The sequence below is a fragment of the Zalophus californianus genome, chromosome 8 (genome assembly GCF_009762305.2).
Source record: "Zalophus californianus isolate mZalCal1 chromosome 8, mZalCal1.pri.v2, whole genome shotgun sequence".
NCBI classification, from domain to species: domain Eukaryota; kingdom Metazoa; phylum Chordata; class Mammalia; order Carnivora; family Otariidae; genus Zalophus; species Zalophus californianus.
Window position 1 is genome coordinate 136,028,947 of NC_045602.1, and position 69,562 is coordinate 136,098,508.

Here is a 69,562-nt window from a genome sequence, read left to right on the forward strand (position 1 = left end):
ATCCTCTTCATAGAGGGCTTGGGGAAGGCACTCATTCTTTTTGGAGGGAGTCGAACTGGGTTCAAGGCCAATGCTGGCACGGGGCAGCTCTGTGGCCTTGGACAAATGGCCTCACTTCTCTGGCCTACGTGGTCTCTGGGCGTCCATCCAATACATTCGTTATTTCTAAGCCAATTAGAAACGCTACAGCCAGGAGGCTTGGAACAGGAGCTGGAGGACGTGGGGCTGACCAGTGACCCCTCGGGACGATGGCTGCCATCTGTCCTGTTGTGAGGGACTCTCCTTCTGCTGGACCCCCCGCCATCCTGAAGGGGCCGCTCTGCCGCTCCCAAGTCAATTTCCCAACACCATGTCTTCCCTTTAGTTTTTTCCTCCGTTCCAGGCAGAACAGGGTAGGAAATTCTGTCGAATGAAGACAGAAATGCCTGATGTTGCTAATGACATCCTAGGGAAATGAAGCGTAAAACCACACGAGTAATTCAGCTTCCACATGATGCTTTTATCAGGGGCCCTGGAAAGAACTCCTTAGCGGGAGGAAGTCTGATTTCCTTGGAAAGACGGAATTCTGGTGAGACGGAATTCTGGTGAGACCCGCAGGGAGTCAGGTCCTCCTCGCACTGATCCAGGATGGAGAGGACTGTGGGTCAACCACAGGCAAACACCAAGACACGAAGTTCTCCCTCCCCCCGACACACACACACACACACACACACACACACACACACACACACACACACACACACACACACACCGAGACCCTGTTTCATCCCCACTTTTCAGAGGAAAATCTACGTGGGGGCTTTCATGCAGCCAACTTTGAAAGATGCCTTGACTCCAGGATGCTCTTAGAATAAAATCCAAACTCCAGAGTTTGGCTTCCAACGCCAACAAGACCTTTGGCTCTGTCTCCCTCCTTTGCTACGTCGTTTGTTCTGAGAGGCCTCCCTGTAATATCCCCTGTCTAGAGGGGCCCCTGCCCCCCCCTTTTCGTTTTCGCCTGGCACTTCTCAATCTCTGAGCTCGCATTATTTATTTTTGCTTATTTTCTGCTTCCTCCTCCTAGAAAGTGAATGGTGGGAAGGCAAAGCGTCACATTGGTGTGTTTATCATTATACCCCACGCTGGGGACAGCACCTTCCGAATCTTGCAAGAATCTCCTTGTAGCCCGTCCTCACTGTCAACACACAAAGGAAATTCTAGGAAGTGCAATTCAGCATGGCCACGCAGGTGGTCTGAACATCTGTGTGCCCCCCAAATTTGTTGGAACCCGAACCCTCCAAGGTGATGGTGTTCAGAGGTGGGGCCTTTGGAGGGAGATTATGCCATGAGGGTGGAGTCCTCACAAATGGGATCCATGCCCTTCCTTAGGAAAGAGACCCCACAGAGCTCCCTGGCTCCATCCCCCAGAACATGAGTGTGCTGGTAACTTGATCTTGGATTTCCAGTCTCCAGAGCTGTGAGAAAGAGATTTTTGTCGCTGATAAGCCCCCCAGTCTGTGTATTCTGTTCCAGCAGCACAGCCAGAATGAGACCGCAAGTCCACACATTCGAAAGCCATCCTACAAGGTCCACCTAACCCTGACCGACAGGGTGAGTGAGTGGTTTCTGACCCAAGTGTGAACTCAGCCCAGCACCTCATTCTCGCTGTGGTCCAGCCTTTGCTGACCAGCAGCCTGTTGCAAGAGAACCTTCCTCCCAACCCTCCCCAGGGGTCATCTGGGCTGTCCCCTCTGCCTGGAATGCTGCTCCTCGCCCATCCACCTGGGTGGCCTTCAGCACCGTTTAAGAGTCAAGCTTCTAGCACTGTCTCCTGATGGAGTCACGTCAAGCCTGAGTGACGCCTTCCCCTGTGTTCTCTTTCCCTTTCCCCTCCCTGAGAACAACCCACATTCCACATTTCTTGTGTCTCCTTCCGGAGATAATCTAGTCATTTGCCAACGAAATTTATATATATGTTTCTCATGTGAAAGATGGCAAACAATATATTATTTTCTGGATCTTGCAATCTTTTTCTCTTAGCACTCTATCTCAGAGACCTTTCCCAATCAGTATATACTGAACTGCTTTATTCTTTTTAACTGCTCCATGGGATTCCTGTGGATGGACCATAATTTATCTAACTGGTCACTTCTTGTTGGAAGTTCAGATTGTTTCCACTTTTTTGCTCAGATAAACAACATTGCAGCGAACATCTTTGTTCCTGCCCGGATCATGCCTCTGCCCCTTCAACAGCCTGCCAATTCCTAGTGCTCTCCGAGAGCCCCCTCCACAAAGCCTGCTTAAATCTTTGCTGAGTTAGGCTGGCTGCCCCTCTTTGCCTTCCAGGCTCCTGGTGCATTCCTCCATGGTAGCACCTGCTAGAAGATATTCCGGTCCTTTGAGGCGCGGGTCTGCCTACTTGCTCCGTGAAGGAGGCTTCCACTGAGATGATCAATCTCTCCCTTTTCTGAACCGCTACTGCCTTTATAGTCACTTTGGCATATTTTTTCAAGCTCCATTGCTCACTAATTGTTTCCCGTCTGTTGGCTTTGTGTCCCCAGCTAGGCTATGAGTTCTTTGAGAGCAGAGTGTCTTACACAGCTCTAACATCTCCCGCAATGCTGGGCTCATTGTGGCTGTTCAATTCTTCCATATTGGTAAAGCAATTGGTCCCTTCACTGATTGACTCAGGTCTTAATACCGATTGCTGGAAATGGTCCTCAGGGCAATGAGGAGGCGCTGAACATTATGATCACGGTAACCTTTGTAGCAGGAGATACCACCCACGCAGAGGAGTCCGTGGGTGCTTGTCTTCTCTCTAGACCCACCCTCCCCTCCCCCACCCCACTTGCATTTTTGCCTTCTGCACGAGTGACCCCCCGGTTACATCAAGGTGTACCACTCTACGGTCCCCATGGGCCCGAAAACATCTCTCCTTCGGGAGGTGCGCAGAACACACATCCTGCTTCCCAGGCTCCTCATGAGAAATGGAGCACCCAGAGAGAATCAAATGAGCTTCACCCAGACCCCACGTCCAGTCATATTTCCAGAGATAATTTGACACGAGTCCGACTCAATCAGCCTTTATTTCCATCAAAAAGACATGAAGCAGGCTGCGGATCCCATCAGGGGAGAATAGTGAAGTCACATCTAGTAAAGCCAAAGAAAACATTTAACTAGGTCTGCTACTGAACTTTGGAAGGTAAAAAAGAGAAAGAAGGTACCAGGGACATGTGTTTATCACCGACAATCCAACCTTGAGACTCAAATTGACTTAGACTGCCAGCTGAGGATGAGCTGGCCTTTCAAAAGGAGAAGGAGATGTGCCAATTGGAGACACAAAGTTTAGCCGGATTTTTTCCCTCTGTCCTCTTCATCACAACCTTCTCATTAGCGCAAATACTCCTGGAGGCCTTTGGGCTTATGGATGGCTCCCGATTACAGGTAGCAGGCCCTGACGACATCTACCAGTTTGGCCCAGCCTCACCAACCTCACTTCCTGACCCCAGGGCTGTAAAGCAGGATGTAAAGCAGGATCCATCCATCTTCCTACCAGGGTACCTGTGATACCTCCCAGCCCCCTCTGATCCTGGGGGGCCCACCTCATTCCCCATGCCCCATGAGGGATGCTCACATGTCCTTCATTAAGTCATGCAGGATGATCGAGAGCTTCCACGGGCAGGCACTGGAGACTCAGAGGCGGATAGGCCAGTGTCTGCCCTCCCTGAATTCCCCAGCTCATAGAGGTGACAGACGCAAAAACCCAAGACAAGGTGGTGGCATATCCTGCAGGCCATGAATGAACATTAGTGCTTTGTGCTCCAGAAGCAAAAGTGACTGATGTTCCCTGGGGGGATGGGAAAGCCTCAGCAATGATATCATCGTCATGATCTTGAAAGGTGAGTGAGAATTTTCCAGGAGCAGAGGGTGGGAGCGGAGGAACCTATTCAAGGCAGAGGGGAGCATGTGTCAGAGGGCACAAGAAGCACAAGGATGGAGTGGGCGGAGAATGTTCCAGAAGGCATAGGATTTGCAGCAGGTGTGGCTCGAGAGACCACAGGCACTCCAGGCTTTTAGAGGCAAAGTTAAGGAGCTCATTTTCTCCTGTAGGCAGCAGGATGACAAAGCAAGTGTCGGATCAGGAGAGGAACATGAACAGATTGATCCTTTCAAAAAGGTGATGGTTTATTCTGCAGCAGGGACCAGCACTGGAAGCATGGAGACCAGGTAGACAGGCTGTTGTTGTGATTTTCCAGGCGAAAGAGACAAGACCAGTGGGGCGACCCTGGGGATGGGAAGGAGCAAGGGCTGCGGACATCCCCCCACTGTGGTCAGGAACGATATATTGGCTCAGGCAAAGAGGAGCTGGAAAGGCAGATGATGCTAAAGGCTCTGTTTCTGGGGACCGAATGCCAGGTGGTGCCATTGATACAGTTCTGGAATACAGGAGGAGGAGGAGCGCCCCTAGACGGGAAGCTGAGGTTTGTTGTGGGGCATCCAGGCAGCTTGGTGCAGCTGGGGTGGAGAGCTCAGAGTGAGAGGTGAGAACAGAGGATGGCATTCGTGGAGCTAGGCCAAGGACAGGTAGGACCTGAAAGCACAGGCAGATGAAGGCTAGGACCAGACAAGCAAGGACAAAAGACCGGGGGCAGATCAGCACTTGGGGGCCGGGCGATGGAGAGATTGTGAAGGACAACCAGCCCCGACCGAAGCTCCAAAAGCCAGAGGAGAGAGTTTCAGGAAGGGCAGACGGCAGTGTATAAAGGGCCCAGAGAAAGGATTGAAAACTGGCCCGAGGCAGAAATCTGTTGCATCGGAGCACCCAACATCCCTCTTCTTGGGTCCAACCCACTGATTTCCAAAAAGGCAAACTTGTCGTGCTTTCTGTTTGGGTGGCTCTGAGCCTGCCACCCTCACCTTCCTGAGTCCAGAGGCCGTCACATGACCCAAGCCTGACCGATCAGATGATCGCTACTTTCTAGCCTCAGTTTAGGGTTTAGGGTCTAGAGATAAAGGATGTGACTCACGACAGGTCAACGAGAGTTAATTCTGGAACTTCTGTTGGACTCATTAGGGAAGAGAAGTGTCCTGCCTCTGGGGTTGCTCTGCTGTGAAATGCAACGGCAGAGCTTCCAGACAGCAATTTGCTACCTCCTAGGGAGAGCTAGCCTGAGCATGAACCAACACAGAGGAAGGAAAGGCTGAGAGAGGGAACAACTGTTGTTGATATCGTGTACCCTCCGGCTCTAGCTTTGCTGAGTTGTGGTTTTTTGTTTTTTAGGTTGTTTTTCTTTTCTTTTCTTTCTTCTTCTTCTTCTTCTTCTTCTTTTTTTTTTATGTTATCTGGGCCAACACATTTGCTTTTAAGCTTAAGCCAATCTGATTTGGGTTCTGTCACTTACAACCAAAGGACTCCTGACCCATACGAAGCTACATGGCTAATGAGAGAATGCTGGTTACAAGGGTGGCATTGGGTGAGGACTAGAGTCCAGCTCTGTATGCACACATCACACAGAAAACCACAGACAGGTCAGCGGCTACAGCCATGGGAAGAAACGAGATGGATGAGCTTGCTGTGTCTCCCTACCTGTTACCGTGAAAACACAATAATTTCCTTTATATCTTTTGAGGGTGGAATCATACAGGTCAGCCCTGGCTTGGCACATCTACTTATTGTTCCTGCCAAGGGAGATGCTTAAGATGGGAAGGTTGATTTATTTGACTACACATGTGTCAACATCATCCTGGAGGAAAAAAAAAAAAAATTGCAGAAGATATGCTTTGCTGGCCTGAGCTATTACCAAAGAGGTCTCTTTCTTGGCCTCAAAGACCAAAAGCCATGAGGTTAGATGTTGATTGAGTCTTGGAGTTGACTGAGCATGGGCCCATGGTGGGATGGGCCTCAGGCCCTGGGAGAAGACTGTCCTTTCCCAATGGCACGGGCAAGGTCGGGGGGCTACTTCATATGGGGTGGTCTGAAGCCTGAATCATGAGAAGGAGCCAGTCATATGAAAAGCCTAGTGAGCCGGGACAACAAGTGCTAAAGTTTGAGGAATAGTAAGAAGGTCAGTGGGGCTGAAGCACAGCAAGGGATGGGGGAGACAGGTCCACCCACTTAGGGTACTGACCCTCTGGTATTCTCGGGCATTCCATATATTTAATCTCATCTTTCTATAAATCCATGTATTCATCCATGTGCCACAAACATTTATTACACCAGATGACAGGTGGCACTAAGTCTCGAAGGAAGCGTTAACTAAGCGGATGTGGGCAAGACTTGAAATCTAGGCACTTAAGAGCTCACCACTTCGGTGGGCCAGTTGGGAAGGGCCTTGAATGCCGAGCCTCCGTCCCAGTGGACACTCCACTGTGTTGAGAAAGCAGAACAACTACAAGCAGAACACCAGGAAATGTTGATATGTGAGAAAAGGAAAAATTAATGAAATTCATGGTTCTGGACAAATCAGATATAGTCTCATAGTATAATCTAATATGGCCAAGTGGTAGCAGGGACCAAAGGCTTAAGAAAAGTAAGGGGAGAGACACTTAAAATGGAGACTATTCCATCAATTAACTTAATTATTTTTCTGCCAACCATGAAAAGACCATCATTAGTTACTATTAGTGAAGGCCCGGCTTAGAAAGCACCTGTTTTCTGCTGAGTGTCACTGGTTGGGCCAGAGGGAGCTGTTCCAGGGCCTCAATCAGGCGGTGACATGATGAAGTTTGCGCTTTGGAAAGGTCACTATGGCCGCAGCATGGAGGGTGGATGGAGGGGAAGAGAAGGTAAGAACCAGCGTGCGGGCAGAGCCGGTGGAGATTGCAAATGCCTTGGAGGCAAGGGTTTTGCTCTGTTTCATCCCTTTCAGCAGGGCCCAGCAAGAGCTAGATACAGCCACTGCTAGGCTGGTAGAAATGCCCATGGAACTGAAGTGTCTGCTATTACAGCCTGGTATAATGGAGTCTGCTCCCTCTGCCCGGAGTCATTCCGGAGTCATTCTGCTCGGGAGGGGCGTCGTGGCTGAAGACAGAGCTAGGGAGCTCTCTGAGGCTGGAGACACTCAAGGTCTATTTGGGGAGACAGAACATAAGGCGCCTGTTTCCTAAATCTGGCCAGAATCTGCCTATTGTGTCAGATCTGTACAAATGAGATATTTATCGGGTTTTTGCTGTTCATCTTGATAAAAGAATGACCATCTGTCTTTCAAGAGGCACTAAAAAGGTCAAAGTTAAAAGGTGTCCATTTGAGACTGTTTAAACCCCTCTTCCACGTGTGAGTACCATTGTAGACACATCTGGATTCCCAGACCACAGACCGGGAATCTTGAAAATGTGCTTGGAGAGTACCCAGTCCCCGCCATGATGCCCTACTCTTTGGAGCTGCTCCCTTCCAAGGGAGAGCAGAGCCTTTGTGTGTCAGCAAGACCCTGCTGTTAACAAACCACGTTGCCCCTTTGTGCAGCACTTACTATATGCTGGGCGCAATAAGGGCTTCACCGGCCATCTCATCTCAACTTCTTCAACAGAGGGTGTGAGTCTAGCAATGTGTTGCTAGACCCATATTGTCTAACCACTAACTTGTCAGCACTCGAAAATCTTCCCTTGTCCCTGCCGTCGTCTGGCTTCAGCCGGGAAATTCCATGTTTATGGTTCCCTTCCGCACTGATTAAGATGACAGGAAGACAATGAAACACTTGTCTCCAAAAGTGACTTCTTGGATCCACTGGCAAAATGTTAGAAAGTGGGTACGAACGAGGCCCAAGAAACAGGACACCCAGGCTCTTTGAGCGTGGGGAGTATTACAGAATCCTATCCCAGGCCAAGAATGAGTCACAATGAAAGCTTTTAAAATATAAAACCATCAACCTCGATTTCAATTCCAAGGAAACACATACTTGGCCATGAGGGAATGCTTAAAAAAAAAAAAAAATCAGGCTTAAGCCACTTGACAGGAAAATAAAACAGCCAAGGAACATTCAAATATAATGATTTACATCACCCCCCCCCCCCCCCGCCCCGCAGTATGGGCCAGGGCGTACATGGACACCATCTCTGACGGTGTGCCTATCCAATCCCAGGCTCTCTGCTTTTCACTTAACACTATTGCACACACACAATCCCATGCCTGGGTGCGGCTGGCTTAGAGCTGCAAGGCACTGCCTTCGAGTTGCTATGCCAATCCCATGGATTCTTCATGATTTCCCTGCTCTTGGGCCCTTGTGTTGCTTAGGGTGGCTGTTTTGGGAATACGAGGATTTTTGTTCCATTATTTATGTGTGCAAGCACTGTTCATTTCTCTCAAAGAAATGGAAGCCTGATTGATTTCCTAAATGTAAGAACGAGATTGTCCCCCCGCAATAAATATTTAAGACTGACCAGGAAGGGCCACCACCATCTGCTGAAAAACAAGCCCAGGAATTACTTTGTTAAAAGCTTTCCTAGCAAAGGAAATGAATGAATAAGCATCCTATATACTATTTGCTCAGCATCTGATGGTTTACAAAGGTTTTCACCTATCCCACTTGATCTTCACGATAGCCCCAGAGAGGTAGACAGGGCACGGATTACAAGGATTATTAAAACCCTATGCTTTTGTTTTTGTTTTCTCAACAGATGAGGGCTCTAAAGGCTTAAAGTCACTCGAGGAGGTCAGAGAGTTTGGGGACTAAACCGCGGGTCTCTCATTCATTCATAGGCATATTTAAAAAAACATGTATCCGGAGCCTCTTCCAAGCCAGGTGAGCAGGCAGTGGGTACAAAGATGAATAAAACACGGTCCCCGCTAGGAGGACGATCGCGTTCTAGCCTGGGGGAGAGACCCAGTTGAAGTAAACAAGTCCCTGCTTTGCAAGGTGATGAGTGCTCGAGAAAGGAACAGAGTGCGGACCACGTTTCTAATCTGATGTTCCTACCGAAAGACCAGACCGGCTCGGTTGTTATTCACAATACGTGTTCTCCGAGAAGGGCATGGGGACTTGGCCGTGTGCCTGGCCTGGGGTCACAACACCGGGGGGATGTGGGGAGAGCACTCTCCCGCGTTCGGCAAACGTGCGAATATTTCCCGGAGTGAGGCGCGAAGCCCGGGGGTGCATACCCCGGCTCCCCGAATTTCCCCGCACGAGACGAGTCGGGGTCGGTGCCTCCGGAGCGGCCGTCTTCCTCCGGCCTAGGCCGCGGGATCGGGAAGGGCTGGCTGCGAGGCTGGGTGTCGCCGGAGCGGGAGCCCCTCGTCCGCGCCCCCCGCCGCCCGGCTCTGCAAGCGGCAGCCCCTTCCTCGCCGCGAGCGCGCCAGCCCGGCTCTCCGGCGCTCTCGTTCCCTCTGCTTGTATGCATTTTTATATTCCCCAACGGTGTTTTTAACGTTCATCTTTAGCTTCATGAGCGCCGCATAGGCACATTCTCCTGTAGAAAAGGATGGAAACGTGTGGGTTGCCCCGGCCCGGGACCCCGCGGTCTCCCCGGCGGGCGGGCGGGCGGGCGGACGGGCGGTCTGGGCCGCGCTGGCTCGGCGCCGCCGCCCGGGGAGCCGGCCCTGGCCGCCGGTTCTCGCTGCCCGCGCCGCGCTCGGCACGCGGGAACGCTCGGAAGACCCACGCGTGTGCAAAGTTTGGCCAACGCAGGAGCACATGCAGGCGTGAGGGCTCGCTCCCAGTCTCGGGGCGACCTCCCGGCACGGGGACCCCACGGCCGAGCCCCGCGGGCACTCCCGGCTCGCTCGGCCCTGCCCGAGATCCCCGCCCCCCAACCCCGGGGCCCCGAGGAGGCGCGGCCACCCGGCTCCGCGACCCCGGCCAGCTTGGGCCCAGACCGCGCCCGGCTCCGGCCTCGGCCTCGGGGTGCCTGTGGGGCGGCCCCCGGGTCAGACGCTCGGCGGGGCTCGGGCCTCGGTCGCCCGGCTGAACCCTGCTCGCCGCGCTCCGGCTCCGGAGGCTCGAGCCCCGCACGGCCCCGCGGAGCCCCTGCCCGCAGCCTCCCGCCCCAGGGCCTCGGGCGGCGCGTCGGGGTCGCGGACCCCAGCGCCGCCCGGCTTGACCGCGGGAAAGCGGGGCGCGGGGCCCTCGTCTGGGGGTGTCCTTGGGGCGCAGGACCAGGCCCAGCACGCGGCGCCCGGGCCCACTTGGCAGGAAAAAGTTGTTCGGGGGCAGAGTGGGGGGCTGTGCAACTTTCGGGGAACTTTTCCACTTGAAATTCCACAACCCTGCAGTGCCCCCTACAGAAAGCGGCAGCCGGGGAGGGCAGGCGCCCCCCACGACCCCGGACTGCCAGCGGCGGCGCGGCCCAGGCGGCCCGGAGCTCTGGCTGTTGCCTTTTTTTTTTTTTTTTTTTTTCTTCCCCTCGTTGTTTTTCGGATACAATCTTTTTTCAGAATTGAAGGGGAAAAAAAAAAAAAAAAAGCGAGCGCGAGCCGCCGCCTGCAGTGAAGCGTGCTCGGCCTCCAGAGGCAGTCGTCTCCAACTTTTCCTCTCCCGCCCCAACTCCGCGCGCGCCTCAAACTTCGCCTCTGCTGGGGCCCAAATTTGCCTGCCGCTCAACTCCACTCTAATGTGCGCGCCAAGGCCCCTGGCGGCGGTTTGCAGCCGGGGGGCCACGCTTCTGAGGCTCAGGCCTACCCGCTCGTGCGCTTCCCCGAGCCTGGGCCCAGTTTGGGAAGGGGAAAGCGGGCGCCCCGGGAGCACCCCGGGAGAGGGCGGAGCGCTCCCGCGCCCTGGGGCAGGGGGGCAGGGAGCTCCCGCGCCCGGAACGTTGCGAGCAAGCCTTGCGAACGTCGCAGGGGGGCACTCGCGAGGGACGGACAGGAAGAGGGCCAGGGGGGACGCCAGAACCCGGGACCACAGCACGGAAACGGCCCGGGGCTGAGCTGCAGTCAGATCCGGGGATGGAGGGAGCCGGAGAAGAGGAGTGAGGAGGCCGGGGAGGCAGGCCCTGCTGCCCTCCTGGAGGCCGGCAGGCCGCTGTAGCAGTGGAGGACCAGGCCGCCCAGAAAGGGAAGGGGTCAGGAGGTCGGGCCCGGGCCTTTAGCAGGCTCCCCCAAGGCCCAGGAAGGGAGGGCCAGGCGCCCCTGGAGTTGAGGGCCCAGGCCTGTCCCGGGTTGTCCAGAGGAGGCCTGGGCCAGGCCCCTGGTGGGGAAACCGAGTCAGAGGCAGGCCACAGGGCACGGCCTAGACGCGTGTGAGCCAAGTTAGGGTAGGGGGCACAGACCCTTGGGGGTCTCAGAGACTAAAGGGGGGTAGGGGGGCTTCAGGGCCTCCCAGTCCAGAGCCGGATTGGCGAGTTAGACGCTTGTAGATCCAAGGTTGGATTGGGGTGGGGTCTCTAGGACGTTGGCTAGCGAGGCAAGGATTGGGGGGATTTAAGTGCTTAGAGATCGAAGGCAGGCCTTGAGTAGGGGGAGTCAGACAATTGGAAAGCCTAGGTGGTTATTTGGGGAGGGGTCTCCGCGCTTTGGCGAGGCGCAAAGCTGCGCCTGTTTGGCTTGAGGCCTTGTCCAGAGAGGTTTCTGTGCAGGGTGGGCCGCCTGGGCCAGGCCAAGAGAAAGAAAGTGAATAAACCAGGACTATAAGTGGGCGGGGGGCCCCGAGAGGGGGGTCACAAAGGGTGAGACATGGCCACCAGGCGTTTAACCGACGCTTTCTTGTTGTTGCGGAATAATTCCATCCAAAACCGGCAGCTGTTAGCCGAGCAAGTGAGTAGTCACACCACCTCCAGCCCTCTGCATTCACGTAGCATTGCTGCGGTGAGTCTCCCGGCGGCCTCTCCGACACACGCACCGTGTGCACTGCGGCTCTGCCTGTCTGTCTGTCTCTGTCTGTCTCTCTGTTTAAAAAAAGAAGATAAGAGTAATAAGACTAAGAGTGATCGGAAATGCAAGGTCCCCCGGCTAGGGTCCGGGGACGCCTATAACCCTGGACGGGGAGAAGACAGTTTTCGGCTCCTGCTCCACCTCTGCCTTGCCCTCTCCTCCTCACTTCCGCAACCCTCCCCCCACCCCACCCCCGCCGCGGTCGTCACTGCACGACTGGCCGCCTCCAATTTACATATGTTTTAACACGAAGATTTGGAAAAATTGGGGCCTTTCTGAAGCCTTTTTGTTTCGTTTTGTTTCAGCCCCCCTCCCCCCACCCCCCACCCCCATACGGGGCCTCACTTTGGTCCTAATGGCCGGGTTGCAGGCTCGCAGAACCCAAATCCTTGCAAATGAACGACACCCTCCCCCAAAATGAGGAAGCCGTGGGGTGTGTGTGTGTTGTGTTGTGTTGTGTTGTGTTGTGTTGTTGTGTTTTTGGTTTTGTTTTTTTTTTTTCCCCACCCGTTTTCTTTTAACGGCCTCACCGCCCTCGGTGTGGCCGCGTTCCCTGTGAATAATTGCCTCACTGTTTTTCCTGGGGGCTCGTGTTTGTGAGACTGTAAGGTGCTAGGTCCTTCGTTTTCCATTTCCCACACAGGAAATTAAGCTTTTCCCTCCATTCGAACTTTTCAAAAAAAAACATGGTGTGTATGTGAAAATTAACCTTCAAAATAGCACAGGTTTTTTGATTTAATTAACGTGAACCTTTCTTTAGCCCAGTGGTAGAATCTGTTCTAGGGAGTGCCTGGGAAGATGACTGAGGTGGTTTTGTTTGTTTTTGATGAGGTCTGCTTTCCCTTTCTGAGCTTCAGTTTCTTGCTCATTCTTGCTCTGATAGATAAGGGGGCGGGTATGGATGGTCTATGCAAGGCGATGATTAGCTTTGGAATACCTTAAATTGAAAAGTGAAGTTATGAAACTAGTTGGCAGTGGGGGGGCTCCTTGCTGTAGACAGGCAGGAGACAGGCTTGATGGAGGAGGGAAATAAAGTCACCCCAAAACCAGACTCTCGGGGATTATACGTGAAATACACAGCTTTGGGGATCTCACACTTATTTCACCCCTTAGGGACCATGTTGCCTTTTAATTTTTTTCCCTTATGACTTTACTGAATGCTTCAGAAAAATCATGCCATGTGTCTTAGTTATCGAAAGAGCATCCACAAAGACAGTTTTTCCTTTTTGTGAATCACAAGTAGAAAATGTCTTTGGCCGTATTGCTCCTATAGACAAGCTGTTTTAAGCCGTGTGAATAGTTTGAGAAATAAAATCGTGTAAAGTCAGGTTTAGAAGCATAGAAAACAGGGATGGAATGTGTTCAGATTTTTATTTACTTAAGAATTTGAAGGGTTTTTTTTTCTGCATTTGTTAACTAAAGAAATGGCATTATACTGAAGTAAGTGTAAATGGACAGGGGCTAATTCCAGTGCTGATTTTGGAAAGAAGGTGCTGAAATAAGCCAAGAATTAGAGAGTAGAAACCGAATGAATAAAACGCCTCAGTGGAACTTTAGTTTTTTCAAATAAGATGTCAAAATTGCATATTCCTTACATGGCTTGATTTTATGCCCCTGATGGGGGAAAAAAACCCCACAGAACTAAAACTCGCATTAATGTTTCTAAGTTACTGGTTTTAATTTATTGAAGAACGTTGTTTGCTTTTAAATTTTTAACCGTATAAGGTTCAAAACACTCTGAACCGTTGGGTAACATGAGACTTTTATTATTATTATTATTAATCATTAAGTCAGACAGTTTAAAAACCTGGTGTCTAAGCCGGGCAGCTTTTTAAAAGTGCATCTTTAAGTCAAACAGATTTTTTAAATGGTTTTCTAAGTTAGGCAACTAAAAAAATATACGTATGAGCTAAGGCAGATAATTAAATATGGATAGCTGGAGTATACAATTTGGAAAAATAGATATGTCAACAAAAGGTACAGATACGTATAGCAAACTCAGACAATTTCTTGAAAATAGATTTCTGGATCAGACTAAATGTACACGTCTAAGTCAGAACATTAAAAATGTTTTCTATATATTTTACCATTTAAAATATTACATGCTTAGTCTATTTGAAATCTTTCTCAGATTGTAAGCAGTCAGATCATGTAAAATATCCTTGTAGTCAATTCAGAGGATCTAAAAAATAGAATTTGCAATTAAACAAAAATGGTTTGCTTAAGTTAGAATTTAAAAAGAAAACACATTCGTATTTTTAATTGTGTACATTAAAAAAACACATGGCGTGTCAGATTTTTCTGAAGCGTTTGGGGCAAAGTATTACATCTTCAGTTTGCTTACAATTGATTCAACAGAAGCTATTCTGCCCACACACAAAATCAAACATGTCAGGATGTTAACATGACTAAGTAGAGGCTATAATTCTTTCGACTTTTCTGGAAGTTGGAAAAGTGCTATAAACATTTTGGGGGGAAAGCCATGTCTAACACAATTTTTTAAAACTTTATCAAATAACTTAAGCAGTGTTTTTCAGTGCATGTTTAGCTCATAGAAATGTTAACACCTCATTTCTGAATTGCGAATTTCAAAACCATGTAGCAAATCAAAGAAAATCAGAGCTGTTAAATTTGAACATGGATTGGGTTTTAGGTGATGTTAAGAAATTATTAATTATAGTAATTATAATTAACTTTGTTAATTTTATTAGAGATACCTACTGAAATGTTTAGTAGTAAAATGTTAAAATGCCACTTTTTTATGTACTTAACCCCTCATAAATGAAATAAATAAGGCAAAAGATTACTGATCGTTAAGCCTATTGAGGAATCTGTGGGGTGACATTATACCATTTTACATACTTTTCTGTATGTTTGACAAATTATAAATGAAAACTTAAAAGATACACAGGTCATTAAAAACGTGAGGAAAATAAAAGGAGACAATTTGTAAGTATGTAAAACCTAGGTAATTAAAAAGGAAGCAACTAAATGTTAGAGTTTAACTTAATTTAAAAAATCATAACCTGAAATTTCTAGTTCCTAGTCAGAAGAAAAAGCTGCAGATGTTGATTTCAGTGTGTGTTTGTTACCTCACACACAACCCAAAATAAATCAATAAATCACATTGAACTGATGGAGGGGGGGGTTGGGGTTTTTTTTTTTTTTCAAGTTTTAAATCTGAACATTCACATCCTTATTTAAGTAAAAAGCTGTGGAAATTGTCAAGTTGTATGCATGGTGTGTATCTCACACCTCTCAAAACAAAGTACACCTAAAGCAGTATCATTCAAGAAACTTAAACATGCATTTTTTTTTTTTTTTTTTTTGCATCCTAGTTTGAGGGGGAAAAAAACAAGTTGGGTGGTGGTGATGGTGGGCTTATTGTGTGTACCGACATACATGCATACTAAAACAGGTTTGTGCATCGTTCAGACAAATATGTCATAGCTAAGCAGGAATTTAAGGAGGATGTACAGCGACAAAACAAAGTCCCCAGGGCCAGCAGAGACCTAAAGGTCCTTGACCCAGCATCCCCTCTGTGATAACCCCAATGCCTCCCTTCCTTGGCCACATTCTGTGATGGCTGTAGGAAATTGCAGCAGCCGGTCATTCCACCTCTTGTGCTGCCAAAAAAATCTTTGCCCGTATGAACCCCAACTCTGTACCTTGTATCCTGTGGTCCTAGCTCTGGTTCTGGCCCTCGGGGTCTCTGACACGGGAAGCCTCTTCCTTCTTCTGCATGATAACCCTGCAGCCTTTGCGTTGCCGAGAGCTTTCTCTAGCTCAGCAGTCCCGGCTCAGACAGCCTGGTTAAGTTTCTTGCCTATGAATGAAACCTAGTGTTTTCTGCGTGCTTTTTCAAGTTTAGCACCCAGAGCTGAACAAAATTCTACTTAATTGTGTTTTTGCTTGTATTGGTACCAGTAAAACTAATTGTTAGAAACAGACTGGGGTTTGATTTTTAGACATGGAGCACAGTGCAGTGGTTGGCATTTCTCATTCATTGTGTTTGGGCCTCAGTGTTGCATCCCCATCACCATTGTGCCTCAGGGCAGGTGTGAAATAAAGGAGAGAGTGCTGGACTCTGGGAATTCAGGGGAATTTAGGGTTACCTCTTTGGGGTTATGTCGTGCTCTGCGGCTGACCCAGAACGTGTCTGTAGGCAAGCTTTTTTAAACCCTTCCGACATCTTTTGCCTTATTTATAAGTTGAGGGGTTTGAGTTAGGTGTTTTCTAGGGGCTGTATGGATTCAACAATGCTTTCTTGAGTTCTGTTTCAATACACGGTTTCTTCTGACCCAGGCACACAGTCCTAGCTTTCATTTGAAAAGGAGTAGTCAACAAAATCACTGTGCCCCGTTAGCCCAGTGTCACGCAGAAATCCTGGGAAGCAGCTTCAGTACTTTGCAGAAATAACTTTGACGTTGTTTTGGCCGAGTGCAGGTTTTAAGGCACCACTTCATTCAAGCAGTTACAGGCAGCTTGGCTTTAAGGAGCTGAAATGAATTTACAAAGTAAAATAATCATTCCAAAAAACATGTGAAGTCTTGAATGAATGAATGAAAAGTAGTTGTTGAGTTGCTGTTCTGATCTGATTAGGTGCTGTAGGACGTGTGTGATTGCCTTTGATCGGGAATGAATCTAATAGAGGAATTGGAGCCACTTGTTAGGGTGTACCGCCTGATCTATCCTCTGCTTGAAAATAATGCATAATCTATAAATGGAAGCTGGAGTTAATTGGTCTTAGATTAGTTTGAAACTAGCACATTATTTTTAATAAAACATTGTGTGCTTTAGGGGGGAAAAGATAACTCAGGATTAACTAAGGTTGTAAGAAGTCTAAAGTCCTTCTTCAGTCTTGACTATAATATTTACCAAGATTTACTGAGCCCTTCCTGTGTGCCTGGCACTGGGCTGTGGGCATGTGGGCGCTTTCCATGTGCAGCCTCATTTCATCCTCACAGAGCTGTCACGTCACGTAGGTGCTGTTGTTTTTCTCATGATACAGATGAGGGAACTAAGGTTTGAGGAGTCAGGGAGCTTGCCGGTGTCACCCACCTGGAGTCAGGGCTCCGGGATGGGGCCTCCGGTGACCCTGGCCCCAGAGCCCTGTGCTAATAACCCACTGGGCCACAGCAGTGCTGGCTGCCTTTCCAGGACTCGTGGTGCAGGTCCTGGAAACGGGAAGGACCCGTTGTTTAAATCTTTTTTTTTTTTTTCTTTTTCTTACACTAGGCTAGCATCTTCTGTATCTCAGTTTACAACCACACAGAGTCCATTTTTACCAGCATATTGAAGGTTCTAGTCCACACTGAGTCTGTTGGAAAATTAATTCTCTGTCTTTAGAATCCAAGTATGAAATCATTGTATATTTCTCTTTAGATCCATTTGCTTTCCTGCCTCTAAAGATTCCCTTTGAGCAATGAGGCTTACTTGAGAATAAGGGTACTTTGTTGGTTAAAAGTGAAGCAAACTTTTATTTGGGCAGTAACAGAAATAAAGTAAATAGCACTATAGCATAGACCTGTGCTTCCAACTCAGTTTGCTCAACTTTCCCAGACTTCCTGAGTAAACACAGATGGGTTTCCACTTACTTTTCAGTTTTATGTAGAAAGTTCTTTAGACTATAAATTACACATGCTGCTTGGAGTTTTCAATATTTGCTTGATTATATGCCATGGGCAGGTCAGAAACCTAGATTTAGACATTATAAAGATTTAGAAGGTGATGATGTGTAGCAGCGTATTTTCATTTGGCTGTATTTTGGTTTTTCCTGATGGTAATTCTAAATGTTTTAATTTGGGTCTTGACAGAATTTTCTGGTAATTTGGTGGATGGGGGAGTTTTGAAGGCCTTCTATTTTTAAGTAGCAAAATAGGACGGGGGTGACTCTTTGAAAAGATGACCTTCTGAATTTAATTCCCGATGTGGTATGGTGGTTGCTGCCTATGGCTAGTAACTCCCTGAATTGTTAATAAAATTAAAGATGCTGGTAGGTGGGGTGGTAGGAGGCCTGAACACCTGGCTCTGTCGTCATCGCAGCCATTAAGCCCTGGGACTTTGGGGAAATGGATTTATACATTTTTGAAGCTTAGTTTTCTTATTTGCAACAGAGTCTTATCTGGCCCGTGATTCTGATCTCACCTCTTATCAACTAATAATTGTAGAAACCAAAAGATCAGGGTGTGTGCTTGGTTAATAATCCAAGAGGACAGGCTCTCCTGTAGCAGAGATCTTAACCGTGGTTTGCAGTAATACTTTGTTCGAAGATTGGATGCCAAGGAGCCGCTGAACAGGCAGATGGACAGACTGAGATACCGAAGTTAGGTGTTGGCCCTGTGCCTTGTTTTATTAATAAAAATATTTCAGTGCTTTCTTGATGAAAACATTTAAAATGTTTTTAAAAAATACATTTTCTTTTTTTCTTTTTAAAGTAAAAGGTAATTAAATCAGATTTCCATTTGACACTATCTTCTCTATTAAAATCTTCTAGTTCTACTATTATGGCAGGGTGTGTATATAAATATAGTTCTCTTTGCTCTCATAGCAAATTGTAGAAGGAATGAAGAGGACTTTCAGCTTTCTATAATGTCAGCTAATTGAATTTTTACATGGAGGAATATTGCTTGATTACACTTTTTATGACTGTCATTGTTTAATAATATTTTGACCCTGATAGACCAGTTTCATTTGCACTATTAATTTTTAAACAAAGAAGTTATGTTTTTTAATTTTCTAGATTTACTGCTAAGCATAAAAAAACCCACACAGTTGATTATTGAAATTTACTACTAATTATTTCACTGATCAATACTGCAGAAAAGAAAAAAAGACCTAGTTGTTTAGATTATCCATCATTAGTAAGTATCTGTTCAGAAGATAGAGTACCATGTTGATCTGAAAAAGGACCTTTAGTTTTAAATTGAAAATCCTCTGGCTGCCGGTGCTTCTTCCTTCCTACCCCCCTTAAAAAATAAATCTTTCCTTATCTTTTTGTTTTGTTTTGTTTACTTGCTTTTCTAATAGCTTTATAAATAACTGTGTGCTTTCTAGACTAATAATAATATATGGCAAGCAAATGGGAAGAGTTTTTCTTTTCTTTTACCACCTGTGTCTCTCTCCGGGGAAGAATGGTTTCTCGGCTTGCTTATTACCACGGATAAAGCCCTGTCTGCGGGATTGAATTTGTAGAGACCTTACATATGTGGTCACTCAAATATTATCTGAATACAGCCATAGACGATTTTTGTGGGTTGTTCATTTTCCAATATTGCTGCATTTGTAGGGCTGATTTACATGCTAAAATATGCACTTACTTGACATGGTAAAACTGCATTTTAGCTTTGCTTTCTTATTTTATCTTCCTAAGGGAAATTTAGAATATTGTGTGTGATATTTTATATTTATAAAACAGATTGGCATTATATTTTAGTGAAATTAAAGCAAGTGTATTTTATTTGCTTTATTGTATTTTAATTTTTACAACTATTGTTTCCTATCTCATTCGCTGAAACAACAATCACAGTAAATAAAAAAAAATCTGTATATTGATGTAGCTTTTTTAAAAAAAAGGAACAATCTAAAGGGGGAGATTTTTTAAATGCCTGGGTTAGTGGCCCTTTATTTTTAGTCAACTTTGAGTTGCCTAAGATCAGAGTGTTTTCTCAACTGACCATACCTTATCTGTCTGTCCCCACCCTTCTCTCCCTGCTCTCCCTAACTCGATGGGACTGATGGGGACAACATCTCTCTTCAGGAGCTGGATGAGGTATTGTGTTTTGAATATTTTTGTATGTTAGTTAATAAAATTACATCTGTTTTTTCCTGAAGTCTTTGGTCATATGCAGAATGCTAATAGAGCTTATATATATTTTAGCATTTATTTTGATTATAATTGTTGTGCTTAACAATTTGATCCTCGGGATTTATTTAATATGCTTTCACACTAGGTAAATTGGTGGTTTAGAGAAGGGTTTAAGGAACTATTCTTTACTGCTCTTAGGAAGTGTCTCAACTTTGGCAACAGTAAAGGTTGAGCCTTTTCTTGAACTTCCAAAAAACCGGGTTGTTTTTAGGAATCTGTGTGTAACTCATGTGGAGTGCGGAAGGACATGACGTCTGGGGAGGGACTGGAGGAAGGAGGGCTCAGACCCCACGGACCTGCCATGGAGGCTTCACAGCCCCTGTGTTTGGGGTGAGACCAGTGACCCAACATGTGTGCTCCCTGAGCTTGGCATTGCAGGGTCTGCTTTCTGCCCGCTTCCCAGCAGCACACTTTTGGCCTTTTCCTCAATTACTAACAGTTCACCCAGAAGATGGAGAGGGTGCTTATTCATAGCACTTTATTCTAGAAGCTCTAATGAAAGGGTCGAGGAAAAAGGAGATTGAACTGTGGCTGTCCATTTTGTGTCTCCATGACTCGTTTCAGCAGCGAAGGGGTAAAAAGTATTTTTCCTGAGGGGTAGACCTTTTAAAAAGAGTAATGGAGGTGGCGATGGGGGGGTGGTTTTGTTTGTTTTAATTTTTAGAAGTCTGACCAGTGAGCTGGGATTAGGGTGACTTCAAAACCGGTGGGTCTCCTAACTAGAAGATTAAGATCTACCCATAGCTCTAAAATCTTTTTTAACTAGTTGATAATAGCAACAGACGGGAAACAACCTGAATATCCTTCATTGAGAACTGGTTAAATAAATGAGATAGATAGCATCTTGATTCTCCATCCCTCTTGAAGAGTGCAGCCCGTCCCTGAGGGCCGCAGCCGACTGAGCTCCCGGACCCATCGCTACGTGCGAAGGAGTCTGGTGCCAGATAGCGTGCACGAAGTGATTCCCACTCTCTCTGTTTTTGATTTTGAGAAGAAGAACTCACACTGGTGCTTGTGTATACTTAGAAGATTTCTGAAGAGGCACAATGAACAGCTCACAGTGGACACCTTCCAGGAAAGGTCTGGGATGGAGGAGAAACTTCCTTTCTATTGCTTGCCCTTTTCTTAGGTTGGATATCTATTTTTTTAAAACACGTGCATGTATTACTTTTGTCATTAAAAAACAATGAGGATTTTAAAAACAGCTACCCTTAAGCAGGTAGCTCATTGAGCCAGGTACCGTGGCCTCCCTGCCAGCATCCGGCCTGGGCCTGGGCCCCGGGCCCAGGAGAGAGAAGAAGTCACTGCAGCGCACATGCAGTGAAGTGAAGCATCTCTGGGGCGCGGCGGGCAGGATGCCCGTGGGTTTGCCGCCCAGACTCGAACGGCATTAAAGTCTGGGGCCTTCAAGAGGAGGCCTTGTAGAATAGATGTTCCCCCTTCCTGAACAGTTTGGAGATGTGGAGCTTGTGGCCCCCAAAAGGAAGTGTTCCACAGGGGACGAGTAACAACAGGACAACTTAGGGTTGAAGAAACATTGATCAGTTTACACACGAGGGGGGAGGGGCACATCCAAAATCACGTTACTCAGGGGTCTGCCCTCTGAGCCGGTTTCGTCTTTCCTACTTCCGCTGTAGGAACTAACAGTTTTCTTTTTAGCTTCTGGGTGTTTAAAGGGGCTCTCCACATTCTGTCACCAGAGACCCTGCCTGGAGAGCCCCTTCGCCACACACAGCTCACATGCTGTTGGAATTCTCCGGACTCAAAGTCCAGTCTCCGTTCTGGGTACACATGGCCACCTCGTCCTCCTGAGCACTTGGTCCTTCATGTCCTTTGTCCAGAACCATTATATCTTTTATGAAGTGTAGCTTCCAGAATTGTATTTTATTTACTTTATTCCATTTATTTGTTGTTGACTCAGCTAATTATAATTGTATATTTATTACTATTAAGCCCCCAGGTGCTGAGTTAGGAGCTGGGGATGTTTGGGAATGGTGTCCAGAGCCTTGCTTCACCAGAGCTGCAGTGGGGCTTAGAATCAGTGCCTTCTGGGGATAGTGAGAGTGATCTCCCAGTTCTGGGCATAAGGTAGATGGAAGCCCACCCCTTTGTAGTTGAGGCCTGAGCAGACTTTCCTGCCTGCATCCCTTGGGTCTCCCAGAGTAAAGCCATCTCATCTGGTGGCATCCTGCAGTGGATCCACTTTAGATCGTCATTCTCCTGCTTAAATCAGTTTGAAAATCTGCACCCTGGGGACACTGCTCTTCTTCCTTCTCCAGAAGTACCAAGTAAGGTGTCCCTAAGGAGGAAGCCCACCCACCATTTACTCTCTTACCCAGAGAATTATCTGGCCCTCTCCTTTGCTCCCTGCTCCAATCTACTTCCCCTCCAATAACAAAGTCATCTCCCAAGCTGTTGGGTTTTAAAATTCGTAATAGGACATAATAAAAAATTACAAGAAGTAAATGTCAAGTTCTCAAACCACATAGCCTGGGCAAGGCAGAGTGATACAGTGGGGACACGGGGGCCACAGGCAGGGCCCACTGGTCACCTGCTGAGAAAGTCTCTTATCATGGGGGAGCCAGCGGTAGGGGGAGGAGGGAGAGGCTCAGCGTCCATATTTGTACAAGGGGGGGCAGTCCCCTCCAAAGACTTGCTGGGGTACAGAGATCAATTCAGTGGAAGGGCAGTACCGACAACGCAAGCCATCATTGCTCCCTACTGATTTTTTTTTAAGGAGAAGAAAGGAAAATCAGTGAAACTAGCAGCATTTATATCTGGATGGTATGATTCTCTGAGTTTTTATTTCTATATTTTTTGTACATTTAAAAAAGTGTCTGTTTTGAACATTTATTGTTTCATAACCAGAAAAAGTAATCACTATTTTAAAACTACCACAGATTTTTAAAAGCACACGCTAGTGCTGACATCCCTTGATTCTCTTTTATCCATGTGCTCATTCACTCCCTGAAAAGTTTGAGATTTCTTAAGCCTAATTGTCTATCAGCAAAGTCCTCGAGCTGTCTGAGCCCCCCGAGTTACGCCTGTGGCCTGACTTCATCATACGCCCTCCTGGATCGTCTCACCTGGAAGCGAGAGTGGCCAGGCTGTAATTTGCAGCGTCCCTTCTAGACTTCCTAAATGTTCATTGCCACAAACAACCCAGAATTGTCAGTATTGTTTCTTGTTACCAATGCATTATGACTGAACTTAGTTTGTTTTTGTAGATGTGGGGTCCGGGGGGTGGGAGGGCAGTGTGTCTGACTATGCTAATCTCAACAGAGGCTTTGCCGTGTCCTTAATCTCACGGTACACTAAATCAGCCTTTTTGTAAAGGCAGGGTTTTCTAAGAGTAGAGAGGCTCTGTATTTGGAGCAGCCAGATTTATAAGAGTATGTGCGTATGCGTGTTCCTTCCATAGATCAAGAACTTGTCCATGCTGTCTGGTACTCTTTAAAGGGACGAACGGTCAATATCCAAAGTGGATTAAGGGCAAAAGGTAACTTTAGTGAGACTAGTAAGAAGCCTTTTGGGTGTGCTATTTTGAACTTCTGTTGGAATTTTCCTGTGTTGGCAACCCTAGGTTAGGGTCGCACACCCCCACAGTTCTAGGAGGACAGAGCCACAAATCAGAGACAAGAATTCTGAAATTCTTAATTCTCATAAGTACAATTTTTACTAAAATTTTTTTTAATTTAAAAAATAGAGGAAGATATTTTACTTCAGAAACACAAGTTCATTTAAGAAAAGCTTTAAAGACCAGTGTCCTATATTCAAAGAGGGGACTGAGTTGAAATTCAGCAAGGATGAGGAAAGAGAATTAAAAATCTGGCAATTTTTTAAAGCCTGTATTAGCTAGAATGGCAGCTTGAAAACTGATACGTCCTAGGTCTTAAAAAAATAAAACATATTTTCAAATGTGAAGTGAGGTTTCTGAAACTGAAGGGTGATTGTTTTGCATTTAAAATCTATTTTTAATGTTCATATTTGTTCCTGTTTCAAATAATTGACACGTCTCTTCAGTTATGTTTACTCTTCTCAAAACAACATGGTTTTTTAAATTTTAAAATCATACTGATAAAATAAATGACCCATTTCATCTGAGCACTGCTGGATTTCTTTTTCATGATGAGCTATGGCTATATTCTATGTTATAAAGGGGACAAATTTTCCCACATTTCAAGTTGGCAAAACCCTGATGCAGGGTAGGGGATGCTAGGGCCAGCTTGGTGTGCTGGCATCTGTCCCCTGCGGGTAGGGGTCTCTTCATTAGCAGGCTTCCTTAGAACATTTAAACAGACTGTATTTACCCCAGTCTTAATTTACATGCATTTTGCGGGGGAACAAACTCTCTTAAAAGAGGTGAATCCACTTCAGCTGACTTTTCTCATTGGACAATTTCTCATTTGTTTCAGAGAAAGTGATACTAATTACTATCCAGATAAATTTAGATAAATCCCATCTCTGTATCTTTTTTAGTTTAATATATTTGTAAAAACAGTACAAAGTAAAAGCATGAGTTTAAAAGCCATAAATAAAACAAATTATTACTCTATTGAAAATGATACAATAATAAAATATGGTGGATTGGATAATAAGCTGGTATTGTGGGAAGTCGTGTGGCTCATGAAGAGGCACCTTAGCAATTTTGGGTTTTGCTTTGTATAAAGAGCTGGAGGTTTAGGTTCAAGTTCTGCTCCAGTGGGCGCACAGTTCTGTGTCCAGCACCTGCTGTGTGTGTGGTTGGTCCCTTGGTCACTGTGCTCTGCACAAGGTTGCGTACCTTTTGGTGACTGTGGAGCAGGAGTTTGAGGAATAAGCGGCTCTGCTTCTCGCTGTCTGTTCCTGCTCTGTCTAGGGTGAGGTCTGCCCCTCGGGGCTGCACCCGCGGAGGGTCAGTGGGGGAGGCCACTTTCTGTTGACGCATGTGCGCTCCCTGGGAGCTGACCTGTGGTCCCAGGTCCTGCTGGTGGGCTCTGGGGCTGAGGACTCTGTTTCCTGGTGGTAGTTCAGTCTGAAGGCTTGTTGTCCTGATTTGTTTTCTTAGCAAATTGCAGTTATAGTTCACGGGCCTGCCAAAGTGATGGGCAGCTTATGGATTAGATGGGGCTTCTGGAGTCAGCCGACCCGGTTTTAATCTGTCCCATCATAGCTTTGTGACCTTGGGCAAGCTACTTAACTTTTCTGAGTTTCAATTTCCTCATTTATAGATTGGAATAATAGTTCCTAGCTCATCTAATTTCTGTGAGGACTAAAACAATGAAAAGAATATAAGATCCCTATTAGGGAACTCTTAAAAACAAGCAGCGTGGCTGTGGTTGAGGATTACTGCTTCATGGACTCAGAGCCCCAGATCATGCAGGTTGGATGACACACCATTTGTTTACGACCTGAGATGACACCGTGGTCCTGTAGGGTCCACATGGCGGCAGAATGCTGGTGACTTAATCACGACTCACAGACGCTCTGGGAGCAGTTATGAGGATTCTGGTCTCTTCAGTGTGGTCATTGCGCACGGTGTGATCCGTGAACACACAGAATGCCCTAAGCCCGTGGGGGCAAAACTGGGCGGGGGGGGGGGGTGACGGGGCAGGGGGCAGGGAGCAGATGCAAGACTCCAGTTTGCCTGTGGGAATTTTGCTATAAACTGTTCAGGATTTAGGGCATATTACTTGAAGACTTTTTTTAATGTAGGTTTTTCCTTATGTTCTGTTTTTTTCCCTTTATCTGTGGATTTTTAAATTTTGCCTTGTTCCTTTATTAGAAAAGCAAACAAGTATTTGCTGAATGAATGAAAAAATAAATTTAGATAAATGCAAGGAAGGGGGAAGAAAAGCAATATAAATTCTTCACCCAATTCTGCTGTATGATGTAGAAAATTTACAAAGTATTACCTGTACAAGACTTTTATATAGTGTTTTGCATTATTTTTTGATCATCATTTGGATCTTTGGAAACTGGCAATTATAAATTCTGAGCTCCGAGGATACCTCAAGATTCTTTAAACCTGTTCACTGCCTCCAGGCAAGAGAACAGCTTAACCAGGCCAGATCTATGATCGCCCTCCCCATCTTCAAGGCTTTCTGAGGCAGTGTCTTAACAGGGAAAATCAGCGGGAGCTCTCCGTATCATTTCAAAATAAGTGAAAACGTTGCCTGTGGACATTGAGCTGAAGAAAGGAAGCAGCAGTCAGGATTGCATTGAGGTTTTTCAGGATTGCTTTTGCCAAATGGTGGGTAATTTGCTAATCGTTTTAGACAGTTCTTTCACACATTTTAACACACGGTTAATGATCTTGTGACCAAGATAACTGGATCAGCCACATTTTCAAAATAAGCTAAATGTGTGTAAGTGAACCTTGCTCCTCTTGAACATTTTGTGTGAGTTCCATTTGTAGCCTAGTATTTTTTTTAAACTTGTATCTGATCGCATTAACTTTAAGGTTCATGCCATCTTGTCATACGTAGTACTAGTACTAAAAGGTCTTTCTGTTAAGGATCTTTTGTTGATTTTCTTTATTACATTTCTGTAGCCAGATCAAGTCAAATTCATGTTCACAAGTATGTGCAAGAAAATTAAGAACTGGTGCATGAAAAGATAGGAAAACAGTCCCAAATCCTAGCAGTATCAGAGCAAGCTTATGATCAGGCAAGTGCACTTACTCCTACATTTTTTTTTTTTTTTTTGCCTTCTTAGGGAGCGACATTTAAGAGGGTGTAAGAATATGCTTGTCAAAGTGGAATCTGAGTAATTTTTTTTTTAAATGTCCCTTTATTTCCCTGTAGCTTGCTGATGACCGTATGGCTCTGGTGTCAGGCATTAGCTTAGATCCAGAAGCAGCAATCGGTGTCACAAAACGGTCACCTCCTAAATGGGTGGATGGAGTGGATGAAGTAAGTTGAATGTTAGTTTCATACTTCTTATTTCTTTAAGTAATTATGATGCCGACATTTGTTAAGATATCTGCCATAAAAACTGATTTGGCTACACTTGGATGCATGTCCCTGGAAATCTTTTGCTTTGCTTTAGGTTTACTCAGTTCATACACCACAAGAAAGGGTGTGTGTGTTAGTGATCTTGGCGTTAGGAGCAACTACCTGGGTTATAGAGAGAAGTTGAAATGCTGTATAACGAGGAGTGGTATTTGGATTAAAAGTTGCTCACGCATCAGTGAGCCTACAAGTTGGCTGAAGCCTGAACTCTGTACTCGAGTGTAGCTAATTATCTAGGAGGCAGACAGATGCCTGGCAGGCATCAGTGGAATCCTGGTGATGTCATTTGTTTAGATACAGTATGATGTTGGCCGGATTAAACAGAAGATGAAGGAATTAGCCAGCCTTCATGACCAGCATTTAAACAGACCCACCCTGGATGACAGCAGTGAGCAAGAGCATGCCATTGAAATAACCACCCAAGAGATCACTCAGGTGAGGATGGAAATGGGTCCCCAGGTGGGCACGGGCGTTTCCCAGCCTTCTCATGACCCTCTCGAAAGCTATAACGTGGTACAGATTCTAAATCAGATCGCACTTCCCAACCCCAAGTTCACAAAGGGATGTGAGGCCCTGAGCTCCCCCAAGAAGCAGCATGTGTCTTAGTGAATGGGGACTGTTTTCTCTGTTGCTGGTAGATACCACCATGGACTGATTTTAAAATGTGTAACTTTTATTGTATACTAGTGCTTACAAATTATTCATATTATTCATGTTAAAAAATGGTCCTCATAATTGGAAAAGATTGGGAGCCGTTGCCCTAGACTTGAGTATATTAGTATCCTCGAGGAACTTAGTATCCTGGAAAAATTCCTTGTAAAATGTTCAATTTGAGTAATTTTTAAATAATATGACTAGTGTGTGAACTTTAGTGTTTTACATTTTTTTGTGTGTGTATGTCTCCTGGATCTGATCACCAGTGGAGGGGCCAGGTGCTGTGGGAAAGCCCTGGGTGTTGGAATGTTCGAATCCTGGATCTTAGCAGGGTAACAACACCGTGGTTCTCTTCGAATCCCTCAGACTCTGGTGTTGTCATCTATAAAATGGGAACAGTACTACTAGTACCCGCCCCAAGGTGCTGATAAGGGATTAAATGAGACGATCACAACAGAGCAACACGTGATGACGGAGCCTAAGAACGTGTGCCCTGCGCCCCGCCTCTGTTCACATCTGGTTCAGCCTTTCTGCAGGTGTAAAGGAGGCCTCTGATGACTTGGATCTGGTCCCCTTGCCCAGTGCCCGACTGTGTGCACAGAGCAGTTGATGTCTCTGGGCCCCGTGCGTGTGGAGGGCTGGCACTCGGGGCTCCCTCCCGGCCTGCTGTGAGCCGTGGGCTTGTTCTCCCAGCTCTTCCACAGGTGCCAGCGAGCGGTGCAGGCTCTGCCCAGCCGGGCCCGCAGGGCCTGCTCCGAGCAGGAGGAGCGGCTCCTTCGCAACGTGGTGGCCTCCCTGGCCCAGGCTCTGCAGGAGCTGTCCACCAGCTTCCGGCGCGCACAGTCAGGCTACCTCAAACGTGAGTGTCACCGGGCTGACTTGAGGGGTTTTGAGAGGACCACGGACCACTTTTTGTTTCCATCCTTCTTTTTTGCTGCTAGATCTCCGTTTCCTCCTCTCCGCTCCATCCTTACCCCTTGGGCACATTCGCACACCTTCTAGAGCAAACGGAAGCCCCGCCCCCACGTGAAATGCTGCCCAGACTGAGGCCAAGAACGGGCTGTGGGAATAGTTCCCAGGCAACAAAGCACAACTTACTCTGTGCCCAGCTTAAAGCACATTTATAAAACCTGTGGCTTTCCAAATGTTGGGTTGGGGGAAGCTGCTAACAGGTAGGTAGAATAAGTTGTAACACGGGAAGGCTTTATATTTGCATAACAACTGAAGTATTGGAGTGCCTGAAAACCTTTTCTGGGAGTAGTTGAACCACTGGCTGCTGGCTGCTGGCTGCTTGGCCCTAGTGACCCACTCAACCTACCTTTTCTTCCAGACAATGGGAAGTCCGGTTTTGGCCACATCCGCATTCGAATTACCTCATAAGCTGGGTTTTCCTTTATTGCCATTGTAATCAATAATATCCCCACATACTCAAAAAAAAAAAAAAGTCGTTCCCCCTCCCTCTGACAACTAGCGTATTTATATTTTAATTTCATTACTTCTAAAATTTGATTAGGGCCATTTGGAATTGTTACTGGAGATGCTTCTAGAGAGAAATATTGATTTTTAAAAAAATGTTTTATAACAGCAGTTAGATTAAATATTTCTGCCTCACTTAGAGATTCTCAGATGGTTTTAAGTGTCATTTTGTCACTCACTTGGCATCAAGTGAATTATACACATTTATAGCGTGATTTTTATCTTGAATAACCCCCAATGCTTGCATGTTGTTATCTGTTTATAACCCTTTACTCTCCCCCCACCTCTGTTGGAGATAGGCTTCTTTTAAAGCTAAGAGTATCTCCATTTTGACTGTTGAGTTTTACTCTAGATTTCCCCTTTTTAATGGTGGAACAGTAACCAGGATGGTTTACATATTCGAGTAAAGTGAATTCCTATCTATGATAGGCATGAAGAATCGAGAGGAAAGATCCCAGCATTTTTTTGATACATCAGTACCACTAATGGATGATGGAGACGATAATACTCTTTATGATCGGGTACGTGAAGGGGCTGCAAGATTGACTGCTGTGCATTTGCGCTCCGTTCTGTTCCTTCTCTTCATAGACCTGTGTAAATTCTGTGCGATGCCAATGGGTCAGCGCTGCTTGACTTGTACATCCATCAAGTAGTTTTTGCAGCAGGTGGAAGAACAGTCATGGGGGCCATACTGTTTCTTCCTTTCTGTAGGCTGCAAGGAGGCCTTGTCATCTGCCTCCCGGAACCTTCGGGAAAGCAGTCTGCACGCCGCACGTTGGGAAGAACCCAGAGGAGCGCAGGGTTATTTCCAGTGGTTTTGCTGTTCAGCCCTGTGTAGCTGCAGACGGGGGTTCTCTTTGTGTCCCCTGCTTTGGCCCCTAGTGCTTTAGATCCTGCTTGTTTTAGGAATTTGGATCTTTCCTGTGAGGGAAAAATAAGTGCTTATGTGTTGTGTTTATGTGCTTTATAGAAGTATTTTCAGAATTCATTCTTTAAATGATATCTGCAGTGGCACACCATACCTCTCTGGTGGGGGGAGAAGAGAATCTAACCTACACATCCTGTACTTTCTGTTTTGCTAGGGTTTTACAGATGACCAGTTGGTGCTGGTGGAGCAGAACACACTGATGGTGGAGGAGAGGGAGCGGGAGATTCGCCAGATCGTGCAGTCCATTTCAGACCTGAATGAAATATTTAGGGATTTAGGAGCGATGATTGTGGAGCAGGTACGGGGTTTACCTTCCTCATCATTGAGTTTCCTGCTGTGACATCTGGTCCTTCTGGAGACTTTTGACTCGGCATCTGTGTCAGGAAACCAAATTTGACCCTACCCCCCACATACGTGTGTGTGTGTGTGGCTTGTACACGTGCATAGACGTGTGCGTGTGCTTGTACACGTGCGCAGGCGTGTGTGTGCTTGTACACGTGCGCAGGCGTGTGTGTGCAAGTCGTATGCGCATACTAATGTCATTCCCTATAAAATTACTGATAACCTTTTATTTTTTTAAGTAAAAAATAAATATCAGTAGAAGGTCTCATATTCCCTGCCCATACTCCAAGGACGCTCGTGGGACCACCCTACTTTGGGGGTCTGATGGGTTCTGACCCCACTCAGCCATGATTCTGGCAGTAGATAAGGTTTCCCTTCTAATTTTGGCAGGTTATTGTGTAAGGGCAACTGGAACCACTAGCTTTCAAGTAGAATTAAATTGTTTGTTCACTGTTACAATCTGATTAGGGTATTTTATTATCTTGCCAGCAGGGATTTGGGTCCTGATCCCCCTGCAACCAGCTGCACAATGGAGTGTTGAGGCCATGGAAGATCTAGTTACAGTAATTACTCCTGCGGTTCCCAAGGAACTGCTCTTGCTATCTCCTCTGATACAGCATGTTCCATTAAGAGCCCTGTTCCTCCACATAGCCTGGTGTTCCCTTCTTTCCGTTTGAACCGACAGATTAAACAATTAAAAACAAAATTCTCCTTGGGGCAAACGTGTAATTTTACATGGTGGATTGGAGCTCACCGTCTCTGCTCTGACCCGTGGAAACCCATGTTGGCGTTTACAGACGTGATAGTCAATTTCCAGGCCGAATCATAACTGGGTCTAGCTTAACCAGCATTCTCTGTTTACTTGAATCCAAGTATTTAAGCAGCACGTGGGCACAGAAGTCAGCCCTTCGCCGCTCAGAGCCTATTTCCACTGAACCGTATATTGCTTAAAACCCCAGGAAGTCTGAGTATGGCATATCTTAGAGTGGCTAGATCCAAAAAAGAAACCTCCATTTGTCAGTATTTATTTCTCATGAGTTAGACTTTATTGTAACTAACACAGCACTCTGCCATTGAGTGCCTAATACTGCTTGATGATGGATTCCAGAGCTTTCCGTGTTGTACCTTTCCAGCAGCGGTTAAGTAAAACAGATAATCCTGTGGATAATGATGTCTGCAGTTCCATGTTCCCAGTTGCGGTTGTTGGTCGTCTGTAACTGTCATTTCTTACTCAGGGTACAGTCCTTGATAGAATTGACTATAATGTTGAGCAGTCCTGTATCAAGACCGAAGATGGCCTGAAACAGCTTCACAAGGTAATGTCATGTGTTTCCGCAGCTGAGAGTTTGAGGAGCTGCCATCAGACGCCCGGGACTCAGAGGAGGGGCTCTCGCTGGCCAGGCGTGTGGGAGCATCCCGTGTCAGTGTAGCCAGCGTCAGCCACGAGGGCCTTGTCATCCTGCCGCAGGGAGTGACGCCAGGGGCGCTTGGCACTTGGATCTGAAATTGCTGAGAAGTCCCTTCTGTGACAGGAAATTATAAAGGAATTGGGCATTTCTTCCTTCCATAAATTATTTTCAGTCTTTGAATCTTCTTGTTTTGGGAAATCAAGGGAATGGGTGTTTGCTAGATGTGTGTTGAACATTCTGTCTACTTGTTGTTGCGCTGACTCAGGTCTCTCTTGCTGTGACACATTTCTGATGAATTGCTCGTGGAGGATCATTTTGGAGCAGATAAAAATCTCATTTTCCCTTTTAATTACCACAGTATGTCTGTGTGCTACCTTGGGAAAAGAATAGTTTGTTGAAGTGAGAGTAGCTCTCTTACTCTTCGCTAATAAGGTCGCTATTTCCGGAATATCTTTCATGATACTTGTTAAAAATAACCGGGAAGCATCTTAGAAATCTTGTCATCAGTGATGAGACACATACATACGCTGCCGAGTCGATCTCGCATATAATTGGGTGCATGTTTTCTTTAAAAGGAATGCTAATACTTTGCAAATAAAATAAATTCTATCCATTTCCTTGTAGCTTTGAGACCCTGTGGTATTTGTAGCCATATAATGAGTGGTTTTTTTGTTTGTTTGGTTTTTTTTTACAGTCCATGAATGGACTGCTCTGTCGCTTTTCTGAAGCCAGTTGCTCTCTGTGGCAGGGGTGGCCCCGTCTGACAGTGATGTCAGGTTTACAGAAAGGGAGACCTACCGACGTCTGACCAGAAACCCTTCCCTCTCCCTTCTGTGTGCTCGCTGCCGTAGCAGGGCATGGATGAGACTCCAACACACGGTGGAAGGAAAAGGCCTGCCTCGGGTAGGCAGAGGGCTTCTTGAGCATTTAGATTCATTTTGCTGCCAAGCCTTGTGTATGAGAAGAGTGAGAACTAACTTGAGTTTCCCACTCTATAATACCCAGTTTCTGATATGCTGTTGAATTATGCATTGGTTTTGAAGTTTCTTGAATAAAAACTAGTGAAACATGTTTTGCAATAAAGCACAGATAAAGGGCAGAGCTTTCTCTGCGGGAGTGTACAAATCTAGTGGGAACTAGAAATTTTGTTTTAGGTTCTACTTTATAAATCATCTTGAGAGGCTTTAAAGTATATCATTTAGTGTTGGCTTCCCTGGTGTTCTGGGTTCCTTATTAGAAAAGTAAGCATGTTCCTTCTTATCTCTCAAGTCACATTGCTGTCAGTGGCGTGGCTGGCCGTTTCCTTGGCAGTCACCTCATCCGAGGAAGACTGAGCTTTGGGAGCGGCTTCACACGGGCCGGACTCTCAAGACGGGTTAGCCTGTCTGTCCTGATGTTTCCTCCTGGTTGATGAGTGGCTCCCAGTGGGTGTGTAGGCTCACTTCGGAAACAAAACTACCAGTCAGAAGGTTGGTGGGGACCACGGAAGTAAAACGGAAGAGCTTGGATGTTCTTAGACGTTCCCATCAAGCTGTGTCCTTCGTGTCCTTCCCTGTGAAAGCACCACCTGGGGAAGGACGGGGCACGCTGTCCCTGGACGTGGTGAGCGACACCCTCAAGACTCCCTCCTTGTCCACTCTCCTGTCTGTGGTCAGTCTCCGGGAGCCCAGGTGGGGCATTTTGCGTCTGTGCACGGCAGGGGTGTGACTGAGGGCGTGCCCCCCTCCCCCAGGCCCGCCGGGACCTCCAGGCTGATGTTTGCAGGTGAGGAGTCCAGTGGGTGCTGAGCTCTGAAAGCTCCTGTCTGTCGTGGCAGCAGAAGCACAGCGAGACATGATCTCAGGGAGGTTCTTTCTGCACTTGAGACCTGTGGGGCACGCTTTCCCATTCCTCTGTCAGAGGAGGAGTGTGTTCTTGTTCCCAGCATCAGGGCAGGCAGAAAATACCACTCCGGGGCGCCGTCAGTTCCCTACACTCTGGCGGGGGTAACCTTAGCCCGTTGTTTGAGGTCATCGTGAAGGAGGTATGCGTTCATCCGAACAACTGTGTCCAGAAACGAGAGGCTCTCCTTCAAAGAGCGGTCCATCACAGTCAGTGGAAGGAGGAGGAGAAGCAAGTCCACCTGGTGCTGAGGCAGAGTCTTGGACTCCTCCTACCAACCTTAGTCTTAGTGGTGGGTCCCGGCCCTGCGCCTCTCTGCGTCCAGGATAACTAGGTAACGAGGTAGCTCCAGCATCATGGAGGTCGTCCACGCGCGGTGATTAAATTTGCTTGAATTGGTGGAAGGGATTATAATGATGTCATGTGGCCTGTAGCAGAGAGACCAGTCGTGCACGTAGAACTGCAAGCCCAGGACTGGAAACAAGCAAGGCTTGATTTTGGATTTTTGGGAAAATGACGGCCTTTTTCCCCTCTTTCTGTAGGCAGAGCAGTATCAAAAGAAGAATCGGAAGATGCTTGTGATTTTAATATTATTTGTCATCATCATTGTCCTCATTGTTGTCCTCATCGGCGTGAAGTCTCGCTAGGCGTCCGTGGGGCTGCGTGTGCCGCCCGCGTGGACTCCCGGCGCCAGGGGCTCGGCTGCCATGCGGGCACAGCAGAAGCGCGGGCTGTGGACCGAGGACCGCGTGGGGGCAGCGAGCGCTGGCCTGGACTCCTCGTTGCAGTCGTGCTCAAGCAGAGGGAATGGGCTTCTGGTTTTCCTTCATTGTCAAGAATTTAAGGACCTTTGATACCACTGCAGAATAGAGATTGAGCTGTGTCATCAGTTATAATATCTATTTTTTTTAGAAAGAGAAAATGAGTTGAATGTTTACAGGCACCCCGCAAGCTGGTCGATACTGTACATGCATATGCTGTTTTTTTAGCTTCATGTCGGAGCGGCATGTTAAAATACTTTTTGGAAAAAGTTTTTAAAAACCATCTGGTTTTTAAGAAATTTGGTACCAAAAATTTATGAGTAGAGGCAAAAATGCCTCTTCATCTTTCTCTGTATATTTTCCAGTTGAAAACAAACAGAGAAGTCCTTTAAGAATTTATAATCCGTTCCCCCATTAACTTAATTTAGCTTTTCCATCACTGTTAATGATCAGAGTAACAAAGTGTGAAAAATAAGAAACCATCATTGATGTTAATTAACACATTTAGATGGGCCAGTTAAAACAGCTTCATAAGTTTAAATTAATTGTAAATGGACTATTCCTCATCTAGAATCTGTGCCCTGCATTTTCTACTGTAAACCAAAAGGGGTTGTTAACAAAACCACCTAAACTTAAAAGTTGGTGATTTGAACCGACCTCACATGAAAACATGCAAATGGAAGATGGGCAGTGTCATGAAAGTCACCAGAACCAGCCAGTGTGTCCCTGTGCTCGTCCCCAGCTGTCCTTGCTCAATCCATTACTTACATACTAACCACATAATGGCCTGTTCAAACCAGACACCATTTAATGAACTGTGAATTTACACACAGGCCATTCTAAATGGGTCACCCCATTTAGGATTAGTGGGTCTCAAATTATTAACCAAACATCACTCCGTTTCAAAGTAAAATATTCCACCAGTGGTATGATTTATCGGCTCTTCCACTGCTGCTTAACAGGCCCAGAAAGTAGGCATGTTCCCGCAGATTGTGAAAATCTGGATTAGGAAATCCCTCATTTCTGTGAGCATGAATCAGATCGCCAAAGCAGGACTTTGCCGTTTACTTACCTATTATCAATATGGTGCTCGAATATATTCCTGGAACTGTAGAATAATGTGGAAAGTGATGGTAACTTTGAAAGCTGAAATTCATGTTTTATTGGGTCTTGAGACACCGGTATCTTTTTAATGGTCTTTGTATAATTTTCGATGGCTTTTCCATTGTTTTTTACCTCTCCTAAAAAGTTTGAGAAGAGCATGACTTCATTAAATGTGCTGTTTTATTTGGATCAGTCGCATAAAATGTCTCTTTAGAATTGACTTTAAAGTTGTTTCCAGAAACTTAAACTCAAGTCCAGAGGTTCAGGTCATCCAAACAGATCATGGTCTTAGAACCCACGCCCCAGCCTTCCCTTCCCAAGTCATTTGTGACTCCAGGCGGCCACTGGTTTTCTTATTACGGATGTGGCTAATAGAATGATCTAGACGTGCCCCTGGCATTTCAGGAAATTGCATGGTATTCCCTGACAAACAATTATTTATTAGGAAAAAAGGTCGGCCAATCCGAATCCACCACCTCGATCACCCCTGAAATGTGGGGCTTCTACAGATCTTGCAAATAGCTCTAGGCCTTCTCTACTCACAGCAGATTTGAATCCAGTGGCAGAGTCGAGGTGTTCCCTGAGACCAGCTGCTCCTAGGAGCTGGGCTGTGCAGGTCCGAGCTCTTCCCTCCCTCACGGTCTACAGTGGCAGTACTGGATCCCTGGTGAAGCTTTTAAAGTGCTCAGTCTTACCCTTGAAGGAAAGTGACCCTTTAAGAAAGGATCACCCCAAAAAAAAAAAAAGAAAAGAAAAAAAAGGAAGGTATCACCATTTATTTATATTTATTTTCAGTTAATAGGGGTGATTGGGGTCGGTTTTTGCTCCCCACCCCCTAACCCCATTTGGGTAAAATAGTAGATCTAAATAGACGTGAAGGCTCTCGAGCGGTCTGAAGCCGGCGCGGTGCCAGTGGAAGCTCCAGCCGTCTGCTGCCGTGACCTCGTCCCACAGCGGGAAGCGGCCCCAGAGCCTGGGCACCGACTTGCCCGGCTCCTGCAAACACTGTATTTTTCTTTTGAGCCCTTATCGGGGAAAGATCAGCAGCCTTGGGGGAAGTAAGAGAAAAGTGGTGATGGAGTACTGGTACCTCAGGGTCATTCTTCCCCTGGGAAGGAGACGGGCTCCTTTTCCTGTGGACAGCCATTGCTGTCCCTCTCTGTCGGGCTCTGGGGGCAGTGCTCGCCAGCCCAGTCTCTCCCCTCACCTGGGATGCGAGCAGAGAAGAGGGCCGGTAGGGAAAGCTGCTTCTGGGCACCCCTGGGCTCAGCCACTGGACACCTGCCCCCTTCAGCGTGTCCTCGGCTGGCTCCTTGGATGGGACTGGAGAGCAGAGAAGTCCGTGTTTACCGTCAGGTCTCCAAAGCTCCTGATCTTTCCCGAGATTGTAACTGAAATCTACTGTCTCTTGTTGTATTAATTTGGGGGTGGGGGGGTGCTGGCTTCGCCATGGGCGTGAAGCAGTGTATGACTCTAATTTAACGGATTTACCGCTTTCTCTGCTAATTGAGAGAGCATTATTTATTTGTTTTGACACAAGTGCTTTCAGTGTTTTATCCTAGCTAATGGCTTCTTAAAGGTAATAAAACCCTTCCAACCTAATTGGTCAGATAAGACTTTTTTTCTTGTGTGCTTAAATAAAGCAATTAGTGAAGCGCTTCTATCCAAAATGACTTTTTTTTGTCCTTTTTTAAAACTAATTTACTGTTACTGGAAACTTTTTGTACAATAAAGCAATCATGCGGATTAAAGAACATCCTGCAATCCTAGTATTAATTTTAACAATGGGGCTCGTGTTTTCTTCAAATGCATCTGTGTTACGGGAGGGCCTGGTCCATTCTGTGATCGTTTGGGCCAATGACTATTTGTTTTGTGTCTGAGGCCTTGCCTCAGTGTCTGAAAGTCCATCCATCTGCCTAATGGATGCTCGCAGAGGGACCAATCTGTCTGCTATCCAATATACAAAAGGGAAACTGCCGAAAAGGCAGACAATTATTTTTCTTATGAAAATGTATGCTTCATATACATACCCAGAAGCATTCGGAGATCTTCAAATAAAATTTAGTCTGTGTGCCTTGCTGAGAAGTCCTACTTACAGCCAGGCTCCGGGAGACTTGCATTTCTAAGTGACTTTGGATGTTTCTTGTTCTATTACACTGAACACTTCAGGAATAGTCTTTGCCAGCCGAACTCAGAGCCGGGACCATATTTACACCTTGAATGTGCCCATGTCCGGTCTCCTCCTCAAAGGCCGGGGTGGGTTCCTGTCACCCAAACGTTACCTTTCACGTCATCCAGGCATGATGGGGTCTGTCTTCGAGTCTACTTACTACATGGGAGCGGGCCTTCCCAGGAGTCCCCTTGGCAAGCCAGGCATTTCATCCTGTGATGCGCCTGTTGCTCAGGGCAATTATTTACCTTTGGACCCACTTGATGAACCACACAGAGGGAGCGACCTTCCCTTGTGCTTGCTCCTTGTTTTCTGGCTAGAAATTCTGTCTCCCCAGCTTGTTCAAAAGCCACTGGCTGTCCAAGCATCAAACCCACCCCTCAAAGGATAGACATTTGCCGCAGGCTTCGAGAACATTCTGACCAGCGATAACGAAGAAACCCACCACCCCGGATGGGACAGCTGTGTAAGTGGCAACGCGTGTGAAGGGACTGTAGGCTCTGCAGGGGGTCTGTGCCTCCTGAGTGGTCAGTCATGGTTCAGGTTTCCAACTGGATATTTGGTGGCTCCCTTTTGAGATGGCGCCGCAGGTGTGTGCCGGTAGAATCAGACACGTTGCTGTGGAGCAGAGCGCTACGCAGGCTCAGTCCTGGCCCTCGGGTGCGACCGGCCTGGAGGCACAGGAGCGTGGGCCGCGGCGTGGTTCCTCTTGAAGGCCCGCACTGATGGAGGACGACGGGCTGCATAGAGATTTGCCCTGCTGAATTTAGTGCACCTCCTTTAAGAGCTCTGATCATCACCCAGAATGTGAGCCACGTATAATTCTTCCTGGTCTCTCCTCGCCACAGCAAAACGGCTCATTTAGCCTGGCGTAATTTGTGGGTACATTTAGTAGGATGGCGTGTTATTCTAACATGCGGGCTTAATTTTGGTCACCAGGCTCCCTTATTCTAGTCAAAACCTGTGGGGACCAGATGGAGAGGTCTGGGTAGTGTCTTCACAGGAGGGCTGTCTGATCGTCGGGTACGGGAAGGACAGGTTAGGGCTGCAGGGGGACTACTTCACCCATTAGTTACCATGAGTTCCCGGTGCCTCCTAGGACTCGGGGTGGCAAACTTGCTTCATTTGATCGTGGCTACAAGTCAAACTTAGCAGTGTGTGTACATAGAAATGTGGGCTTCGGATTGTAGATCTCTGTGTGCATGTGTTGGCCCTTAGCAACTCCTCTAATTTTCTCTCTGCAGATTCCCTTGACCACCCAGCTGCCACCTCTGACCTTGTTGCCGGATGTTTACGTTTCGTTTTGTTTTGCAGTTGAGGGCAGTGGTGGGTATTGGGGTGAACTAATGTGGATGCTGGGTGAGAGAGACTTCCAGCTCGTCTGAGAGCGTGCCAGACTTGGGACTCGGAGTTAGACAGCGGGCATCAGCTGGGTGCCCTGCGCGCCCCGACTCCACACCACCCTGCAGGTCATCCTACCCGTCTCCGGCCAGGCCCCCTTCCCACACAAAGGGACATTCCACGGAGTCAAATGGCAGAGACTTTTGCACAATTATCTGGTCAATTGAGGCAAAAGAAAATAATCATTTGTCCAATTGTCCAAATTAGCTCTCTGGACTGTCCTGAATGCTCAGGATAATTGTGTGGGCCTCCACTTCAGCTCCATAATCTGGCTAAAATGGACCATTTACATGAGACTCCATTCAGTACAACGTACATTTAAATTAGACTTGGTGAAAGTAGACCACTGGGTTTAGTGTTTTCTGTTTGTCAACTATTATTCTAAAATTGCTTTTAGCTAATCATCCCAATTCTGCCATTAGTAATCACTATTTCTCCCGTTTTGTAGATGTGTGGAGGCAAAAGGGGCTCTGGCTTGCATCATTTGGTGTCTCTGGGAGGAAGTGCTGAGGGGAATCACTGACTCGGGACCCCCTAACAGACCTCCATTTCCATCGCCGCTTGGGCAGAGAGACCACCCCCCCCCCCTTTCCCGGACGGGGAAACGGAGACCCTCTGGAGGGCTCACTGGGGTCACACAACCAGTATAAACCCGGGGCTAGAGCTAGAATCTTCAACTTCTTAATTTCCAGACCAGTACTATTGCTGCTTATGCCATTTTAATTGTTCATTTCTTTCCATAAAATTAAATGACCTTCTTCCAGAAAGATTTAATGGTCAAGATGGGATGTGGTAAAGGCTCCTCAAGGATTTTTTCCTTATTACGAAGATGAGACCAGACTGAGGCCGGGAGAGATTTGCAAACAGCGGCATGTCATTATCCCTAGTTCAGTTTTTCGTGTAATTGGTGTGAAGAGATTGCTGCTGACTAATCCCGCCACCGGACAGAAAGCAATGACTCTTCGGTGACATGACGCGGCACACGGACATGTGTATGGGTGGCTGTTTATGGAAGGTATATATGTATATATATGTATACCCAGAGCGATTCCCAAGATGGAGAATGTCATTTTAAAGTTGTAAATAATAAAAAATAGGTTGGAGCAAAACTGATTTTACAATTGCCTGAGAATGTAGCACTTCATTTCCACACTATGTGATGGCTAGAAATTGATTTTTTTTTTAAATCCAATTAAGCCTCAAGGTTGGTTATCCATTTAAAAGGTCGGCTGAGTTAAACAATGACAGTACCTTCAGTTCATGCTAATAATTAAATTTACACAGAACTCGAGCACTTCCATCGTGCCTCGCGGAGGCGGACGTCGTGTGTGTGTGTGTGTGTGTGTGTGTGTGTGTGTGTGTGTGTGTCTGTGTGTGTGTGTGTGTGTGTGTGTGTGTCTGTGTGTGTGTCTGTGTGTCTGTGTTGCACAAAAATGCGCCCCGGAAGTCCCCAGCGGGGGTGCCCGCACGCCAGCCGACCGTGACCCCTGCCCAGGGCAGCCCCCAGCCCGGCCGTGCTCCTTCCCTGCGGGTTCCCACAGCCCGCCCTGGAGAGCCCTGGTCCCCACTCACCTCCCATCCTCCCCACCCTCCAGCCCTGGGAGCCTTGGGGGACGGAAAGTAACCTCATTTAAAGAGAAAAAAGAGGGGGGTCTTGGTGTGTGTGTGTGTGTGTGTGTGTATGTACCCTTGGTGTTTGCACGGAACTCCTCGGTTTCACGTGCTGCCGAGTTTATAACGTGGTGAATAAATCATGTTTTGAAAATAGTCCTCTAAAAAAAAAAAGTCCTTTATGGTTCGTATTGACTCTGTGTTCCCAACGTGTTAAGAAAAAGACTTCCAAATGTCTTTTTATGGTTCTCATAGGTGATGTTTAAGCATTTGATTTTACGAAGATGTTAGGAGAACCGGGAACCCGATTGGAATGCTTTTTATTCTGTTTGGGTTATAATGTCACTCCAGTTTTGTAAATCACTGAGCAGGGATAGTGATCTTATTTCAAATTTAGCATTTTAACCTGCATTGTAATGTAAGTAAGGTCACTCCAATTCAGTACTTTCTATCCATAACTATGAACCAGCCTGAAAGATGGAACCTTACAGATTTAGTGGGGGGGGGGTATTATATATATTGAATTTCCCTCTCAGGGCCCTTAAGAAAATCTAACAATTCCCGCTTAGCGTTTTGTACCCCCACCCTTTCCTCTCGCAGCTCAGCTGCCAAAAGCCTCTGCAACAGATTTGTGATTCTTTTTTACTTTTGAAAAGATCCGCATTTAGATAATGCAGACAGATGTGTGGCTTTACACGAGGGTGTTTCTGGAGGAAAGAATGTGACTCGGGTTTTTGAAGACCGACTTCTTTTTGATGCACTGGAGAAGCAGACTATTTACGAGGATCCTGTAAGTGAAGGTTTTCCTAAAGAAACTTGATCCAAGTAAACATTTACACCCTTCTTCTGCTTTCCTATACACCTTCATTTCCATAAGCGGAGTTGCCTCAAGGAACGTGGAACCACCTTTGGTGGGTTAATTACCTCTCTCTCTCTCTCTCTCTCTCTCTCTCTCTCTCTCTCTTCCTTCCTTCCCTCAGTCACCCCCATCCCAAGTCTCCAGATCTTCCACATTGCCCTTGAAAACTTCTGCAGCTACAGAAGTAATTTTGCTGGTGCTCAGAAGTAAATAAGAATTTGGTCCCCGAGACAGGAGGGTTATTACTGTCCGACAAGGTGGGCTTCCTGGGAAGATAATTTAGGCTGCTAGAACAGCAGGGGACTGCCCAGAGCAACTAGCTCAGCCCCTCATTTTATCGAAAAGTCCTAAAAACCGATGTGGGAAGGAACGCTTTTTGTTGTTAATAAGTGGTTCCTCCAGTACATTTTTATTAACACCGTTCTCTCATCGTGCCAATATCAGAAGGTAAAAAGCGCTAGAGATGAAATCACAGAATGTGCTTTTCAAGCAAAGTGCAAAAGATTATATGCAATATGCTGTTTTTTGTATAGATCTGTGAGTGTGCATAAACGTAGTTTTTAAAAAAGAAACAGGAAAGATAAACCAAAACCTGATAAAGATGGCTACCTCCAGGGGTGAGTGGAAAAGGAGCGGAAGGGACAGGGGACGCCTTTGAGCATTCCTTCCTGCAGTGTCAACTTTTGAGCCACATAAATGTACGTATTCAAAAAAGAAAATGTAAAAAAAAAAGAAAGAAAGAAAGACAGAAAACAGCAAGCCCTTCGGTACAAACAGAAACATAGGAATCTAGCTAGGCATCAGACGGACAGACCGGACAAAAGCCGAGTAAATGTTGAGCGTATCGGTGGGACCGTTCCAAGAACAAGAAGAACGAACGGACTCTGGAGCTCGAGGGCGTGGGTTTGGGGTTGGCAGTGGAGGCTGTCGGGCGTGCTGTGGGAAAGACCGGCCAAGGACCCACAGAAGGGTGACTGGGAACTCGGGTTCCCACTGTGGGAAAAGGAAGAACCACCATGGGTTAGGGCACGTGAAGAAGAGCCCGGCAACACGGGCTGCGACTCCGAGGAATCCGTGTGCACTCACGATATTCCTCGAAAAGGATCAGAAACAGCCTGAGTGCACGCCACACGCAGGACTGGATTTCCAGATGGAAATCTAAACAGCCATGCCCCCGACCGCAGGGAGACCAGGGCTCCTGGGAGACCCGGCTGACTCTTGATTTGGGGCAAGGAAGGAGCAGAGTGAGCCTGGGGACCATCTTAATGTTCCAAGGAGGACAGCAGTCCTCAGAGACCGATAGGAACATGTGAGAAAAGACACGGGCGCCCGCCTGATGGGGCCCTGGCTGGCCCGAGGGGGGCCAGTGACTGCGAAAGAGCCAAACACAGGGACAGCACTGGGCCAAGGCCAGCCCCGGAGCCCGCGGCCACCGCCCGCTGTGACATGGGCCCGTTTTTGGGTTAATCCTCCGCTGCCACCATCGTGAAATTCTCTCTTGAAAACGAGGCTCGGCGCTTTCCTTTTTGCCCCAGACCCCACAGGTTATGTGAGTGCGTCCTGGCGCCGAGGGGAGGCAGGGAGGTCTCTACTCAGGACTTCAGGTGGTTGAACGGATGATCCAGGTAGAAAATGACCCTGTTGCAAAAGCAGTATTTGATTCAGGCAGAGGTCATCACTGGCTATGAAACTTCGGGGGAGAGGTCAGGAGACAGAACTCTCTCGTGGCCTCTGAGTCTCCGTGCATTTTAAAGAGGAGACTGAGCTGAATGCCATTAATTATGAAAAGGGAAACGGCCCTTTGCTGTGAAGAGATCGGGCCCACCCCGCCTGAACCAAATAGCCCACCTTGGCCAGTTAACACAAGACACACGGGTTCTGTGGCTCCTGGTGAGGTACGGTGGCAAACACAATGTGTTTAACCCAAATCTAATCATAAGGAAACAATCCAACAAATCCAGACTGCGGGACCTTCTACGCCACATGCAGTGTCAGGAAGGACAAAGGCAGGGATTGTTCTGAATTCAAGGGGACCAAAGAGAATTGACAACCAAGTGGAACGCCTGGTCCTTATTTAGATTCTGGATTTTTAAAAGGCAATGAAAGACATTTTGGGGACAATCAAACAAGTTTCAATGTGGACTGTGTATTCGATAATAGTATTGTTTCGATGTTAATTTTCCATGGGTATGATCAGGATATTCTTGTGATTTTGTGGGCTAGTGTCCTAAGAGATAGATAGATACACAGTGAGGTATTTAAGGTTAAAGTGTATGTAACTAACTTTAAAGTGCAGGAAAAAAAATATGTGGACACACACACAGACACATCTGAGCTAGGTAAAGGGGGTATACGAGTGTTCATTATAGTGGTTTTTCAACATTTCCGTAAGTTAATGCATTTTTCAAAGAAGCTTCTAGAGAAATGTGATTTTCATGGCAACCGGTTCCTTTTCAACCCTTCAGGGAACATTTAGCCCGAATCTTCTGGGTGGCATGCCTGATGCAATTCACAAAGTGTAACCGAGGCACCCCCCCCAATGCGCAGGCGAGGGAAGGCGCAGATACCCCCAAGCACAGGCCTCGTCCGGGGAGGTCATGCAGATGTCTCACCTGCCTGTTCGCTGGGGGCTCACCTCCAGGCCAGCTGCTCTGTGGAGGGAGGTCATGGAGCTGAGCCTGCCTCCGCCCCCTCAGGGCAGATGCAGCGGCAGATCACCGTCCACCAGGAATGAACCCTACCTCGATCTCACGTTAGTCCTGATGGAGGCCCTTCCACTGGTTTTGTGACCCACAAGGTCAAGTTCAAACTCCGTGGCTCAGCGTACGTCTCATGCACACTTTTATGTGTGCACGTGAGCTTGCCACCAGTCCAAATGGACTATGCCCTTTAGTATTATGAGCCCTTGCGTGGACAACTCCCTTATCAGGGATCAGACTGCCTGGGACGCCGGGACTTGTCCTTGGATAGCTCAATCCAAGCTCAGTCTTCTCCCAGGGACTGGCTTGCTGAGTTTTACTGCTGTATGTCCTCCCACGGCCAATGTATCCCCAAAAGCTGGACCTGGCCTGGAGCTCTTAGAAACTGATATTCAACAAGTATATATTGAATAAAGGAATGAGTGAAAATCCCAGAAAGAAGCAGCAAGTGCTCCAAGGGAATGAGTGTTTCTCACATCAGAATAATGGAATCTGAGAATCTCAAGGCAATCAGTCTAATAAGCAGAGAGTAGAGGAGATGTTTCTCCTGGCACGAAATTAATATATAAATACACACTCCATACACCCAGGGCCGTCTTACACGATATGATCTCAGAAATGTGTTCAAGAATGTGAACTGTACCAAAAGCTTCCTAATAAGTCCTGGGGACTTCATTCTGATTCCTTCCAGTTTTTAAAGCCTTGTTCTTCAACTGCTAAGTCTGAACGTCCGGTTGAATTCAGAATGAGTCGCACCTCATCAAAAACAGAAGTTACTTCTCGGATTGCGCGAAAGATCTGGTAAGTTGTTTTAAATTTTCATTTTTTTTTAAAGAAAATTAAATTGAGGTGGATTTTTCATTGATAGTGAAATATATACTAAGCTGTGGATTAATACCTTCTTAAAAATTTATCTAAACAGAGTGCTTGCCTGTCTTATTTATGTTGAGGTCTCTAAAGTCTGCAGTGCAAAGGGGAAAGTACTTTCCTGGAATATATTTGTATCTGTCACAAGCTACATCTTGAGGAAATTGGCAGGCATTTGAAATCGAATAACTCCTTAGCGTTCTGTTTAGTTTGGATTTCTTCGACTCGGGAGCGGAGGGGGGAAGGGGGTGCTTAGAACTAAAATCAGGATAATCTGCTTTTAACAAGCATCTAACATTTTCCTTTGCTTTGTGTATCATAAGTGTTCGATAAATTCTGGTTGAACTGAGTCATCTCGTTCATCCTTCCTTAGGGTCATGGGGGTTATTCGGTCTATTACATATGGAAGAATTCTGAAAGGAAAGAATCTCCAGAATGATCTCTCTACCAACCGTTTCTCTCCCCACTCCAACTCCCTGTACTCAAAACTGCCAGGCCCGGCTCGCTAAAATGTGTCTTGGATCCTCCCTCAGCAAGCACAAGTCTGTGGAGTGAATCCCCGGTTTGCGGTCCCCCACAGCCCACTTCTTGCCTGTTCTCTGGGACCCTGGGTTCTTGCCCACAGGATGCAGAGCCCCGTGGACACTCTGGGTTTCTGCTCTCCTCCCCAGCTTCTCCCCGCCGAATGCCTTCCCCTGCCCTGTGGGTGTGGGGAAGTCCTCCTTTCACCGGGCAGGGCAACCCTCCGAGAAGATCCCCCATGCCCCCCCGCCCCCACTGCTGGAGTGCCCTGTGCCTGTCTGCAGCGTATTTGCAAACAGAAGAAAGAGTGATAGATCTTCATACATGCTCTTCGTACCCTTTACAAATGTGTGAAAACATTCAGCTGCTGTAAAAATCTTTTGAGGAAAATAAGATCTAATTAGCGTCGACTTTCATGTTGGGAAAGCTGTGGGTTTTCGAAGGAATTCCTTTCACTCATTCAACGACTGTTTTTTTGGTACCTGCTCTGTGCTAGGCCCTGCAGAAGAAAGGGGATATGAGCCCTGCCTTCAGAATGCTGAAGCTCTCTGGCCCAGGGGGATGTTGTCGAGCACCCACCCTGCACGAGGGACCAGGGCTCAGAACCAACTACCCTGCACCAGGGACCGGGGCTCAGAACCGACAGGGAGACACAGAAGAGTGGCCAGGGAAGACGAAGCTGCCACTCGTGGGTGGGTTGCAAATCAGGGAGTGGGGGAGACGTGCTAGGAAATCAGTGGCTTTGCAAAAGCCTCGGATGCTGTGCTTGGGAGTTGGCGCTGCTATTTTTTTAAGGCTGAGAATGAAAAAGAAACTCAAAATGAGAAGGATGGCACATGGAAGTAGCTAGAGGTAACAGAGGGGAGTACCAACAGGCCCTTGAGCAATCAGGATGTGGGCAGGATCTGTATTTTTAAATGAGTCCTGGTGGGGCTTCCTCAACTGGGTCACGGCTCCCTGAACCGGGCATCTGAGTTACGGCAGGAGCCAGGACCCTCGCCAAGGGCACACCCGCCGTCCACCAGGTGCGCCCTCCGCCCTCACCCAGGGCCCCTCCACCCACCACATGCCCCCAACACCCTCCAGGTGCCCTTCTCGACTAGCCTTCCCTCCTCAGTGGCAGGTGGCTCAGGTGCTGCCCCCTCCTCTTCGCTCTTTGTCTCCGCCCCTCTCCCCAGGCAGGCCGGGAGGCTGCAGGGGGCAGCTTGCTCAGACTGCTGCCAGATGACCCTTCCTGCAAAGGGGTGGCCGGGGACAGGGCCCTCCACCGGACAGGGCCCTCCACCAGACGAGGCGATGCCCGAGTTTCTAATTGGCCATCCCAGAAGCAGTAACCTGGGTAGAAACCCACATCTTGACACCTGACTCACATCCAGGACAGTGCCTGCAAAATAGTGGGGACCCGCTCAGTGGCAGAGAACCCATTAAATGAGGAGGAAGGAACTGTGGACACTGCCCAGCATGCCAGGCAGCCGGGCCTCGTCTAAGTCAGGAGCTGGGACGGATCCAGGCATCACCAAGCCCATCCACACCTGACAGGCGACTGGGGGTGTGGTGAGGGCACATCCTGCCAGCGCAGGGGTCACCCAGGACCACCCCAGGAAGCTGGGCCTGCTTGGGGCTCATGCACACGGTGGTCTGGTGGGAGCTGCTGGGTGGGACTCAGGTTGGGCCTGGGTCTGCTCAGGACTTGCTGGAGGTCAGGGCCACCAGGGTCTGCGGGGGCTGGGGGCCAGGGCCCAGGGCCCCTTCCAGGAAAGGTTCCCCGGAGAGCTGTTTCCTCACTCTGGAGGCAGGGCCCACTTGGGGACCTGCGGGGCTTGGGGCCTGCCCGGGCTTGGAGCCTGCCGGGCCTGGCCGGGGCCTGCCGGGCTTTGGAGCCTGCCCGGGGATCGGGGCCTGCCCAGGGGTTGGGGCCTACCGGGGCCTGGGGCCGGGCTGCCGCTCGGGGCCTGCCGGCTCGGGCCTGCGGGTTTGGGGGGGGAGGGCCTGCCCCCTGGGGCCCAAGGCCCGCCCGGGGTCAGGGCGGCCCGCCCCGCCCCGCCGGCCCGGCGCCCCCTCGCGCCCCCTCGCGCCCCGGGCTGGCCCTGCACGTCTCGCGAGCGGCCCGGAGCGGCGGGGGGAGGCGGGGCCGGGCGGCCGGGCAGGGCCGGGGCGGCGCCGAGGCCGGGCCGGAGCGGAGCCCGAGCGGAGCGGGGCGGCGGCCGGGCGGGGGGCGCGGGCCGGCGGAAGATGGCGAACGTGGGGCTGCAGTTCCAGGCGAGCGCCGGGGACGCGGACCCACAGAGCCGGCCGCTGCTGCTGCTGGGGCAGCTGCACCACCTGCACCGCGTGCCCTGGAGCCACGTCCGCGGGAAGCTGCAGCCCCGGGTCACCGAGGAGGTGAGCGGGCCGCGCGGCCGCCCGGAGGCCCCGCCCGGCGCCCGTAGGGGCGCGAGGCCAGCCCGGGAGGCGCGGAGGGGGGAGCTTCCCCCCGCCCCCGGAGCCGCCCGCGGGCGCTGCCTTCGAGGGGCCGCGCGGCCCTGCCGGGGGAGCCGGCCGGCCGCCCGCTCCCGGAAGCCCTCCCGGTGGCACCTGGCTGGGGCCCACCCCGGTGCGGTGCGGGGTCGCGGCGTTTGAAGCCCGGCGGGCCCAGCCTGGCCTTTTAAATCCCCACGGCTTAATCCCACAAGGGTGGAACCGTGCTAGCAGACACACACACGCTGAGCTGCAGCGAGAGGCCACACATCTTAATTAGGGATCATGGGTGCCCCGGGGAAGCTGCCGCAGTGCCCGTTTAGCCTCGCAAGCGTCTGCACGCAGGGCCCGGCTGCCGGCATGCGGACTGTTTGATGTCTAGCGTCTGTCTCTTGTCTCTCCTCCCCTTCCCGTCCAGCTCTGGCAGGCCGCTCTAAGCACGCTTAACCCAAACCCCACGGACAGCTGCCCCCTGTACCTGAACTATGCCACCGTGGCCGCCCTGCCCTCCAGGGTGAGCCGGCACAACAGCCCCTCGGCGGCCCACTTCGTCACCCGACTGGTGCGCACCTGCCTGCCGCCCGGAACCCATCGGTGCATTCTGGTGAGTGCCGACGGCCATCGTCGTACTCGTGGGGAGCGGGTGTCCCCGTAGCTCCGCCCCGGTGCGGGCAGGGCACCCCGGCTCGCAGGACCTCCGACGTAGACGTGCCGCCACAGCCCAGGACATCGTAACCCCTGCTTACAGACAGGGAAACTGAGGTCGAGAGACGAGGCCATTTGCCCTAGATCAGTTTTGGTGGTCGTTCTGAGCCTCAGACTCAGATTTCCTGAGCCCACGCCGCTCCACGTCCTACTTTCCCGCCTCGGAGGCAGTACACATCTGGTGGCTGATGTTTTCTTTCTCCCAGGGCTGGACGGTGGCTACCGGAAGGCCCCGCATGGCGGCTCTGCCGAGGCCTCTCTGTCCAGAGTGTAGCTCCTCCCCGGGGTTGCTCCCGCAGGTCGGCCCTGCTCACGGCTCTGCCTCTCTGTGCTGCAGATGGTCTGCGAGCGCTCCGATGCCTTCGCCTCCGCGTGCGCCCTGGCCCGAGCCTTCCCGCTCTTCACCCACCGCTCCGGGGCTGCCCGGCGTGCAGACAAGAAGACGGTGACGGTAGAGTTTTTCCTGGTGGGACAAGACAACGGGCCAGTGGAGGTGTCCACTCTGCAAGTGGGTGTCCGGACGCTCGCCCTGGGTCCCCGGGCCCGCACGCATTGGGGCAGCTGGAAGGGGAGGGCCGTGGCAGTGGGGTGCGGCAGCAACAGCCCGGGGGGGGGGGGGGGGGGAGGCCTTTCCAAACCTGGGCAGCCGGCCCCCTCCCTCGGGGGGGGGGCTTCCTGGTCAGGACTCCGGCCTTTCCCCGGTATTTCTTGAGCACCCCCCCAGCACCAGGCACTCTCCTGTTTAATCCTGAGAATCCCCTCCCTCTGCGGCCCACTTTTACATATGTTATTTCACTGGATCATAACCCTTTTGAGGCCAGCAAGGCTGGGAGGGATTCCAGGTTAGGAGTCCTGGCCTGGGCCGACCGGCAGGTTCCTTCCCCGTGGCGAGTGTCCCAGACCCCGTGGCTGGGACCTCACCCTCGCCACCCCACTGAGACCCAGGCTGTCCTTCCTACCCCACCCCTCACTGCTGTCCCAGGCCAGCACCCCTCACCGGCTGCCTCCTCCCCCTGGATCTTTTGCTCTAGAAGGAGAGGACATGCTTCTGTCTCTGCCATCTTGCAACAGCTCCTTTTTTCCTTCCATTGATTTCCAAACGTTGAAAAAACACGGTCTACTTGCTTTGCTTTCTTAACTCCCTTTCCCCCTCAGCCCACCCAAATCAGAGTTTCCACCCCGCATCCTGACATTGATTTTTTAAGGAGCCTGTCTGCTGGACTTAAATATTGGTCAGCCCGTTTGCATCCCCCCCCCACCTTGAAGGGTCTACCCCACCCAGAGCCATGCCTCCTTCCCACGCCCCCTCCCACCGGCCGCCTCTACATCCCCTTTCCCGAGCGTTCCCGCATTCCGATCTCACTTCCTCTCCTCTGGGTTCTCCAAGCGCCTGTGGGCTCCATCCCACAGACGGGCACCGACGACCACCCCTCCCCTCTAGCGGCGGGGCATTCCGTCTGAGTTCCCGGCCTGAGCAGCACCCTGGACCCCCCCACGTCCTCCGAGCCTTTCCTCTCCCTCCCTGCTGGCCATGGTGGACTGACTTTCTGTCCTCCTCAGCTTCCCTCTCCAGGTCCTACCTGCTCCGGGTCTGCCCACGTCCCTCTCCCCGGGGAGCTGGCTGGCTGACATGGCCTCGCTCGAAGTCGGGCCCTCTGCCCGCTGAGTGCCATCCCACCTGACGTGACACATCTCTGCTTAGCTTCCGCGCCCTGCGCTGGGGTGAGAGCTTCCGGAGGGCAGGGACCTGGTCTGTGGTCCCAGGGGGGGCCCAGCATGTGACGAGGACGGTTGGGTTGGGTTGGTGGGTCTCCTAGACCCCCACATCCAGTGCGTCCTACTCTGCCCACTGCCACTGCCTTGGGGAGCCCCCAGCCGCGCCCCACTGCTCTCCTGGGCCCTTGTGGCCGCCTCCTCACGGGTCTTGCTGCCTCCAGATGCCCTCCAGCCACTTCCCCTTCCCATGGCTGCTCGTAGCTTGCGTAGACGCGGACTGCCTGATGAGTCCTCTCCGCAGCCCTAGGAGGTGGGACTGTTGTTCTTCCCACCATCGGGCTGAGCAGACTGAGGCTCGGAGGTGCTAGGTGACATCCTGGGGCCACACCAGCAAGGGGCAGAGCCAGGTCTTAACCACTGCCGCCATCTGTCAGCTCTCTTTCCTGTCTGTCTTGGATCGTGAGCACGGGAACCTCAGGCACCCCGGGTGGCCTTTTCCATACTATGGAGACCTCCTCAGCACTCCCCCCGGCAAGTCCTCTTCCCCCCCGCCCACCACCCGGGTCCCTGTGGTCTCATACCCTCCTCCCCTGTCATGTTTAGTGGAGTGAGGTGTTGTGATTCTCCGCTGGGCTGGAGTACCTTGGACATCTTTGAATTCCCAGAGTCTAGTGTGGAGCCTGGCACACAGTAGGTGCTCATAGAAACGTGGGTGGAACGAATGAATGAATGAATGTTCGATCCTGGGGCACGATGAGCCACAAGCTCTTCCCCAAGGTCACGAGGCTCTGTGGTGGCAGAGGGGCACTGGGAGCCTCCCCCGGGCTCCGCCGCAGATGCTGTGTGCCCTCTCGCTCAGCCAGGCTGCACCGGGGGCTCTGAGCCCACGGAGGGCTGCTAGGCGAGGGCCCGGCCTCCTTAGAGACGAGGCTTAGGGCATTGACGCACTTCCCAGACAGCGACCACAGGCTGCATCAGAGATGAACAATGGTCTCTGCGACGCCCACGACAGGGACCCTCGGCCTCCCAGAGGAGAGCCCGCTGTCAGGAGGAGGGGGCCACACAGTCACATCTCATATCTGAGCTGTCAAGTCCTGTGTCCCTGCCTTTGAGGCTTGGGGGTTTAATTACCTCCGGGAGGCAGAAGCTCTCCGAGCCATTCAGCAGGGCCTGGGAGGTGGCCGGGCTGGCGCAGTGGACCCAGAGCCTGCCCTCCCTGGCGCCAGGGTGCTGGGCAGGTGATGATAAACTTCATGCCCTCTGCACCCCTACCGCACCTGCACAGCTTTGCTCTTTCAGTATCACCTCTTCCCAGCGCGCAGGGAAGAGGCGGCCAGCCAGCCCTGTGGCCGAAGCTCGGGGGTGGGGCAGGCGGCACCGTGGGCAGCAGCTAGGCAGGGATGAACGAGAAGGCAAAGACCTTCCAGAATTAGCGCTGAAGCAAAAGTGGGACAGAAGTTCTTTGCAGAAAGTAGGGGTGGGGCCGGGGAGGGTGGCCAGCGTGGGGCCTGGGGCGGCTCCTGTGTTTGAGCTCGCAGGGGACAGTGTCAGGTCCCTGCTCCCTTCTGGGCTCTGGGCCAACGTGTAAGCCGCACAAGGCAGGGCCTGTGCGTTCCTCCGTCCGCACTCCATACCTGGAGCCGTGCGGCAGGCCAGGGACACAAGGGCAGGAAGTCTGTGACACACTCCCATGGGGCTCACGTGAGAAAAATGCCGCCCTCATGGCCAGAGGGCCGCAAGGGGGACCAGCGGGCTCTGGGGTGCGGGACGAAGAGAACTTGGAGCTTCTGGAAGGCACAGCCTTTAAGAAGTGCCACAAAGGATGGCCAGGATCTTGACAAGAGGAGAAGGGAGGGTGTATCAGTCGGCTCCGGCGGCCGTAAGAAAATACCGCTGAAGGGGTGGCTTCACCAACAGACCTGTACCTCTCAGGGCTCTGGAGGCCGTCTGAGATCAGGGCAGGGTCTGATGAGGATTCCCTGCCTGGTTTGCGGGTGGTGGCCTTCTGGCTGTGCCCTCCCTCCCTCTTCCTGTGAGGGCGCTAATCCCATCATGGGCCCCACCCTCCTGACCTCACCTAAAGCTGACCACTGTGGGGGGTAGGGCTTCACTTCAACATATGGGTTTAGGGGTGATGCAGACATTCAGCCCCTAGCGAAGGACAACACTTCCCCCCAAGAGAGGACATGGGATTGCCAGGCGCCCGAGGCAGGAATGCCCAGCGTGTGTTCAGGGCCGGGCACAGGACCGCCTGCCGCCAGGATGAGGGGAGTAAGCAGCAGGTGAGGCCTGGAAAGGGAGGTGGGCCCCACTGACACCAGGTGGGGGTGCCAGGCTGAAGGATTCTCGTGTAACCTGGAGGCGAGGTGCAGAGCCGTGTGGAACTTTCTGTGGATGGCAGGGCGGGTCACAGGCACCGGGAAGACAACAGCAGGCACTGTGAGTCTGGTTTCCCCCTGGCCTGCCCCTCGACACCCTGTCAGCAGCCCCGAAACCTGCCCCGGACGGCATGTGCTACTGATGCCTTTTGTCCCTGGGGCAAGGGACAGGGAGGGACAGCCCATCCTACCCGGTCCTAGGTCCCCAGTGACAGCCTCTGGTTTCTTTCCCCAGTGCTTAGCAAACGCCACAGAAGGCGTGCGGCTGGCTGCCCGCATCGTGGACACTCCCTGCAACGAGATGAACACAGACACCTTCCTCGAGGTCCGTGGCCCCGGGGAGTCATGCCAGGGTGGGGCCAGGGTGGGCGGGGTGTTGATAGACCCCAAGGAAGTCCGGGGACACCCAGGGCTGGAGGGGGACAGTGCCTACAGCCTCGGCACCCTGCCTGAGGATGCCTGGGGCTGCCACGGACAGAGTCCTGCTGTCCACCCAGCTGTGAGGGGCCCCCAGGCCTCGGTGGAGGGGGGCGGGAGGACAGAGCCTCCTCCTCAAGGCCTCTCTGCAGGACCACAGCCGTGATCTACAGGAAACTGTAGTTTAGAGGGTGAACCTTTTGTCCTGGATTTAATCGTGCTCCAAGCTGAGAGAGTTGAGGCCCTGGCTTCCGAGCCTGCTCCTCTCCGCCATGTGGGCGTTGGCTCATCCCTGGCCCCAAGCCTTGGCCTCGCCTTGACTTAAGCCATCTTCACGTGTCTTTGTGTTGTTTTTTCCATGAACGTGTCCAGGAGATTAAGAAAGTTGGAAAAGATCTGGGGATCACCCCAACGATCATCCGAGATGAGGAGCTAAAAACGAGAGGCTTTGGAGGTGGGTAGGGCTGGGCCTTACGGGCCGTGGCCTCAGGCTGGTCCTGGGTGCTGGGGGTGGCAGGGTGGCTGTGGGTCACGCCCTGTGATGCCTCAAGCTTCCCTTGAAAGGAGCCAGCCTTTGTCCAACCCCAAGGCCAGACCTTGGGAAGCAGACCATCTCTGGGGGAGAAAGGAGGCGCTGATTCAGACTCTGGAAGCTGCAGCGTCCAAGTCCTTCCCCAGCCCACTCCCTGTCCACAAGGGCTGCTGTCCTGGCTGCCTGGGCCAACTCAGCAGGACCGTTCTGCTCCTTGAGCACACAAGCCCACGTTCACATCGGGGCCTTGTCATTCTGGCTCTCTTTCTCCGGAGTCCTTCCCCAAGATACTCTCACAGAGGGGCCGTCAGACCCTGAACATCCTGGGTCGAATCTACCCCCTCAGAGGGCCTTTCCTGATGACCGGACCCATCCTCCCTGGCCCCCAGACACTGGAGATATGGTGACAAGGAGGATAAGGCACTTTCAGTCTAGCTGAGGGGGGGGGGTCACCACGCTCCTTATCTATGGCTGCCAAACAAATTACCCCAGAAGGAAGCAACTAAAGGCAACATATAGTCCTGTGGGTGGGGAATCAGTCACGGCTGGGCTGGGTCCTGGGCCCAGGGTCTCTGCCACGTGGAGACCAGCATGTGGATCAGGTCAGCAGTCATCTGAAGGCTCAACTGGGGCCGGTGATGTGGTCCCAGCCAGGCTCACTCACGGTGCTGTCACCAGGCTTGGGGCCTTGCTGGCTGTTCCTTGTCATTTGGGCCTCTCCTTGAGCAGCTCACAAGTAGCAGCTGCTTCCCTCAGAGCAAGGTTTCTGGGCGAGGACGAGTGAGCAAGCAAGAAGGAGGCGAGGTCTTTTTTTGCAACATAGTCTTGGAAGTGGTATCTCATCACTTCTGCCACATCCAGAAGCGAGACGCAAGGTTCCAGCCACACTGAGAGAGGGGGGATCCCAGAGGCAGGGATCAGAGGGCGCTATCCTAGAGGTGCCTACCACAGAACACATAAACCAGCGACAAGTGGAGGCAGAGGCTGCGAAGGTCAGGGAAATCTTCACAGAGGAGATGGTATTGAACAGCGGGTTTTGCAGGATATATGGGAGTTTGTCAGGCAGCCATTATTGGCTCTCATTCAGTTCAGTTGCCGGGGGCCTTGAGGCCTGGTCTCTGCCCACAAGAGGCTTTCTTGAGGAGACAGGGCTTGTACACCCCAGGGCAAGGCAGTGGTGGGAGCGGGCTCGGAAAGGGTGGTGCGGCACCGAGTGCACAGAGGGCTCAGGGAGGGGCGAATGAGCGTGGGCTGGAGTGGCCTTGAAGCCTTATCCAAAAATCATTTCATTCTGCAACCCTGTTCATTTCTTTCTGGGAATGTTACAGTTTTGTTTTGTTTTGTTTTTTTTCTCAGCGGGTTTTCTTGCCTAACGATACTTCGCACGGAATTCGTTTGCAGTCCCAGAGCATTGGAACTAATTTGCCTTCCCCGATCCCATGCTGGCCAGGGGGCAGGACAGGGGGCAGGGAGCTCGGGCTTGGACTGCACACTCTCCAGGAGAAATATTCACACGCCAGTGGGTATTTCCGGGGGAGAGCTGTTGTTTCTGGGGGGCTGCTGGGAGTTCTCTGCGCAGTTCAACCTGAGCCCAACTGACCCTCTCCCTGTGCTTTCTGTAGGAATCTATGGTGTTGGCAAGGCTGCCCTCCATCCCCCGGCGCTGGCCGTCCTCAGCCACACCCCCGAAGGAGCCACACAGACCATTGCATGGGTGGGCAAAGGGATCGTCTATGACACCGGGGGTCTCAGCATCAAAGGGAAGGTGAGGTGCTGGGGCCAGTGCTTGGGCGGGTCCCAGGGTGGGGAGGACTCTTGGGGGCCTCATCAGCTCTCAGAGGCGCTGGAGGAAGACAGCAAGCAAGGCTTCTGGGGCCTTGGCATTGGGACGTGCCTCTGGGGAGCCAGGTTTGGGAAGAGTCGGCGGGGCTGATTCCTCTTCTGAGGGGGAGACAGTTTCATGTCCACACTCCAGACAGGAGTCTGGAAACAAAAAGTCTGGACAAGGTCCAGAGAAAAGCCACAGAAATGATTAAAAGGCTGGAAAACGAGCCTAAGAAGGCAAGGTTCAAGGACTTGGTGGTTCAGGCTGAAGAGAAGGGCGTGGGGTGGTGCCCACGGTCCCCACGACCAGCAAGTTTTCCATGGACAGAATGCTTAGTGCGATCTGCATGAACCCACTCGGAGAACAGGCCCCCCAGTGAAGGCCAGAGGGGTTTGGCCCCACGAGCAAGCCGCCTGCTGGTGTTCCTGTGAGGCCCGGCGGCAGAAGTCTCTCCTATGGGTGGCCTCTAAGTAGGGTCGTCTCACGAGGCCGGGCACCTCAGGGCACCAGTCGTGGTTGCATCTCTCGGCCACTGAGCTGCCTGCCCTCCTCCACGCCCAGCACGTTTGGGCCTGCTGCGCGCTGGGAGCCGAGATGGCCCCACGAGGAGCAGGAAGGGACACTTCTTCATCTGCTCATGTCCCACACTTGGGTTGAGCAAACACTGGGCACCGGGCCTGGGCTGGGCTCTACGGTGCCAGGACTCGGAAGGCCTGGGAAGGAGCAGGCGTGTGAAATCTGTGCCCCAGGAGACCAGGAAGAAGAGAGCCAACCTTCCCAGAGAGAAGGCTCTAGAAGAGAGAGCAGACCTCGAGAGCTGGCAGCCAGTGTGGCTCACAGATACGTCCTGTTGGCCCAAGGGCTGGTCTATAATTTGAATTAGTTACCAACATTTAAAAAACGGGAAAAATTCTCGCAGAACACTGGCTATCTGACCTTTTGTAAACTGAGGAGATCCGGCAGTACGGACCTCCATCTCCACCTGGAGGCATCCTGCTGGAGCCAAGAGGCACTGCCCGGTGGATGGAGCCTGCATGGTCTGGTTCGCCGCGGCTCCAGTGCTTTCTGACCTGAGCCCTGGTGTTGGTCAATGTTTCACAGGGAGATTGTACGCTACCATTTGCACCGCTAGCCAGTCTAGTGCATTTGGTACCTAGAGTGGATGGTCTGTTCCTTTTTTTTTTTTTTTTTTAACATCCCTCCTCCCGTAAACATTATTTTCAGGCCGAATCAGGAAATGATTGGAGAATATTGGTTTAAAAAAAAAAACACCAATAGTGAATTCACCTTTATTGAATTCCATACGTATTATCATGCCAGTAAAAAAATGAAAATAAGTATTACAGGGCCGCCCGACCGGCTCAGTCGGTGGAGCATGCGACTCTTGATCTCGGGTTCGTGAGTTTGAGCCCCACGTGGGGTGCAGAGACAACTTAAAAATAACATCTTTAAATAAGTAAGTAAATAAATATATAAGTATTACAGCACACATAAAATAGCAATAGATCAATACTTTTAAATTACATTAATGTGATTTTTTTGGATAGAAAGAACTTAATGCCTCCCTATTGGTCTGTTGTGGTAAAAGGAGTGTTAGCACTACAGTGTCTGTTTGGAGCCCTTCGCTTCTGTAGATTTGCCAATGACTTTATCAAAATTTTGCACATCTCTACGCTTACCAGGGACCGAGATTGGTCAGTCCATCTGCACTTATGGTTGATCCCCAAACACTGTTAATTTGAATTAGGAAGAGTTTCTGTCGCATGAAACAATCTGTACACCGATACCCAGGAAAAGTTTTTCACATAAGGATCACTTGGCAGAGACTGCCCCAAACCCCATTTCCCAAGAAACTCCAGAAATCGCAATACTGTCCATGTCTGCAGTTCTTTGAAACTGATTCTAGCGCCCTTCACAGGTCTGTGGAGTAAAATCGTGTTAAACACAAGTCCAGTGGCTCACATAGGCTGAGGGAGGCCGTGAGGCCCAGGCTCCCTGTACCCATGGGTTTGCTCGGAGTCCACTGTGGAGGCAGGACCGTGGGGAGTCACAGACGCCGGCCCCGCCTCCGCTGTCTGCTGGAAGGCACGCCGCCGCCTATCCAGCCAGCCCTGTACCTGGCAAAGGATAAGTAGCTAGAATAGGTGGGTTTGAACCTTTTATCTGTATGATTAGAACTCACTTCGACAGATTTTTCGGAAGAACCGTTTTCCCACTGATGACAGCAGGCCGACGGACTTTGAGTTGGTTACTTACTGTTTGCAGACTCTCCACAGCCAGTGCGCCCCTCTGGTTGCGTCTGGTACTGGCCAGCCCTCTCTCTGTCACCCGCCATGCTGGCTGGCTCTTCTCCTGGAGGACAAGGTAGGGTAGGATAGGAGCAGGTAGAATTCCCAGCTCCTTCCTCCTGGGAGCAGATGTTGGCTTATTGGAGGGCCAGAGTGAGAAGCGGGGGCTCCCGAGAATTAGTCCTTTTGCTGGGGGCACCAGACCGAATCCTGCAGGAGTCACCACTCCATCTCCAAAGACTTCAAAGGCAAATCAGGATCAGTGTGAATGCCGGTCTCAAATGTGTTTGTCTCAGGACCCCTTCCTTTCTTAACAAGTATTGATCCCAAGGGGACTTTTTTTTTTTTAATTCAGAGTGATATTTAACAGATGTTGATATTTACCCTACTAGAAGTAAAGACTGGGAAAGATACTTAGTAAATTATTTTAGTATAACAATATAAATCCATTGCATGTTAATGTAAATAATATAATGTTATGAAAATAACTATATTTTCCAAAATGAAAAGACATGAGTGAGAAGAGTGGCATGGTTTTACATTTTGCTGATCTCTTTCCTATCTGCCTTGATCGAAGACGGCTGTGATCACGTATCTGCTTCTGCATTGAGTCTCTTGTGATACGTTGTCTGAGTTGAAATACAAAAAGAAAATCAGGCCTCACTTACTTTGTAGCTGGAAAAGGGAGAAATAGTTTAGTGCCCTTTACAAATAACTAAGGACATTCTTCTTTGCTATTACACCAAAACTCGACAAGTGGGAATCTCGGAAAGGTGAGGGATTGGTGCGGGATCAGAAACCATGTCAGTGAGTCTTTGCACCCTGTTACTTAATATCTACGGTCTACCTTGAACTGTGAAAGCATGGTTTTGTAATATCATGCATGGGTCATCCAGAAGACATCGTTCACAGAGTTACGCAGACCCTCCAAATTGTGGCCCAACACAGGATGTTTTTAAAAGTCACACTCGGTACCACCATCCATCTCGTTTTAAAAATCGCTAAGTATTAGGAAGCCGTCACAGAGGCAGAAGATACACGTTTTTCAAAATTGTGATTTTTTTTTTTTTTTTTTTTTTGCTTGAAAGCTCAAATTTTCCCACTGGCACCAGCTATGGTTAGCTGTTCCCCTGGACATGAGAGGTTCGCTTCTGCTGGACACCTGAGTCTGAATAACCCGTCACGTGTCAGTTGTTCTTTGAATTACAACGGTGTTCTGGAGCACAGAGCCCAGCTGAGCCGAGCCCCGGGAGACCATCCGCGGCTTCTGCTCTGACCACCCGGCCTGGGGACAGTGGGGGTGCTCGGTGCATGAACCTTGTGTTCCATCACAGGGAATCTTGCAAACAGCTGTGCTCGGCAGTTGAGCTTTTTGAAAAATCCATCATTCTACTCCTTCAGCAAGGAGACTCAAGTGGAGTTGGCTGTGTTTATTTTCCCGGAGGGCGGACGCAAGTCCGGGGACCGTCCCTGCCGTGGCTGCGGCGCGCCACCGCTCTGCTGCATCGCGCGAGTGTCAACCCCATGAAACGAGGGTTTCGGAAATCACCTCTTTCAGAAAAATAGGAGCAACATGTGGGGAATCTGCAAAGCTCACACAGTCCGTTGAGTTACATTTGCAGTTTGGCGTTTGTTCAGTCTGAGGTTGGGAGGCCGCCCCGGTGACAGGGAGACACAATTTCAGTGACCATCTCGAGCTATTCTGCATGGGCCATTTTGCTGGTGGCTTGATTCCAGATCTGAGGCCCCGTTTTTCCATTTAAACAATCCTGTGCTTTCTCACCGATTAGGTCAAAGAGACAGCTTATTTTCAATAGTGCTAGCTGGGTCATTTTCACTCAATTTAATTGTAAAAGCAGCTCGGTTTATGTCTAAAAATACTTTCCATTAAAATTCGAGGCTTGTGTAATCCGATAAGGGTTCGAAAAAATCACTCCGTCCATTTCAAACCCAAATCCTGCATCTGATGACCTGTTGTTAATTTAAAGTATGAACTTGTCAATTAGAGCTGGGAACCTATAAAATGTAAAAATGTGTAACCACTCTCAACCCGTTTGTAGAAAATCACAGCTCCCTCTGCAGCGGAAGGGAGCCTCCGCTGCTCACGGCCCTCATTAGACACCGACAGAGCAGGCGGTGGGGTGGGATCAGGGATGTGACAGTGACATTGGGGAAGAGTTCACATGAACCTGAGCGGATTGTTTGAGATATTGACGTCAAGGAGCAGAGCTGAGGCCGAAAGTGTCGCCGAGGCCAGGCGGTGACCTGGGCAGGGTGGTCTGCCGCAGAAAGGTGGTCTGGGTGGTGGCGGGAGGGAGGGAGGCTGGTGCACAGAGGAAGATGGACGGTCCTGGGGGAGGACTCAGTATGAGGGGGAAGACACGTGGCACCTGGTTTTAACCTGCTGCGTGGCTACTGCAAGCCCCCGTGGGACGGGGGTGCAGGGGTGCTGGCTGGGAGGTCAGACCTCAGGGCAGTGTGAAGGAGGGCACTGTGAAGGGGGGCAGGCCTGATGTAAAGCTCTGGGACTCTTCCTGGGCCTGGGCCTGCGGGAGACAAGTAGAAGTGGAAGGGCTAGCGAAGGGAGCAGGGGGTGTGGGAGGGGGCCGTCGTGGGAACTAGAACAAGGCCCCGTCCTTCTGCAGGGTGCAGCCACCCTGGGGCCCTCTGCAGGGTTCACGCCGGCCGGGCACCACGTGCATCACATGCGGGCACAGCCCTCTGCCAGCAAGTGGGGATCAGAGAGCTTCGGAAGCCAGGAGAGGCCGCTCCCGCGTGCCCCCCATGTTGAGCGGGAATCACAGGGCCCCTGGGAGCCAGGCTGCTTGGCAGTGGCACTGCTGACCCAGCAGAGCAGGTGGCCTTGGGGAGCGGGCTCCTGGGAGAGGTGGGTGCGGGTGAGCAGGTGAGGTGTCCAGAGAGCTCAGGGATGGGGGGGTTCTCTGGGGACCATCTCAGGGTGAGGGTCTGATTGTACTTGTCGGCTGAGGGCTGAGGAATGGGAAGCAGGAAGATGGGAAGAGGCTGACACGGCGGAGGGGAGGAGCGAGGCCGCAGCCCACGTGGCACCTTTGGGCAGCTCCCGGGCTCTCCTTCCCCTCCCAGCTCGGTGCGTCAGGTAGCCCCCAAAGCTCCGCTCCAGCGCAAAGAGCCCATCACCTTTGGCCGTTCTGGCCCATTGCTTCTGGAGACCAGCCGCTCGGCCAGTGGGAGTTTCGTGGGTTCTGTGCGTGCTCTGGGGACCCGGCGGTGGGTCACGCAGGTCTGGGGGAGCCACTCTAGGGCCCTCGTGTGCCGGGCAGGGGTGGGGCGCTGTTGCTGGCGGGGCCGACACCCACTCACGCTCACTTTGTGCCCCCTCTGTGCCCCCTCCAGACCACCATGCCTGGGATGAAGAGGGACTGCGGGGGTGCCGCGGCTGTGCTGGGGGCCTTCAGAGCTGCCATCAAGCAGGTGGGTGCGGCCCCGCCCTCTGCGGTCCTCGGGATGGAGGTCTCCCCGGTGTGAGCTGCCCCTCCTCTCCCAGGTCCCCACCCGGTGCTCCCGAGTCCCCATAGCTCCGTGTCTCTCTCCCTCCTCTGCGCCGCCGTGTTGGGCACCCCTGGGCTCCCAGAGCTCCCTGCCTTCCACCGGGGCTGCTCCACCTGAGTGTCACCTCTCCTGGGGGTGTCACCTCTCGTCACCTCTCCAGAGGGTGTCACCTCCCCTGGGGGTGCAGTTGCTGGGTTGTAGGGTAGCTCTATTTTCAACTGTTTGAGGAACCTCCATACTGTTTTCCAGAGTGGTTGCACCAGCTTGCATTCCCACCAACAGTGTAGGAGGGTTCCCCTTTCTCCGCATCCCTGCCAACATCTGTCGTTCCCTGACTTGTTAATTTTAGCCATTCTGACGGGTGTGAGGTGGTATCTCATTGAGGTTTTGATTTGGATTTCCCTGATGCCGAGCGATGTGGAGCACTTTTTCATGTGTCTGTTGGCCATTTGGATGTCTTCTTTGCACAAATGTCTGTTCATGTCTTCCGCCCATTTCTTGATTGGATTATTTGTTCTGTGGGTGTTGAGCTTGGTAAGTTCTTTATAGATTTTGGATACTAGCCCTTTATCTGATAAAACATTTGCAAATATCTTCTCCCATTCTGTCGGTTGTCTTTTGGTTTTGTCGACTGTTTCCTTTGCTGTGCAAAAGCTTTTTATCTTGATGAAGTCCCAATCATTCATTTTTGCCCTTGCTTCCCTTGCCTTTGGAGACATGTCTAGCAAGAAGTTGCTGTGGCCAAGGTCGAAGAAGTTGCTGCCTGTGTTCTCCTCTAGGATTTTGATGGATTCCTGTCCCACATTTAGATCTTTCATCCATTTTGAGTCTATTTTTGTGTGTGGTGTAAGAGAATGGTCCAGTTTCATTCTTCTGCATGTGGCTGTCCAATTTTCCCAACACCATTTGTTGAAGAGACTGCCTTTTTTCCGTTGGATATTCTTTCCTGCTTTGTTGAAGATTAGTTGACCATAGAGTTGAGGGTCCATTTCTGGGTTTTCTATTCTGTTCCATTGATCTATGTGTCTGTTTTTGTGCCAGGACCATACTGTCTTGATGACGACAGCTTTGTAATAGAGCTGGAAGTCTGGAATTGTGATCCCGCCAGCTTTGCTTTTTTTTCAACATTCCTCTGGCTATTCAGGGTCTTTTCTGGTTCCATGCAAATTTCCGGATTATTTGTTCCAGCTCTGTGAAAAAAGTTGATGGTATTTTGATAGGGATTGTATTGAATGTGTAGACTGCTGTGGGTAGCATAGGTATTTTAACAATATTTGTTCTTCCAATCCATGAGCATGGAATATTTTTCCATTTCTTTGTGTCTTCCTCAGTTTCTTTCATGAGTGTTCAGTAGTTTTCAGAGTTAGATCCTTCACCTCTTTGGTTAGGTTTATTCCTAGGTATCTTATGGTTTTGGGTGCAATTGTAAATGGGATCGACTCCTTAATTTCTCTTTTTTCTGTCTCATTGTTAGTGTATAGAAATGCAACTGGTTTCTGTGCATTGATTTTATCTCCTGCCACTTTGCTGAATTCCTGTATGACTTCTAGCAATTTTAGGATGGAGTCTTTTGGGTTTTCCACATGGAGCATTTTGTAATCTACCAAGAGTGAGAGTTTGACTTCTTCTTTGCCAGTTTGGATGCCTTTTATTTCTTTTTGTTATCTGATTGCTGAGGTAAGGACTTCTAGTACTGTGTTGAACAGCAGTGGTGAGAGTGGACATCCCTGCCACGTTCCTGACCTTAGGGGGAAAGCTGTCAGTTTTTCCCCCATTGAGAATGATATTTGCTATGGGCTTTTCATATATGGCTTTTGAGGCATATTCCCTCTATCTGTATACTGTGAAGAGTTTTGATTAAGAAAGGAGGTTGTACTCTGTCAGATGCTTTTTCTGCATCTACTGAGAGGATCATATGGTTCTTGTTCTTTCTTTTATTAATGTGGTGTATCACGTTGATTGATTTGTGGATGTTGAACCAACCTTGCAGCCTAGGGATAAATCCCACTTGGTCGTGGTGAATAATCCTTTTAATGTGCTGTTGGATCCTATTGGCAAGTATTTGGTGGGAATTTGGGCATCCATGTTCATCAGGGATATTGGTCTGTAATTCTCCTTTTTGGTGGGGTTTTTGTCTGGTTTTGGGATCAAGGTAATGCTGGCCTCATAGAAAGAGTTTGGAAGTTTTCCTTCCATTTCTATTCTTTGAAACCGCTTCAGAAGAATGGGTATTAATTCTTTAAATGTTTGGTAGAATTCCCCTGGGAAGCCATCTAGCCCTGGGCTCTTGTTTGTTGGGAGATTTTTGATGACTGCTTCAATTTCCTTGCTGGTTATGGGTCTGTTCAGGTTTTCTATTTCTTCCTGGTTCAGTTTTGGTAGTTTATATGTCTCTAGGAATGCATCCATTTCTTCCAGATTATCTAATTTGTTGGCACATAGTTGCCCATAATGTGTTGTTATAATTGTATGTCTTCGGTGTTGGTTGTGATCTCTCCTCGTTCATTCATGATTTTATTTATCTGGGTCCTTTCTCTAGAGTGTAACTGTAATTTTTGTAGGCCTTGATGTGAGCCACACAATAAATAATGGTGGTGATGGCTTAGAACCCACAGAGTAAACTAAGAATCTGCACATCAGGAACCAAGCGTTGAATGAATAAATAAGTAGAGGAGAGGAGCACTGTTTCTCCCCATGCCCACTGCAGAGGAGGGACGGACACAGCACATCTCTGTGGGGCAGACAGCACTGTAGAAGCGAGCAAGAGCTGCTGGAACCCAAGTGCAGAAATGTCTGGGAGCAGGATGGCTGGCGTGGCCGGGAGTGACTTAGAGGGACTCTGCCCGGTGGGGTCACTGTGTCCCCGCGCATCACACCTCTGAGACACAGTCCCAGGAAGAACATGGCGGGTCTCTGGGCGTCCGGCTGAGCGCAGGTGGGGAGCGCAAGCCCCAGGAGACAGCGAGGCATGAGGTCACCAAAGACGGAGGGCGGATCTCAGGAGTCCCAGACTGAGGTGCCGGCCAAGTCTGTGTGCCCGGATTAGATCCGATCCCCAAGTCAGTGATGACTCCCTGGTGCAGACCAGCGCATGGGGCGTGCCAGGCATTGCCACTGGAGGGGGTCGGGGGTCACAGTCAGGGGTATCCAGGGATTGTTTGTACCATTTTTGCCAAATTTTCTTTAAGTTTGAAATTATTTCAAAATTAGACGTTCTAACAGTTTTTAAAAGAAAAGGATGTGCGATGCGATGTTGCGCTTGCTGGGAGCAGGTAGCGCATGGTGCTGGGGCGGCCGTGACCCTCCAAGCCTCACGTACCTACAACCTCGGCCGCTGCAGCTGCTTTACAGTCCGCCTGGGGATCCCAAGATCTGTGTGTCTCGCCCCTGCACCCCAATACCTGCCACATGAGCTCAGAACCACCTGCCCAAGGCTCGCAGCATCCTCTAAGCCAGCCTTCCCAAGGGGGACCCCACGCCAGAATCAGCAGCACCCCAGACCTTCTGAATCCAAAATCGGGGGGGCATCTGACAGGGTCAGGTTGGGGACCGTGGTCTCTCCTCACCGCCCCGCTGTCCTGCCACAACATAATGCTTGTGCGTGCTCCACAAACTCCTCTCGCCTCCGGGCCCAGACCCGACATGGCTCTCTCTGGGAAGACTTCGGGGCTCCCCACCTTCCCTGGCGAGGTCCACCTGCCTCTCTAGCTTCAGAGCCCCTGGGGCCACCCTGTTGTTTCAAGGCCACATGTTATCACAATTCATTTAATCCCAGCCACTCTTGGAGGGGTCTTCGAGCTGACGGGCTGCCTGGTGTCATGTTCCCCGGGAAGCGAGGGGGGCTTTCCTGGGCGCGGGGTGTCGGGCTCAGTCTCAAAGCCGGCCCAGCCCGGTGCCATGGCCCAGCCTGTGCTGCGGGCCCGTGTTTACCTTCACTGGGAGCTCTGCACCTGTGGTGGAAGAATCACCTGTTGCAGAGATGAGGCTGCACCTGACAGCTGTGTGTGAGAGCTTGGAGGCGGCAGGAGGGGGCCTGGCGTGCCCCGTGCCCAGAGGGGACGCGTCCTGATTAAGGGCTTGGGTCTGGGAGGAGAGGACGCACGGGGACGGGGTGTGGGACTGCCACTCCCACTGCCACTGCCACCTGGGCAAGGCCGCCTTGGGGTTTTCTTGGGCAGGTTGAGGACCCGTGTGGGGCGGAAACCTCCTCAGCCTGTTTTGTGCACATTTCTCAATGTACCAACGTCATGTTTGGGCATCAGAAAACTAACTTCATACCTAAATTTCTGTGAGGCAAGTTCTCCCCAACTCCCGTGCACCTGTATGTGTGTGACTTGCTTTTGTGCGGCTGTGCCGAGCTCAGAGGGTTTGTGCAGTGGGAGACATTGATTGCTCACCACGTTTTGTGGACAGGAGGCAGGGGCTGAACTAGCAGCCCGGCTCGTGCCCCGGGTAAGTGGTTGAGCCAGGATTAAAGCCGGGAGCCCAGCCCCACTCCTGGGCTCATTTCTGCATTGTTGGGCTCTGATGGAGGAGGCAAGACTCCCCAGATGGGGTGCTGCCAGAACTGCTGGGGAGTCTGCTCTCTGCTCCCTAGGGCTCTGTCTGTCCACGGGGGTGGGAGACTCTGGCCTGTCCTCCCTCCTCCATGCATGGCCACCTGTAACAGGAGCCTCTGCCCATGTTCCCTCCAGGGTTTCAAAGACAACCTCCATGCTGTGTTCTGCTTGGCTGAAAACTCTGTGGGCCCCAATGCTACGAGGCCAGACGATATCCACCTGCTGTACTCAGGAAAGTAAGGCTGGCTCCCCTCACTCATCGGCTGCCTTCTGGGCTAGAACTCAGAGGGGGCCCCTCCCCTTCCCAGGGCTAGGCTGGTCGGCCGGGGGGCTGATTTCACCCGGCTCACTCCAGCCAGAGGCACATCCTGTGGGGAGGATGCCCTGTCACAGGGGCCCCTGGGCCCGTGGGCTGCTTGCTCCCAGGGGCCCAGGGGGTGTCGGCCGCATCACTGGACAAACTGTTGGGCTCCCTCAAGGTGCGGGGCATAGGATCCACCGTGCCTTAATGGGATGAGCCCTTCCCAGGCTTTAGACTTAAAGTTCTTTGTGCATCTGAAGCCCTGTCCACCGCTCCCACCAATTCCCTACTTGGGGGCCCTCCCCGCATTTCTCCCTTGAGGTCAGCCCTTGGACTGTTTCTTCTCAGCATAAGGACATGCCTAGAAGTCAGTAGGCAGCAACTGGAGGAGCAGGTGGCCCAGATTCACAATAGGAGAGTCCACTCAGCTCCCCATACAAGGGTGCCTGTCCCCAGGGAGACCCCCAGAGGCGCTTCCCTTTTTGCATTTACCCAGTGCCTGTCGTTGTGGGCCAAGGGCTGGCCCAGCGCAATTTACGCTGCCCACACAACCCTGTTCTCCCATCTTACAGATGAAGAAACCGAGGCACAGGGGGCTGGGTGGCTTTCCCTGGCTCCCAGCAGGGAGGGCAGTGGGGTGGGATTGACGTACTGCCCTTTGCTCTGGCCCCTGGCACTGCACTGCTGCAGGGGACGGGAGGGGCCCCCCGGGACGGTAGCTAGAGGGAAGAGGGCTCTAAATGGAGTCTCCCCAGTTCCAAAGGGACTTGGTCGCAGTGCCCCAGGGAGCACGATCCCTGAGCCGGGGTCTCTGCTGCGCCCCAGGACTGTGGAAATCAACAACACTGATGCGGAGGGCAGGCTGGTGCTGGCAGATGGTGTGTCCTACGCCTGCAAGGACCTGGGTGCGGACATCATCCTGGATGTGGCCACACTGACCGGAGCTCAGGTGAGCTCCTGGACGTGGCCACACTGACCGGAGCTTGACTCTGGGGGGCGGGGGGGGGGGGTTGCTGGTGCAGTCCCCTAATCGTCACGGCCTGGCCGAGTAGCAGGGAGCTCGTCCCTGGCGTCCAGCGCGGAGCAGGCGGCAGAACCCGTGGGCTGGGTCCCAGCGCCCGGACCGCTTAGGAAGCGTTCTCCCTGGGGGCGCGCTTACGCTCTCGTTTCTTCCCTCCTTCGCTTCTCCTCCCTGCCCCTCCCGGCTTCTCCATCTTCCGCCTGTGGCTCCGCCCCTCCCTCTGGCTGGCCACCCTCCCAGGGCATTGCCACGGGCAAGTACCACGCCGCTGTGCTCACCAACAGCGCGGAGTGGGAGGCGGCCTGCGTGAAGGCCGGGAGGAGGTGCGGGGACCTGGTGCACCCCCTGGTCTACTGCCCCGAGCTGCACTTCAGCGAGTTCACCTCGGCCGTGGCCGACATGAAAAACTCCGTGGCGGTAGGTGTGCAGTGGCGCCCGCGCAGGGTGGAGCGGGGCAGGCGGAGCCCTGCCCTCGGGGAGCCCAGGGGACCCCGAGACATGGCAGCAGTGTGAGCGAGCGTCCCCCTCGCAGTGGGGCCCCAGAGCCATGTCAGGGTGGAAGCGTCCAGAGCGCGGACGCGTCTGTCACTGGTCTCCCTGCCAGCGCATCCACCGGGTCGGGCTCTGGGGGGTCCCCTCCCCGCTCCGGCGTCTGCTCCTTCTCCAGCCCCGCCGTCGCCCCAGGGAGAAGGCAGACCCCTTAACCCCCGTGCGAGGTCCTCGGGGTCCCTCTCCGCAGTCTTCTGACACTATCGGACCCCTTCTTGTAGCCACCAGGGGAGGTGGTGGCTGAGGATGGTGCGGTCGAGAGGGCATGGGGCGCCCACTCGGGTCCAGGGGGAAGCAGCCCCAAATGCACTTTGGTGGAGGCCCTCCCCCATACCCCACTGCCAGGAGCGGAAAGGTCACCACGTGTCCTGCTGTCCCACCAGGACCGGGACAACAGCCCCAGCTCCTGTGCCGGCCTTTTCATCGCCTCACACATCGGCTTTGACTGGCCTGGGGTCTGGGTCCATCTGGACATCGCCGCCCCGGTGCACGCCGTGAGTCCAGGCTCCCCCATGGTGCTCTCCTCTCCCCCCCCTGCCCCGACCCCCCTGCACACCCTGCACACTGGCCGGGCTGCTCCCGCCTCGCATGCATCCACAGCCCCTCTCTGGCTCCAGGCTGAGCTCATCCGAAGCATTAGGTGTTGGGGGTTGCACTGCCTGTGGCCTGACCCTCCGGCCAGTTGTGCCCCCAACCTCCGGTCTCCCCGGCCCCGGACACAAAGTGCCTGCTGTGTGCGGCCCTTCTCCAGCCAGCCTGTCCTCTGCTGGGGGCCCAGGGCCCTCAGCTCCCCATTTCCCACCCACGAAGACCCGGGGCTCGGGACCGGAGTGCACAGAACCATCCCACCACCCTGCCCCCCACTCCGTGCTGAGTGTGACAGGATAGCAGGAAGGGGGGCCATAGGGCAAGTGGGGGGTGGACCAGGAGCCCCTTCCCGCAGAGATGGGCTTGCTGAGGGGGTCTGGCTCCGCCTAGCAGAGGGTTCCCAGCCTGCTCTTCGCCCACAGGGTGAGCGCGCCACGGGCTTCGGCGTGGCCCTCCTGCTGGCGCTCTTCGGCCGGGCCTCCGAGGACCCTCTGCTGAACCTGGTGTCCCCACTTGGCTGCGACGTGGATGCCCAGGAGGGGCATGTAGAGAGGGACTCCAAGAGGCGCAGGCTTGTGTGAGGCCTGCCACTCCCCGGCCCCCGGTGACACAAGGCTCTTTACCTCACTTTGCACTGATTAATTTTAAGCAATCAGAAGATTATACCTTAAGATAGCCTTTGGTTTGTTTTTATTTTTAGTTGTCATGGTGATAGAAACAGCTCCTTCTTCTGTCTTAGGAGACAGCTTAGGGTCTGGAGGATGGCGGGGACGGGCGGGAGGGGGGAAGCCCTGGGGCTCGCTGCTGTTCGAGTGACCTTCCAGCCTCCCTGCCAGCTTCTGAAGACTCTGCTCCCTCCTGGGGCCTCCACATGACCTTGAGGCTCCAGGATGCATGGGTGGCCCTGACGCCTTGACCAGATGGCCTCTGGGCCTCCTGCCCCTGCTCAGTGCCCACAGTGGGTGCCCATGGCCTTATCTTTGGCCCCAGGCCCCACACATGGCACCCACCTGAGAGAGAGCCCAGGCCCCTGCTCCAGCCAGGGCAGTGGCAGCCCCCCCGGGAAAGGGTGGATGTGACTTGTTTCAGGGACCCAATCTTATGGCCCAAGGGGAGTCTCTGGGCCCTTAGGATTCCCTGGAGGTTGAAGTAAATATGGCTGTATCACGGTACACCTTTGCCTCCGTCTCTTTGTCTCCCACCCTGGTTGAGAAACCCACCCTGAGGCCTGCCCGTGGCTCCGAGGCTCCAGGCACTCCCACCTTCTTGAACACCAGCACCCTGCATTGAGAGGCAGCTTGGCAGCCTTGCTTTTGCCGCCGCTGAGAGTGCTGGGGCCTGGGAAGGGTTGCGAGTGGGGCCCGGGGACTCTG

At 50.7% G+C, this 69,562-nt stretch overlaps 2 protein-coding genes across 10 annotated transcripts; both read left to right on the top strand.

Moving 5' to 3' along the window:
• Positions 1–10,789: 10,789 nt before the first annotated feature.
• STX16 (syntaxin 16) lies at positions 10,790–36,947 on the top strand. 9 transcript variants are annotated; one of them, XM_027621014.2, is made up of 11 exons: positions 11,566–11,662; positions 19,539–19,550; positions 20,641–20,726; positions 26,179–26,294; positions 26,432–26,539; positions 26,933–27,073; positions 27,986–28,151; positions 29,198–29,289; positions 29,851–29,994; positions 31,274–31,354; positions 33,871–36,947. In XM_027621014.2, the coding sequence occupies exons 5-11, from the start codon at positions 26,447–26,449 to the stop codon at positions 33,973–33,975; spliced, it is 822 nt and encodes a 273-aa protein (XP_027476815.1). In that variant the 5' UTR covers positions 11,566–11,662; positions 19,539–19,550; positions 20,641–20,726; positions 26,179–26,294; positions 26,432–26,446; the 3' UTR covers positions 33,976–36,947. The 9 variants fall into 9 exon arrangements, with proteins under 9 accessions (XP_027476806.1, XP_027476807.1, XP_027476809.1 ...); XM_027621009.2 differs by lacking the exon at positions 20,641–20,726 and having other exon boundaries at positions 11,534–11,662; XM_027621010.2 differs by lacking the exon at positions 20,641–20,726 and having other exon boundaries at positions 11,585–11,713.
• A 10,521-nt stretch (positions 36,948–47,468) lies between these two features.
• On the top strand, positions 47,469–69,361 carry NPEPL1 (aminopeptidase like 1). Its single transcript, XM_027624259.2, has 12 exons — positions 47,469–47,704; positions 48,198–48,383; positions 48,822–48,992; positions 52,814–52,903; positions 53,368–53,449; positions 55,150–55,292; positions 61,016–61,093; positions 65,866–65,966; positions 66,857–66,980; positions 67,293–67,469; positions 67,985–68,095; positions 68,612–69,361. The coding sequence occupies exons 1-12, from the start codon at positions 47,555–47,557 to the stop codon at positions 68,768–68,770; spliced, it is 1,572 nt and encodes a 523-aa protein (XP_027480060.1). The 5' UTR covers positions 47,469–47,554; the 3' UTR covers positions 68,771–69,361.
• The last annotated feature ends 201 nt before the right edge of the window (positions 69,362–69,562 follow it).

Bases quoted from the DNA above. Each gene is read 5' to 3' on its own strand.
- STX16 (XM_027621005.2), top strand. From the start codon at position 11,582: ATGGCCACCAGGCGTTTAACCGACGCTTTCTTGTTGTTGCGGAATAAT. The intron at 29,290-29,850 runs GTACGTGAAGGG...CTGTTTTGCTAG, and splicing joins ATAATACTCTTTATGATCGG to GGTTTTACAGATGACCAGTT. The intron at 29,995-31,273 runs GTACGGGGTTTA...TTTCTTACTCAG, and splicing joins GAGCGATGATTGTGGAGCAG to GGTACAGTCCTTGATAGAAT.
- NPEPL1 (XM_027624259.2), top strand. From the start codon at position 47,555: ATGGCGAACGTGGGGCTGCAGTTCCAGGCGAGCGCCGGGGACGCGGAC. The intron at 53,450-55,149 runs GTGGGTAGGGCT...TGCTTTCTGTAG, and splicing joins AAAAACGAGAGGCTTTGGAG to GAATCTATGGTGTTGGCAAG. The intron at 67,470-67,984 runs GTAGGTGTGCAG...CTGTCCCACCAG, and splicing joins ACATGAAAAACTCCGTGGCG to GACCGGGACAACAGCCCCAG.